Here is a 72089-nt window from a genome sequence, read left to right as displayed (position 1 = left end):
TCTATCATACATCAGAGTCCATATTTTTCAAGCGTAATCCATTCCATCAGTCTCGTAGTCAAGTCCCAGTTAAAGCCAACCTTGAAACTAGGGGCATTTTTGAAGGTCATTTAATTTCAAAGTTTTTGTTCTTAATCACATGATAAAAAGAAAATCATACAAAAGCTTAAAAGTCCGGCGAAACCCAATGATAATTACGAATCCAGATGCATGATAAGCCAATAAAGACCTGATCTTTCAAACTTTGAGCTCGATTTTGAATCATATAATCAATTAATAGGATTGTTTAAGTTCCTATAAATCTAAGCTCGAGAAACGTGGCTTAGTAAATTCGAGTCTAAGAAGCGAGATTCCAACTTTTTGAATCATAGAATGAATAGGCTTTTTGAAGTGCCTACAAACCTAAGTTCGAGTTCGAGAAACGAGACTCCAACTTGTTGAATCATAGAATGAATAGGCTTTTTGAAATGCCTACAAACCTAAGTTCGAGTCCGAGAAACGAGACTCCAACTTGTTGAATCATAGAATGAATAGGCTTTTTGAAGTGCCTACAAACCTAAGTTCGAGTCCGAGAAACGAGACTCCAACTTGTTGAATCATAGAATGAATAGGCTTTTTGAAGTGCCTACAAACCTAAGTTCGAGTCCGAGAAACGAGACTCCAACTTGTTGAATCATAGAATGAATAAGCTTTTTGAAGTGCCTACAAACCTAAGTTCGAGTCCGAGAAACGAGACTCCAACTTGTTGAATCATAAAATGAATAGGCTTTTTGAAGTGCCTACAAACTTAAGTTCGAGTCCGAGAAACGAGACTCCAACTTTTTGAATCATAGAATGAATAGGCTTTTTGAAGTGCCTATAAACCTAAGTTCGAGTCCGAGAAACGAGACTCCAACTTTTGGAATCATAGAATGAATAGGCTTTTTGAAGTGCCTACAAACCTTAGCTCGAGTCCGAGAAACGAGACTCCATGTTTATAGGATTGTTTAAGTTCCTCTAAACCTCAACCAGAGTCCGAGAAATGAGACTCCAGCTTCGTTTGAATCATGTTGAATTAACAGGATTGTTTAAGTTCTTTAGCCCGAGAAGCGTGGCTACAATAGGTTCGAGCTCGATAAATTAACTCATACTTTTTCGAACTCTAAAAAAGAATTTCAAATAGAATTAACGAAGTTCCTACATTGTTATGACTCCAATTACTTTATTGTTCAAACTTGCCATGATTGCTTTCGTTGCATAAGCACATTTCAATTTTGAATCATTATTGTCAGTGAGAGATGATCTTTGTGACCTGACACATTTTTACTCAGTTTCACATAGTACACACACTTACACTTGCACTTTTTAGTCAAGGAGAATTCTTTAAAATTCAAGGATCTGACACTGTCAGTGAAAGCTCGTGCTTGAGGACCTGACAACATTTTTTTTCGGGGAGAGTTTTACGCTCAAAGATCCGAACACCCCGACGAATTGCTAAATCAGGCTGCAAAATGAACTGTCACTAGCTTTGGCATTCGGATATCGCACTATCTACCGAAATAGATTTGCTATCTAGTTTGCTTCAACCCTCTGCCAAATAGGGGCATCTGTAGACACCCCATTTTTGCATCCGCCTGATTAATCAACTCGTCAACCCGATCGCAATGATTCCCAATGATGGATGTGTATTCCATTGCTTTATTTTGTTACCCGATATGTTTCAGAAATCCGGATGAGGTATCTCGAATTGACAAAACCTTAGAAATCACGCTACGTTAGGAAAATACGACCCCAGAAATATAGAAATCATCATCTTGCAGACCAAAAAGAAGTTTCACGATAAAAATCACTAAAAATTGATCAAATTACCAAAATACCCCTAACCTCAAAATAGCCCTAGAGCCTACGTTACGCTTAGGAAAACTCTCTCGAACACATAAAATAATAAATCAAAACCAAATAAATCATTTCGCCAATTTTAACAGAATTCGACAAAATTACGAAAATGCCCTCATAAAGTTCACAACCATTTCACATAAAAATTTTCATAAATGACACAAACCAACATTCTCATTCAATTCCTTACGAAAAACCGATTCTAAAACATCCTAGAACATTAAAAACCGACTTAAAACGTGAAAAGTCATCTCCGGGGGTAAAACGGTAATTTCATAATTTTCATAATTAAAAAATTCGAAATTAATAAATAAAACATTAGATAATTAAAGTGAAACATTAATGAAATTAATTTAAAATTTTGAACCTAAAAAATCGATCAATCGGACTCTCAGGCAAAATTGTTGAGGGTTCGTGGGATATTTCTTTAAGGACCCCTCCATTTGGGGGTCCAAGAATTAAAGAAATAATGGAAGGGGGTTCTCCAAAAATTAAAAGTAAATCAAGCAAGACTAAAGTCAAGGTATTAAAGTCAATCAAGTGAGACTAAAGTCAAAATTAAAATCAATTAAGCAAGACTGAAGTCAAGATATTAAAAGTCAATCAATTAAGACTAAAGTCAAAATATTAAAAGTCAATCAAATAAGACCAAAAGTCATAATAGAACTCTAATTAAATAATAACTCTATCTAATAGAGTTCTAAATTAAAAACAATTCTACCTAAAATAATTTTAATTAAAACACAATTCTACCTAAAACAATTTTAATTAAAACACAATTCTACCTAAAATAAGTCTAACTAAAACACAACTCTAATTAAACACTAACTCTATCCAAATCAACCCCTAAAAACATCTATAAATAGAGGTGCTCAAACCCTATTTTCGTATCAAATCATAAACCCTAAGAGAAGTAGGTCTAGAAGCCCCCTTAGCCTCCCATAAACCCTAGTTTTGGAGCCCCAACTCCTTACCTAACATCCCTCCTTCGATTTTAGCCTAAAGAACACCCAAAAGCCTTCCAAAAACATCCCAAAATCCGCAACAAACTTGAAGAGTTCAGATCCAAAAATAAGGAGATACCTTGCCTCGGAGATCCGAAATCAAATCTGAAAATAGAACGAAGCAAGGGAGTACGGTACAAGGAGCTATTTTTGTCAGATCTGAGGGAATAAAGTTTGCTATTGGAAAGGTACCTTTTTTATTTCTTTTTATTTATTATTATCTAGGTGGTTAGCAATGTAATTTATTTGGGAAGTTAGTAGAGACCGGCTTTGGCCGGGCGGGGTTGGTGCCTAACACCTTCCAACCCCGTAACGTGATCCCCGGACTCTTTTTCTCTTTCGTAGATTAATTTGCCTTTTTTTAGAGTCAGTTTGGTTCCTAGACCTTAACAACTAGGTGGCGACTCCCAAACCTCAAGGGTCAAAAGCGGATCCGCGCACCCCGCGGATCGAGGGCGCTTTCAGTAAGTATGGTAGAGCTTGTTGTCGTCAAACAAAGAAATGATGAACCAGTCATCGAGTATTTAGAGCGCTAAAGAAATCTTTTCCTCAACTGCATGGATCGACTTTCTCAATCTTCTACTATAGCGATGTGTGTTCAAGGGATGCACTGGCAACTCCTTTACATCCTAAAAAGAATTAAGTCACATACTTTCGAAAAACTAGCTACTCGTGCATACGGCATGGAGTAGAGTATAACTATGCATCAGACTCCACGACCAAGCGAGTCTCGAAGGCAAGAAAAGAAGGATGGCAAATCCTTCAAAACTAAAGAAGTCTTGTCTACCACCACCATCAAATCAGTCAAGATCATAGGTAAAAGAAGAGAAGATCAGCCACGAGTTGATTTTACAAAAGAAAAATGAAAAGCTTGGAAAACTCTCAAAGAGCTTGAGGCAAAAGAGTACCTGATGCTGATGTATTGGGCATGTTTGAAGAGCTGCTGAAATTAAAACTCATTGAACTTCCAGTGCCCAAACGACCTGAGGAAGCAAGTCGCGACAATGATCCAAAGTATTATCGCTATCATAGGGTGATTAGTCACCCGATTGAAAAATACTTCGTCTTCAAGGAGAAAATTATGGATTTGGCACGTCAAGGGAAAATTGAACTTGACTACGTCGAAAATGTTGCTACTTCCAACATGACCTCTGTCACATTTGGATCTTCTGATCCAATACTCTTGGTAAGTCAGTATGCAACGCAAACTCCATCTCCTCAGATCACCAAAGTTTTACCTAAGCCACCACAACTCATGTCCATATATTCGGACGTTGAAAAGGCCCATCCCATCTGGGGGCATGGCCAAATAAAAGAAAAATTATCACATTTCCCACTCCACCTCAACAATGACAACAATCTTATTCGACTTCAAATTCAAAGTAGAATATCTCACAGTCTGTTTCGGTTGATGACAAAGGGTGGACAGTTGTCACTCGTCGAAAAAGACGCTCTACACATGTGCCAACTCCTCCTATCCCAAAGTCAAAGAGAAAGAGAAGAAAGTCAAAATCAAGTACAGGATCAAAGAAATGAAAAATAACAACAAAGAAGAAGGCTTTACGAGTTCTGCCCACAGACCACGAAGACATCCTTCAGCAACCTCCCCGTATGTCGGTTACTCTTCTAGAATTCTTACCCAAGAAGTTTTTGAAGGAAGTTTGCACGGTTTCATGTCATCAAGTGGAAGCGGAAGTGTTACTAAATGATATTGATGATAGGTCCAAAGAACATCATATTAATTCCAATGATGGAGATCAGCAACTTGAGAAAGAAAATAGCACATCGAAAATAGAAGATTCGCAGGTTAACTTGAATTTCTCCAATGAACTCCAAAAAGTTCAGTATACTTCAAAGCAAAGCTCAACTGAATCAAAACAGGAAGTTCAACTGACATAGATCCACAACAAGACAGTATGTGCATGGCCACAATTACCTTCACTGATGAGGATCTTCAATTAAGGTCTCGACCTCACAATAGGCCTCTTTACGTCACAGGTTATGTGAGAGAGAATAAAGTTCAAAGAATCCTCCTGGATTCTGGTTCTGCGGTTAACATCATGCCAATTCGTATCATGAAACAAGTTGGGATCTCGTCGGATCAACTTGCTCGTAGTAAGTTGATGATCCAAGGTTTCAACATGGGTGGCCAGAGAGCCATCGACATGATAAGAGTCAAGCTCTCTATCGTAGATTTGGAATCAACAACGTTCTTCCACGTGATTGATTGTAAAACTTCATATCATTTACTTCTCGGTCGACCGTGGCTGCATGAAACTGGGGTAGTACTATCCACGTGACATCAATGCTTCAAGTATTACCAAGATGTTGTGCAGAAACGTGTAATAGCGTTTGCGTTTAAAATCTGCGTTTTCATTGTAAATCACTGTTTGATTAGAGAAGCTACGTTAAAAAATTACATTTTGAACGCAAATATGAGAAGCTCTTGCAACCCACTTTTTCTTTTGTGTTTGCAGGAGAAGCAAACACCGAAAAAATGATTTAAGCAAAAAGACGTTAATACCCCCGATCTTCTCTTCTTTTCTTCTCTGTGACGGAACCCTCTCTCTCTCACACACACAGCACACACACACACAATCTCTTTCTCTCTCTCGCACAGATATCTCTCTCTTCTTCTCTTCGCTGTCCATAGAAGCTTGAACATGCATGCACAGCTCTTTTCTACTCGCACACACAGAGAAGGTGGAGAAAAAGTATGAAATGTGAATTGAGTCAAAGTTGCAGCCAACTAATATGCACCTCAAATTCAAAACTTGGAAAACGAGTTTGATGTGTTCTTATTCTATAAAAAAGCTATAAAATGTGTTTATAGCTCGACATGTCATGTCTAAAAGCACAAGTATATTATTTCCATAAAAAAATAACAATCTTTTGATAATCTCTTTCTAGAAATGTCTGCCATATATTTAATTAGCTCATTAGCCTTATGATATTTGAAATATCTCTACGATTTTGAAGAAAACTCGATATAAAAATAAAATGATTAAATTTATGAGTAAAAAATATTAAATCTAACAAGTAAAAGTCATTAATCGAACTACAAATTAGAAGGAATAGGTCAATTTTGTTGATTTGGTTTGGTTTCACACATGCCTAAAATTAGAACTTAAATAATACCTTGGTTTGGGTTATGTTAATGAGAACCTTGGAATCATACCTAGCCGAAGGTTACAAGTACTTTATATACAATAGATAGTCATCAAGATGGGCATATTTTTTTAATAAAGAAAAAAAGACGAGTATATGATAAAATAAATAAACATTTTTGGATGAAAAAATCCAACTTGTAGTTTGTCGAATGAGAATTGATACCAACAATGATTTCTTTAATTAAATTAAATGTCTTATAAAATATCTTAGAAAATTATAGTATGGTGTAAAAAAAAGATAAAATGTTTTTAAAATATTTATATCTATATATATAGTTTTATATTTTAATAAAAGTATGTTTATTTTAAAATATTTCTTAGGTTTTTATTTTTTAAACGGTAAACTTGTTTTTAATGAAATTGGTTACTTTGTACTAACTCGATTGTACCAAATCTATCATATCATCAACCAAAGACTTTACTCACTAAGCTAACTAGTAGTGGCATTGTTGGTAAGTGGGAGGAGGGCAACACGAGGACTTCCGACCATTAGACATGTTTTTGTTAAATTAAATTAATACCTTTGTTCTAAATAAAATAAAATAGGGGTGCACATGGTTCGGATTTTGGCAAAATTGGAACCGAACCAAACATGATCGGTTCTACAAATTTGAAATCGAACCAATCCAATTACCCTATAGAACCGAACCAATCCAATCCAATCTTGGTTCGGATCGGTTCTCGATTTTCATACTTATTGAAGATAGATACCTTTTTCGTCAATCCAAGCATTCTATCTCTTCCAATCTTCAAACCTTAAAAATAAGTAGGACTTTTTTAAATGTGGACTTTGGGATAATAAAAAAATTAAAAGGAAGAAGAAGAAATAAATAAAAATCTGAAAATTTTATTTTTTAAATAATTATACATATATATATATATAGGGAAATGTTCAGCACCCTAAGTTTTACCACACACTTTAACAAACGTTTTTTGTCCTACATGGGTTAGAAGTTTTGGAATGGGCTGATTTTTGGTGAGGATGATCTCTATGATTAGAAGATCATCCTCCCCAAAAATCAGCCCATTCCGAAATGTTTAGCCCCATGTTTACAAGTTGAAAAATCATGGATCGTCCATTTTTTGTAAATCATTTTTGATGGGGTTAGAAGTTTTGGAATGAGCTGATTTTTGGTGAGGATGATCTCCTCATCATAGAGATCATCCTCACCAAAAATCAGCCCATTCCGAAACTTTTAACCCATATAGGACAAAACGTGTTTGTTAAAGTGTGTGGTAAAACTTAGGGTGCCGAATGGGACCCATATATATATATAATTGGTTCGGTTTTATTATATCCTAATCCGGAACCGAACCAAATTAATCGGATTTTTTTTCTTCGATCCGTACCCGAACCGTGTGTGTGTTTAATCCAAACCAATCCAATCCAAAAGCTTCGGATTGGTTTGGATCTCGGATTTACCCAATCCAATGTGCACCCCTAAAATAAAATTTTCAATTATCAAAAGGAGGCTCAATTCGAAATGATGGTAGATTAAAAATTGACCAATTAATTTTAGGTGAATAGAGTAATCAGTTAATTGCATATATCCACAAAATGTCATTTTATATGGTAAACCTGTCCAAAGAGTATTTGATATAAGACATGAAACTTTTGTATTAATGATAAAGTTGGATTAAGAAACATCTAAAAAGGGCATTCTATCTCATTCCCTATAAAAATAGCATAATCATGCAAATCAAAGGTACACAAATTCTATGCATTAAAGGAGAATTCACAAGAGCAAGGGAGCATCATCATGAAGGTTGTAATTCTCGAGATAGTGGAAAAAACCCAAAATTTGAGTGACCATATATACCCTCACTTTTATATTTAAAATGAATATAATTAGGGTCAATTTTTTTTAAAAAGCCCAATAAAATTGTAATTCCCCGGGCATCGATAATCACATCCACATCACTTAGTTTTTCAAAATTATAAAATATCATTTTTACTAAGTAATAATAAAAAAATCTTTTAATTAATATTTTAGATTACAAATAAGCCCTTTTGATACATACAAACACGCCACCTTGTGATTTATCTTATGAAAAGTTTATATTGAATTTTCTTGGAACATCAATGGTCAAGGGCACACTGCAACTTGTTTTTTGAGAACAAGATGCCCAAATTATGTGGAGAAAGGTCACTAAATCCCAAAGTTTAATAATCTCAAGGGTTTTTGGCAAGATATTGAAGTTGATTTTAGTCTCTAACAGTCAAAGCGTATGTTACGAGTTTGAAAAGAGAGGGGCATCTCAAATATTCAGCAAAACGAAGAGGGGGTACATGACTATATGTATGTCTTAATAGCCCTAGTGGTCTGAAATCTCAAAAAAGTAAACTAAAATCCTCAACAGGCCTAGGGTTTTGTTTTTCCACTAAGTCCTAGAAAATAAAAGAAGAGCCAACAGAGCCATCCTTTTCAAACTTCAAACCCTAAAACCGGTAATCTCACATATTGAATTTGTTTTAAATCTTCTGTGGAGTTTGTGGGATTTTAAATCCCAAAATCAAATTTTTATTGATTAAATTTGTTGTTGAGCAAGATTTCGGTTGAAATTAAGCAAATTTTTATTTTTATTTTCAAGTTTTGTTCGAAAGGTTTAATTTTGATGGAGGATTTTGATTGTTCGAAAATCCGAAACATTTGCATACTTGCCCATGTCGATCATGGGAAAACTACACTTGCAGATCATCTAATTGCAGGCTCTGCTGGTGGTTTACTCCACCCGAAGCAAGCAGGCCGTTTAAGGTTCATGGATTACCTCGACGAAGAACAAAGACGAGCCATAACAATGAAGAGTTCTTCAATTTCTCTCAAATACAATAACTACTCTATTAATCTCATAGATTCTCCCGGTCATATGGACTTCTGCAGCGAGGTCTCAACCGCTGCTCGCCTTAGTGACGGAGCCTTAATCTTGGTTGATGCTGTCGAAGGGGTCCATATACAGACACATGCTGTCCTTCGTCAAGCGTGGATAGAGAAACTCACACCTTGTTTGGTTCTCAACAAGATCGATCGTTTGATCTCCGAACTGAAACTTAGTCCAATGGAAGCTTATAACAGACTTCAAAGGATCGTTCACGAGGTTAATGGGATTATTAGTGGATACAAGTCGGAGAAATATTTAACCGATGTTGATTCATTACTTGCAGGACCTGTAACTGAGATGGGTGATGAGAATTATGAGTTTGTGGAGGATGATAACGAAGAAGATACTTTTCAACCCCAGAAGGGAAATGTGGCTTTTGTTTGTGCTTTAGATGGTTGGGGTTTTCGTATTAATGATTTTGCCAATTTCTATGCTTTGAAACTCGGGGCGAGTGTAGCCACGTTGCAGAAGGCTTTATGGGGTCCTCGATATTTTAACTCGAAGACTAAGATGATTGTGGGAAAGAAAGCAATCAGTGGTGGGAGTAAAGCGGCAGCCCGACCCATGTTCGTGCAGTTTGTGCTTGAGCCACTATGGCAGGTTTATCAGAAAGCTCTTGAATCTGATGGGGATAATAAAGGGGTGCTTGAGAAAGTTATTAAATCATTTAATTTATCTGTACCTTCTCGTGATCTTCAGAACAAGGATCCTAAAGTTGTGCTTCAAGCTGTCATGTGTCGTTGGCTTCCTTTGTCAGATACAATCTTATCAATGGTGGTTCATTGTATGCCTGACCCAATTGGGGCTCAGTCTATTCGAATCTCGCGATTGCTTCCAAAAAGAGAGGTTTTAGATGATGAGACTAACTTGGATGTGCTTGCGGAGATTAAGCATGTGTGGCAATCTGTTGAAGCTTGTAATTCTAGCCCTGAAGCACCATGTGTTGCTTTCGTATCTAAGATGTTTGCTGTTCCATTGAAAATGCTTCCCTCGAGAGGCCCCAATGGGGAAGCTGTGAACAATTCATTGGAGGAAGTTGGCGAATCAGATGAGTGCTTCCTTGCATTTGCAAGGATTTTCAGTGGGGTTGTTTATTCAGGGCAAAGAATCTACGTGCTTTCGGCCTTATATGATCCATTGAAAGGAGAAGAAACGATGTATAATAAACATGTTCAAGAAGCTGAATTGCAGTCCTTATACATGATGATGGGGCAAGGTTTGAAACCAGTTGGGTCTGTCAAGGCAGGAAATGTGGTGGCAATACGAGGCCTGGGACAGCATATCTTGAAGAGTGCAACATTGTCATCGACAAGAAATTGTTGGCCTTTCTCAAGTATGGTGTTCCAAGTTGCACCTACTCTAAGGGTAGCAATTGAACCATCTGATCCGAGTGATATGGGTTCTCTATTGAGAGGATTGAGGCTTTTGAATCGCGCAGACCCTTTTGTTGAGGTTACAGTTTCTGCGAGAGGGGAACAGGTGTTGGCAGCTGCTGGAGAGGTTCATCTTGAGAGATGCATAAAGGATTTGAAAGAGAGATTTGCAAAGGTAAGGTTGGAAGTCTCACCGCCTCTTGTCTCTTATAAAGAGACCATTGAAGGGGATGGATTCAATCCAGCAGAGAATCTGAAAGTGTTGATGGGGACCTCGGATTGTGTTGAGAGGACAACTGCCAATGGAAGATGTATTGTCCGAGTGCAAGTCTTGAAGCTTCCCCCTGCTTTTACAAAGGTCCTTGATGAAAGTTCTGATCTACTTGGGGACATTATAGAAGCCAAACCAGGACAAAGAAACAAAAGCTTGGATGATACACACAGAGTAAATGACAAAAACCCAATTGATGCACTTAAAAAACACATGTTGGATGCTATAGAGAGAGAAATTGAGTCTAGTAGTAAAGAAATTGATAAAGATAGAGCTGAGAAATATAGATGTTTGTGGTTACAATTTCTCAAGAGGATCTGGGCACTTGGGCCCAGGCATGTTGGTCCTAACATCCTCTTTGTTCCGGATTTCAAACAAGGGAGTGGTGATTGCTCTATTCTTATACGAGGTTCCGCTCATGTATCTGAAAGGTTGGGGTTTGTGGATGTCAGGACAAGAGTCAAAGACATGATTCCTGAGGAATCTTTAACAACAACCAGCTCTCGAAATGTGGAGGCGGCAAAGAGTCTTGAGAGCAGTGTTGTATCAGGGTTCCAACTAGCTACAGCAGCTGGACCATTGTGTGATGAACCTATGTGGGGTTTGGCATTTCTTGTTGAAGTTTATATTAATCCATTAGGAGACCGATCTGATGAGTCTGATCCTTATTATAGCCAACAAACAGATCAATATGGCGTCTTTACTGGACAGATTATGACGGTTGTAAAGGAAGCATGTAGGGCGGCCATGCTTCAAAAGAAACCTCGAATTGTGGAAGCCATGTACTTTTGTGAGTTGAACACTCCAACTGAATATTTGGGACCCATGTATGCTGTTCTTTCTAGGAGGCGGGCTCGGGTATTGAAGGAAGAGATGCAAGAGGGGTCCCCATTGTTCACTGTGCATGCTTATCTACCGGTTGCCGAAAGCTTTGGGTTTGCGGATGAACTTAGAAGATGGACATCTGGAGCTTCTAATGCCCTACTTGTATTTAGTCATTGGGAAGAACATGCGGAGGATCCTTTCTTTGCACCCAAAACCGAAGAGGAGATTGAAGAGTTTGGGGATGGTTCTAATGTTCTACCAAATACAGCAAGGAAGCTTATTGATGCTGTGAGGCGCCGGAAAGGTCTTCCGGTGGAGGAAAAAATAGTCCAACATGCTACGAAGCAGAGAACCCTTGCTCGGAAAGTGTGAAAAAATGTTGATCACAGCTCTTAAAGAAATGTAAGTTGATATAAAATATATCTGTTCAAACTCATTTACAGTATCCGTTTGATTCTTTATGTGACCTATTGAGATGGGTTTTACTATTTATAATGGAACAAAATACAATTATTTGGAGTTTCCGAAGAAATGCAAGTTCATTCCTTGTTCTTCAATTCATAGGAAAGGGAATGGTATAAATGTATGTGTCCAAACTCAATTTAATGTATTAGTCTGATTCTTTTTGTGACATGGTGATGGATTTTATTATTTACTTTTAAGAGTAATTTTTTTTTTAACATTTTAGCCTATCGAGGCTAGTGTGTGACTCAGAATAGTAAACTAGGTGATCGTGGGATAGGAGTGGACTCCAAACTTGGTAGAGAATATTGTGTTTAAAAAGCTTCCTTTCCTTTTCAGCTCCTCAATTGAGTGATAAGGATAATAATCTTAAACCAGCTCCCTAAGACTTTCCAGAGGAGATCAAATGGTGGTTTGACAGTCCTCATATGGCATGATGAGGGAGAAGGATCTTCTTGAGACATTGAATAACAAAATTTTCTTCTGAATGGGAAATATTGGTATTTTATTCTTCATGCACAGGGTTTTATTGGTCCAGCCTAGGTTAGGGAGTTTTTTTTTCATTATTTTATACGTTTTGAGTATTTATTTCTAAGTAGAATTGTTGTTTTATTTCATATTAGCATTTTAAGCACATCAGGGCATTTAGGTTAATTTACTCATGATTTAGGGCTGGATGTACAAGGGAGGGTATTTAAATTATTTATGTGGCTGTAAAAACAAACCTCTCATAGCGGCATTCAAGGTATTAAATTTCCCTTACTTCCTGAAAATTTCCAAAATATTTTCTTTTCCCCAAGTACCAACATCAAAAGGCACCTTCATTTCTGCAAAATTTACTTTAAAATCACTATTCATTTCATGAGAGTTATGGTGTTGCATAATTATGATGAAAGTTTAAAATTATTGTATTTGGACTGCATTATTTCCTTGTAATCGTGGTTTAAAATATCATTTTGTTCCAATGTTTCGGGTTTCTCAAAAACCGAAATGATACCGAAACATACAATACATTAAAAAGGAGTCTTTCAGAGGAGAGCCGAGTCAAGGGACATGTTATTAGTTTTAAAATAATGGGGTTTCTGAAATATTACCTAAATATGGAGGGAGTTTCCCTAAATCCCTTAAGTCTTTGATAAAAGACTGTGGTCAAGGGCATATTATTCCCTAAATCCTTTTAGTCTTTGTTAGAAGACTGTGTTCAAGGACATATTTTAGTTGAAGATAGGGCTTTGTATTGAAAAAAACCCAGAGAAGAAGATGAAGGGTTTTGTATCCGGTCTCTCTCTCTCTCTCTCCCCTTTCCTTCTTTCTTCCTTTTCTAATAAAATTTGCCTTTTCACCATTTTGAATGCTATTGCAAGATTCTCCCAATGGTACATCCATGGTAATCATCATCCATGTTGAATAGCACATTCATGGTAAGTCCTTGTAGTATTGTGAACCCAGCATAAGCCCCTCATTTTGCTTTTACAAATATTACAGCATAGAACGAAAGTCAACCTAGTTGATAGTCTTATAAAAGTTCATGTTTTCTTTGCTAATCTCGTTACACCTTGAAATTTCTTATTGTCATCACCTTCTTCAGTAGGTGCTAAGCAAGGAGATGAAGAGCTTTGAGGCATTTGTTTTCTCTTGGAGGATCAGATCCCATTTGGAAGACTGTCAAACCAGTGACGAATCATCAGTGACAGTCTGCTATAAAATCGAGATCAGGTATAAGGTCATTCAAATTATCAAATGTATTTATTGCCTTTTTACAGTGTCAAAAGTCAAAAATGCTTTTTTTTTTCAACTTCAATTACAGGGTAATTTAGACATTCCTATGGATTGTGGTAAATGTTTGAGATATCCCCCATGACATAACCTTCAAATGTTTGAGAGAACAATGAAAACTTACCGAAATATCCCCCCACCCATCTTCAACATTCATGGAAAAAAGAAATAAAAATAAAGTATTGCCAAATAAATCTAACTTTTATCATATAATTGACTTTGTAACCGATCACATCTACTTACTTCACTTTTCTTATATATATATATATATATATATATATATATAATTTTTTTTTTTTGATAATTATAAATATATTAATGAATGAGCAAAATACAATGAAGGCTTACAAGGCGGTCGAGATGTCCAACCCAAATAAAAACCTTTAAGAAGCAACAAGATTTTTTCAATGGAAAACAAAGTCTTCAAAGAAGCCTCCCTTAAAGTCTGGACATAACTTACACTAAAAAACTAAAATTCCCAAAATGTTTAAAGTAATCTCTTGAAAATTTGAAACCACCCCTCTAAAGATCCTCGCATTCCTCTTCAACCATATTCCCCAACAAATAGCAAAATGAAGAAATCTCCACAAAATGTTCATCCTCCCTGAGATCAGGGACAAATCCCAACACTGAAAAAAGAGATAATGTAGTATTGGGCAGAACCCATGGAATCCTAAACAAGCAAAGAAATGCCTCCATATGGTGAAGGATAACTCACAATGCAATAAAATATGATCAACGGACTCACCATTGGTGTAGCAAAGAATAAAAAATTAGGCTCCCAAAACTTGTGATGCAGGACGATGAGGGGAGATAAGAAAATGATGGGGTTTTTAGGGAATTTGGTTTAGGATTTTGGGTAAAGGTTTAAGATTTGAGATTGGATTTACAATTTGGGTTAGAATAGATTATCCCAAAAGTAATTTTTTTTTTCTTTCTCCCAATTACAATCGGATACATGAAAAGGGTTTAAAGGTTAAGGTAAAGGTTAAGAGTATGGAGAAAGGATTGAGGGTTAAGATTTGTAAGTTTCAAGAATCAAGAATCAAGAAAGTAAAATATAATCAAGAAAAAAAAAAAATAAAGATTAAAAGAAAAAAAGGGAAAGGGATAGAATGATAGAACCTTGGAATCACACCAAGAATGGTGGAGAACTCACTTCACTCAATGAAAGAAACACATTCTTTATTAATCAAAATCTTCATTATCCTTATCACTAGCTCCACCCATGGGCTCATAAACTTCTTCATCAAACTCACCTTGGTCATTTTCTTTGCCCCCTTAGTCAATAACACTTTATTGGAATTTCTTGAGGGACATTTGCTTTGAAAATGTCCAAATCCTCCACAATTGAAGCATTGTAACTGATCATTTCCCCTAGAACTTCCATTAGCTATTCCCTTCCCTTTGACATCTCTAACATTTGGTGGATTACTGGAATTTGTTCGAGGTAGTTGATTTTCAAAAATAGGTTTCGTTCCAGTAGGGACAAACTTGGTAGTAATCTCTCGGGAGTTAACTCTCCTCACAAATTGAGGTTTATGTACCGTTCTAGTTCTGGCACAATTTGATAAGCATAATCTAAACTACTCACATCATGGAGTATGAGCTCTTTTTGAAGCTCTGGATGTAAGTCCATTCTAAATCTAGAGAGGGTCCCGCGGGGACTTTCATTGACCTCACATTGAATCATGTACTCATCAAATTTCGCAATGTATTCATTGACGGTCATAGATCCCTAGCAAAGGGTGGTCTAAAAGTCTCTTGATAAGACAGGGGAAGATATTTCTCCTTGAGCTTCTCTTTCATCGTAGTCCAATTGACATCGTAGTAAAAACAAAATCCTAAAGAGAAAAGACCAAAGCTACCCTTAAGTAAAATATAAATTACAAAAATTATCTAATTTTCGTAATTTTCTCTCTCCTAAAATTTCAAACCTTAAAAACTTAAATAAAAGACAACCTAAATTTACTAAATTGCCCCCAAGCATCTATACTATGATCATGAGCCAATAAAACATAAAAATAAGCCCAAAACATAAAAAAAAATCTAAAATAGAAAATTAAATAAATCCTAAGTATTCTAACACTATGGTCACACGTTGGTTGTTTTAATTCAACCAATAAGTCCTTGATCCAAGTGCAACCAATATGCACTCTCCAATGTGGAGTCTTCAAAAGATCTTGCACATGGGGCCTTCAAATCCTCTCCTTAGCTATCACCAATCGACAAGGAAGCTTGTAATTTTCTTTTCCTATGGTAATATTTAGAGGGTGATGATCTGATTGAAATTACGGGCTTTGTACCGTGTCTAAACCTAGAGGGGGGTGAGTAGGTTAATTAAAATTTAAGTCTACAAATCACCCCACGAAGTTTCAAGTTTCTCGATTATACTAAAATGAATACAATTTAGAGATGTATAAGAATCATATCTTTTGAGTTAAAGCATACATCATACATCATACATCACAAGATAGGCATTTTATCAAGCATTTGATGAGCAAGTAGTTGCATTCATATAAATTCGAGCTTAGAGCATAATCGTAAAGGAAACACACGATTTATAGTGGTTCGGTAACTTGCCTACATCACTACCAAGTACCCTACTCTCGGGTCTTGGATTCCACTATCAAAATGGAGGTTTATGGTTCACCTCGAAACCCTACTAAAAAATTTTAAGCCTAGGACAAATTCTAAACCTTAAGATCGAGAGAATGACTTTCTCTCGAAATGGGATTTTTCTATCGGTAGAATCCCCAAACCGATTTGTTCAAATGAAGTACCACCTCATCCAAACACTAAGTTTTGTTTTTTGGAAAAACTTAGAACCTTGTTCTCTTGAGTTGAGTCCTCAGCTCTTCTTAAGAGCTTGGTTTTAGGATGAAATCAAGAAACTTCTTTTTGGTTAAGGAAAAAAGAAATCTAAAAACAACAAAAAATAATCATAAGGACTTGACTCAATGGATCGATCTACCACGGTGTAGCTTTGAGTTCTTCATGTCCTTGAGAGAGACATCTTCATCTTGATGTACTCCTTGCTTCAAAGAGATGCTTCAAGCTTCTTTGGGTTCACCAATGTGTGCACAAGCAAAAGTGGTTATATGAAGAGGTTCACCATTGAATGGGCTTGGATTAAAGGTTGTTGAACTAAGTGTGAAGCCTATTCAAGCTTAGAAAGAGCATAGGGATATAGAAATGAAGTGTGAGCTTTCTCTAGGGCCAGAGCCATAAGAGAAATGAGCCAAAAATGCTTTTTTAAAGTCATTTTCGAAGTTCCAACGGCTCTCATGGTGGAACCGTGCTCCAAAAGTATTCCACCGTGCTCAAATGGCAGTTGCTGCCGGTGCCACCGTTCCTAATGAACCATGCCACCGTGAAAATTACAGAAATGCCATTGGGGGGAGGTATTTTGGCTATAACGTCCACACGGTAAGTCCGTTTTGCATGCCGTTCGGGGAGGTGATTGATCTTACTATGTAGAACATCCCCAAACTGAAACCAAGGGTTAGATTTAAGAATAAATGGGTGAAATGATCAAAATACCCTTTTTGTCTTTTCGGGTCAAATTGGACTTTCGGAAAGGCTGGTGTAGAAATGGTTCGAAGGTGTACTAGATATTATCTATATAATGCCACCGAAAAAGCACCAAGGTCAAAAAATGGGATTAGGATGGTCAAATCGTTAATGTCCCCTCTATAGCCATTTTCGGTTCTCGAAAAAGCCTTTTTACCTTTTCGGGTCAAATCGAGCTTTCGGGAAGGTCGATACTGAAACGGTTCGAAGGTGTGCTAGATATTACCTATATAATGACACCTATAAAGCACCAAGGATAGAAAATGGGTTTAAGGTGGTCAAATCTTTAATGTCCCCTCTATGGCCATTTTCGGTTTTCGAAAAGTCCGATGAGAGAATGGGTCAAAGAACAAGTTTCCCTAATAATTATGGGTCGACCTATCTTTCATCTAAATGTTGGGAAAAGGTCTTGGGTGGTCTTATTACCTTTTGGGCTTCTTGTACATCCAATAGAGGTTTTTGTCGAGCCACGTGCGATTGAGATGCTTTATCGGAGTCTTCATTAGTCTTCAATGGTAAATCGATCCGACACTTAACATATGTCTTGTAATTAACAAAATATGGAATTAAGAATCTCCCCCTTTGTCAATTACGAGACAAAACCTTATAGTAGACCAAAAAGATTGGGAAACATTCCCAGACTAACCAACACGACTTACACCCAATTAGAATCTTACAAAAGTGTTTAAAAATAAAAACCTAAGATTCTAACTGCTTCGCTCCTCCTTTGGTACTGCTCCTCCGGAATGTTTTACCAGTAAAAGTCAATTGAGACAGTACACACAGGTGGAAAAAAAACATTCTCCCCCTTTCTGTCAGTATTTGACAAAGGCCGTAATCAACCCAATTTCGATACAAAATATATACCAATAAGCACAGGGGTAAATATACATGCACGCAATTCATATGACTATCAGAGCAAGATGCATGGCGGAAGCATAAGTAGACATACCAAATATAATATGACTATTAAGCATGGGCATGGCATGTGGAATGACACACAAAATATATAACTGAATAAAACAATGTCAAAACATGCATATGAGCATGCACAAAAATAAATGATATGCAAATAATCGAGCCATTGCACACGAAAAATAACCAAAAGATTTTTCTATTAAACTTATATAGAACTGTCTGAATTACAAAATGTGAGTCAAGGTTACATGAACATGACTCAAACAGACAGACAAGCCTACTACGACTCAAAACACACAAAGCATAGACTCCGGGGTGACCTAGACGTCACCCGAGGCACCGAAGAAAGCAGGGCTCTCATCGGGAAAAGGGGCCATGGGCCAACGCTGGATCTTCTTCATGCGGGATTCAACATTATGTTCCATCCGCACTTGGTTCAAGAGTATACGGTGCCTATTGCTGGCGCTCAATACTAGACAAGCGAGCCTCGATATCGAATTCCTGTCCAATGCTGTCTAGTGCTAGTGGAGGTTCTGAAGTATCATGGTGAGGTTGGGGCTCCGCTTCTGAGGGAGGGGAAGGTGGCGGAAGAGTCTTAGTAGGTGATCGGAGCAATCGGGCCAAGTTAGCATCGTCAAAAGTCTTAACCGGAATCATACGGGGGAGACCAACAAGGAATTGACATTCAAGGGCGAGCTGAGAAATGAGGTGACCAACACCTAGACCTCTTTTGGAGTGGGGCTGAAATGTACTTACAATATACTGAAGTATTAGCGTTGGTAAGCACACAGGTATACCTGAGGCCACACAGTACAAGATGTCATATTAGTGTGAGGCCAATTCGGTGAAGTTGCCAACCCGAGGATAGAGGTTGCGCACCAAAATCTGATGAAGGATACGCAATGGAGTACGCAGACTTGTTGCATGAAGGGCACCATTACTAGTCCAACGAAGCCGATTGTTAGGACCATTGAGTACGTGTTGAAGTTGATAATGTCTAATTGATGGATCGGGGTTCGGCTTAGGCATTGGTTCTGGTGATTGGAATCCCTAAGATGCGACCAATGGTATGAGGAGTCACCATAGTGTGAATGGGAGGACGAAGATGAAACGCCGTGACTACCAAGGATGGAGGATTTTCTGTGAATTCCATTACACTGGCATAGAAATTCGTCACTCGGATAGGGTAGGTGTCACCTCCGAAATTGAGCAACTCGACCTATCCCATTCTATGAAGCATATCAAGTACGCCACACTTGAGAGCAGTGGATTCTTGAATGGTAAGTTCGCATATGACGGGGCGATTCTTGAATGCAGTACAACAAGAGAGATAATGTGCATTCTCCGGTGATATGTCTCCTTCCGAGTCCGAAGCATCATCAAGAGATTGTAAAGATGAGGGTGGTGTCGGGGAGCGACGAGAAGAAGAAGCCGCGGTCTTTGCTTTCTTGGCCCGTGATGAGCGTCGAGTAGTGGATTTGGCGATTAGTACCTCTTTTGGCCATCAAAAAGGCCACTAGGGTGATGGAACAAATGGAAAGGAGAATCCATATGAAGAACATGGTGTGAATGTGATGATGGAGAAGAGGGAAATGATGAAAATGGATAGAGAGAGAGAGAGAGGAGCTAAGGAGGAGGAGTGGAGAGCAAGTTGAGCAAGAAAAAATGAAGAAAAAACAGCAAATTAGGCTCTTTATAGAGTGGTGTTGGTGCCACCGTCACTGTAGCACAGTGCCACCGTGAGCCGTCGTGCATGGGCACGGTGCTACCGTGGAGAAAAAAAAATGTACAAAATTTTTTTGAATTCCCCAAGGTGTTTACTTAGAGAAAAAGGTATTGTATGTCCCCCCAACTCTCGTTCGTTAAGACTAGAGAAATTTTACAAAAATGTGTCGCGACGAGATTCGGTCAAAAATTGAAAGATAAAGAATTTGCAAAATAATTTTCAATGAAGACGGCAAAAGTGCAAGAACCAACTTATGATGGGTCTAGGAACCCAAATATACCAATTTTCATAATTGTTTGAAGATTCAAGCGATGGTTCCTTTGTCTGACCGACACTACCAAAGAGCATGTGTTGACAAAGAGAGGTCAAAAACCTCGGATGTAACTAGTAAGCCTCAAAAATGAGTCATAGGACTCAAAAGTGCCCATAGTGGGCGAAAATCTAGAAATTTGAATTTCCGGGAGTGCTATCGAGCACTCTGCCAAATCTCGAATCGGGGGCTCACAGGGAGCACACTCCAATGGAATTTCGAAGGTCTTCAACCGCATCGAATCCAAAGGTTTTGTGAGAATATCGGCAAGTTGACTCTCGGTCGGAACATATTCGAGAGATATAACGTGATCTTCAACAAGTTCACGAATGAAATGATGGCGAATATTGATATGTTTAGTCCGAGAGTGTTGGACAGGGTTTCGAGAAATATTGATGACACTAGTGCTGTCACAAAACAAACTCATCATATCTTGAGGTAACCCATAGTCCGAAAGCATTTGCTTCATCCACAAAAGTTGTGCACAACAGCTTCCGGCAACAATATATTCAGCCTCAGTGGTGGATAGAGAAATGGAATTCTGTTTCTTGCTTTGCCAAGCAACGAGACAGTTACCAACATAAAACAACCACCACTAGTGGATTTTCGATCATCAACATTTTTGACCCAATCGACGTCAGAGTACCCAGCTATAATAGAGCATGAATCAAAGGGGTACCAGAGACCATACTCGGAGATCTTAGCAATCGGCTTCGTTGGGCTAGTAAAAGTGCCCTTCGTGCAACAAGTCTGCGTACTCCATTGTGTATCCTTCATCAGATTTTGGTCCGCAACCTCTATCCTCGGGTTGGCAACTTCACCGAATTGGCCTCACACCAATATGACATCTTGTATTGTGTGGCCTTAGGTATACCTGTGTGCTTACCAACGCTTATACTTCAGTATATTGTAAGTACACTTTGGCCCCACTCTAAAAGAGGTCTAGGTTTTGGTCACCTTATTTCTTAGCTCGCCCTTGAATGTCAATTCCTTGTCGGTCTCCCCCGTATGATTCCGTTTAAGACTTTTGGCGATGCTAACCTGGCTTGGTTGCTCCGGTCACCTACTGAGACTCCTCTGCCATCTTCCCCTCCCTCAGAAGCAGAGCCCCAACCTCGCCATGATACTTCAAAACCTTCACTAGACAACATTGGACAAGAATTCGATATCGAGGCTCGCTTGTCTAGTATTGAGCGCCAGCAACAGGCACTTGGTGAGCAACAACACCGTATACTCCTGAATCAAAAGCGGATGGAACGTAATGTTAAATCCCGCATGAAGAAGATCCAGCGTTACCTTCGTCGCCTCATTCTGTCATGTGGCCCATGGTCCTTTCTCCCGATGAGAGCCCTGCTTCCTCAAGTGACATCTAGGTCACTCCGGAGATGTTAGAGTCTAGGCTTGGTGTGTTTTGAGTCGTAGTAGGCTTGTCTGTCTGTTTGAGTCCTGTTCATGTAACCTTGACTCACATTTTGTAATTTAGACAGTTCTATATAAGTTTAATAGTAAAATCTTTTGGTTATGTTTCGTGTGCAATGGCTCGATTATTTGTATATCATTTATTTTTGTGCACGCTCATATGCATGTTTTGACACTGTTTTATTCAGTTATTATTTTGTGTCATTCCATGCCTATGCTTAATAGTCATATTATATTTGGCATGTCTATTTATGCTTCCGCCATACATCTTGCTCTGATAGTCATATGAATTGCGTGCATGTATATTTACCCATGTGCTTATTGGTATATATTTTGTATCGACATTGGGTTGATTACGCCCTTTGTCAAATACTGACAGAAAGGGGGAGAATGTTTTTTTCCACCCGTGTGTACTGTCTCAATTGACTTTTACAGGTAAAACATTCAGGGGGAGCAGTACCAAAGGGTGAGCGAAGCAGTTAGAATCTTAGGTTTCTATTTTTAAACACTTTTGTAAGATTCTAATCGAGTGTAAGTCGTGTTGGTCAGTCTGCGAATGTTTCCCCGTCTTTTTGGTCTACTATAAGGTTTTGTCTCGTAATTGACAAAGGGGGAGATTCTTAATTCCATATTTTGTTAATTACAAGACATATGTTGAGTGTCGGATCGACTTACCATTGAAGACTCCGGTAAAGCATCTCAACTGCATGTGGCTTGATTCAATGGATCGATTTACCACGGTGTAGCTTTGAGTTCTTCATGTCCTTGAGAGAGACATCTTCATCTTGATGTACTCCTTGCTTCAAAGAGATGCTTCAACCTTCTTTGGGTTCACCAATGTGTGCACAAGCAAGAGTGTGGTTAGATGAAGAGGTTCACCATTGAATAGGCTTGGATTAAAAGTTGTTCAACTAAGTGTGGAGCCTATTCAAGCTTAGAAAGAGCATGGGGATATAGAAATGAAGTGTGAGCTTTCTCTAGGGCCATAACCATAAGAGAAATGAGCCAAAATGCTTTTTTAAAGTCATTTTCAAAGTTCCAACAGCTCTCACGGTGGAACTGTGCTCCAAAAGTGTTCCACCGTGCTCAAATGGCAGTTGCTGCCGGTGCCACCATGCCTAATGAACAGTGCCACCGTGAAAATTACAGAAATGCCATTGGGGGGGTATTTTGGTCATAACTTCCAAATGGTAAGTCCGTTTTGCATGCCGTTCGGGGAGGTGATAGATCTTACTATGTAGAACATCCCCAAACTGAAATCAAGGATTAGATCTAAGAATAAATTGGTGAAATGACCAAAATACTCGTTTTGCCTTTTCGGGTTAAATTGGGCTTTCGGGAAGGCCAGTGCAGAAATGGTTCGAAGGTGTATTAGATATTATCTATATAATACCACTTAAAAAGCACCAAGGTCAGAAAATGGGATTAGGATGGTCAAATCGTTAATGTCCTCTCTGTGACCATTTTCGGTTCTCGGAAAAGTCTTTACCTTTTTGGGTCAAATCGAGCTTTTGGAAAGGTCGGTGCTGAAACGGTTCGAAGGTGTGCTAGATATTACCTATATAATGACACCTATAAAGCACCAAGGATAGAAAATGGGTTTAAGGTGGTCAAATCTTTAATGTCCCCTCTATGGCCTTTTTCGGTTCTCGAAAAGTCCGATGAGAGAATGGGTCAAAGAACAAGTTTCCCTAATAATTATGAGTCGACCTATCTTTCATCTAAATGTTGGGAAAAGGTCTTGGGTGGTCTTATTACCTTTTGTGCTTCTTGTGCACACAATGGAGGTTTTTGTCGAGCCATGTGCGGTTGAGATGTTTTATCGGAGTCTTCATTAGTCTTCAATGGTAAATCGATCCGACACTCAACATATGCTTGTAATTACCAAAATATGGAATTAACACTGATGTCCCCACCTCAAAAGTGAGAAGAAATAGAGGATATCTTGGATCATCAAGTGGTTTCAACCTGACATGGAGGATATCAGAAGTTTCTTGTTAAGTGGAAGAACAAGCCAGATTCATATTGCACTTGGATTACAAAGGAAGAGTTGCCAAAGATTGACTTGGATCTCTTGGAGCGATACCATAGTTTTATATCACTAGAGGCTAAATTTTCTCAGTCATGGGGAGTTGATGGGGACATCAGATCATCACCCTGTAAATATTGCCATAGGAAAAGAAAATCACAAGCTTCCTTGTGGATTGGTGATAGCTACGGAGAGAACTTGAAGATCCCATGTGCAAGATCTTTTGAAAACTCCACATTGGAAAGTACATGTGAGTTGCATTTGGATCGAGGTCTTGGTTGAATTAGAACAACTAACGCATGACCGTAGTGTTAGAATATTTAGGATTTATTAAATTTTCTGTTTTGGACTTTATTTTGGATTTTATTTTTATGTTTTGGGCTTATTTTTATGTTTTATTGGCCCATGGTCATAGTATAAATACTTAGGGTATAGTTTAGTGACTTTAGGTTGTTTTTTATTTAAGTTTTTAATGTTTAAAATTTTAAGAAAGAGAAAATTACAAAAATTAGATAATTTTTATAATTTATCTTTTACTTAAGGGTAATTTTGGTCTTGTCTCTTTAGGGTTTTGTTTTTTACTATTTAAGGACATCTTTATGTTATTTTATGGAGCTTTTTTAATACAATTTACAAAATTTCTGATTTTCTTATCTTGAATGTTGGGGCACATTCATCTTAGTGAACAAGAATCATCTATCTTTTTTATTTTCTTCTTGGTTTGCAAGTATAGTCTAATTTTCTTCTACTTTTCATCTTATTTTCATAGTTTTCTGTGATTTTTTTATTACTAAATCCTAGGTGAGCCCTTACCAACGTCTTTTAGAGATTGTTGACATGGTAGAACCTACCAAAACCCCTCCCCTTAAACTACCATGTTGCTGCCCAGCCCAAACCAGTCTAAAAATCATTGTCTAATTGACCCAAATCAACCACAGAATCATCACTATTTGCTGTCCAATAATTTACAGCAAGCTTAGACCATCCTAAAATCCTTATTTTTATTAATCTAACCTTATTCCAACCTAACTCTAACCTGAGGAACCTTAATTTTCTAAATCTTCTTAGATATTGTTAAACTAATACACTAGGCTAGTTGGAAGACCTTTCATAAGATCCCCCAACTTAATATTTTAGATTTAGACTAGCGGGACTTAAAACATTGTCTAGAATTATTTGTTAGCTATTTACTAGATTTTTCTTATTTATTTGTTGTAAAATCCGGTAGCTTATAATATTCATTGTCCTTGATAATTTTTTTTTTGGTAATCTCAGAACCGTCATTTTAATTAGTTCATAGTCCTGCATCAACCTGAGTAATTAAAGGATCAAGTGAAGGTAATTTTTCAAAGAAGCTAATCAAATGAACCTTAGAAGGTACTTTCAAACCCCAAATGGTAGTTGAAGGGAAGCAATTGATAGAATTGACGAGCTCTATGAGCCCCTGGGTGATTGGTTTAACAGTGAAGTTTGTTCTTTTGGTAAGGGTCCACTCCTTCCTATCTTCTTTTGTGATGTCCCAGTGAGCACCATCAAAATTGGTCATTAGATCAACAAGGTCACTGGATTTCCCAATCATTGAAACCTTTACTGAATCTCAAATCCCACAGGGGCTTGTTTCCTTCTACGTTCAAAAAATCCGCCCAAGGAAAATTTTTCTTAGACGAAAGATTGAAGAGATGAGAGAAGAGATTGCAAAGAGTCGAATCCCCACACCATCAACCCTCCCAGGATCTAACTCTATCTCCCTTGCCAACTCTAAAACGCACCAACCTCTTAAAATCCGTTCTAACACTCATGACACCCATATGACGAATTCCTCCTTACTCTCCCACACATTCGGCTTTTCTCCATACTGGCCTTAATGACACTTCTCCACAAACTAGAATTCTTTGTCCCAAACCTCCACAACCACTTTCCTAGGAGGGCTCTATTGCAATTCTGAAACCTCTAATGCCCAAACCGCCATTCTTCTTTGCCTCACAAACCACCTTCCAATTCACAAGATGAATCTTCTTACTTTCGTGCTTGTCATGCCACAAGAAATCCCTTATTAACCTCTCCAATCTACATCCGATCCCTTTTGGAATTGAAAATAGTGATAGATGATGAATTGGAATGCAAGCTAATGAGCTCTTAATCAGAGTGAGTTTCTCACCCCTAGATAGATACTTTGCTTTCCAAGAGCTCAACCTCTTTTCTGTACGCTCAGTCATTGAATCCATTATGGCTTTGCTTCTATAATCTGCACCTAAGGTCAAACCCAATTATGTGGTAGGAAGGGTTTCCCTTCGGCACCCAACCATTGCAGCCCATCTATCAACAGCCGTCTCACCACCCACTCCAAGCAACTTAACTCTTTCTAAAATTGATGCTCAAACCAGACACCACTTTTCTTGTATATATTTTGTTGTTTATTGTATTCCATGCCTAGTTAGGAAGATGTTAAAGGGTGTTTATGCAATGGAACATGCTTTGTTCAAATCTATCCATAAAAAAACAAGCTTAGTTCAATTGCTTTACTATTTAAATTCCTTCAAAGTCAAAAGGGGATGCCACATAGAGCTACCACATCAAGCTTATCAGTCCCCAAATCTCTAGGGATTGTTTTTTCTAGGATTTCCTCAATAGTCCGACTTCCATCTCAAATCACCTTGAAGTTGGTAATGTGTATCTCAAGATGACATGTATTTGACCAATATTAAATCTAGGTTAGGTATCTCTAGGGATTTTTTTACTAAGATTTCCTCAACAGTCCAACTTCCATCTCAAATCACCTAGAAGTTGGTAATGCATATCTCAAGATGACATGTATTTGACCAATATTAAATCTAGGTTAGGTACCCTATTAAATACTCATGAGCCTATAATGTCGTCTAGAAGATGCCAATTAAACTTTTTTGTCTTTTTATTTCTTTCCTATTTGGGGCTATACCAAAACATCCATGGGTTACAAGACCCAAAATATACCATATTCATAAAAGGAACAAGCAATGTAAGTGGGGGTAATACGAATTTATATTTCAACTAGTAAAAGGAACTTAGTAGACAATATTAGACATAAAAATATACAATGTAAACTAAGAGAGAATTACATCAATCTCAACCGGGCTAATCTCAAATCTAAAATTCACCGGGAAGTGTTTCGTCTCTGCCTATGGATTTCGGCCTCAAGAAATATTGTCATAATTACATGCAATTCCTTGAGAACGTCATTGATATCCATTCGCTCACTCGGTGATTCTGTAGAACATGTGACTCCAATTCTACTTATGGAAATCAAGCATTCTCGCATTTTGTTTAGGGCATTGTATCCTAGATTTTCAGACTCCATGACAATGCCATTGTCTTCTTCGTCTAAAAGTAGAAGTGGATCAACGATTTCCATCATTCTCTCTGCTAATGCCAATTTACAAAAGTGGTGAAGGCTTAGACCATCCTTGAACATGTCATTTGTTGGTCCCTTTCCTGTAAACATCTCTAGCAAAAGTATACCGTAACTATAAACATCCCCTTGTGTAGACACCTCGACACCCATTCCATACTCTGCAGTTCATGTATTACCTTGTCAAGTATAATTTTTCATGTTATGGAGCCACTATGGTTACCACTACTATTAAAAGTAAATTTAAAGACTGAATATAAATTAAATTCATACCTGGAGGAATATACCCAACGGTTCCTTTAATGACAACTGAATTGGTATTGCTTCTTTCATAATTGTTGGTGCCCTTTGTGAGAAACCTTGCTAACCCAAAGTCGCCCACAACTGCAGTCATATCGTCATCAAGAAGAATATTGCTTGGACACTAGAGCTTTGAAATCATTGCCTTGAAAATCGACACTCAAGCAAACAGTCAGGATCTTGATTAGATTCCGATGTCGAACTTTTCTCAAGGCATTACATTCAGCCATGAAACTCTTAGAAGCTTGACTTTCCATGAGGTTGAGTACCTTAACAGCAATAACTGTCTCATCTTCATGAAGAACTCCTTTGTGTACACAGATCCAAAATTTCCCACACCAATCATGTTGGTTGAAATGAATCCACCAGTTGCTTTATGGAGTTCAATGTAAGAAATCCGTTTGTACCAATCCTTACCCAAGAAAAATATGGAAGGATCCCTTTTGGGCTTTCTTCTCCAACACAAAGTAAGTAATGACACGAGCACAATTAAAGGTAGAATCACACAAATTATCACCTTCAAGGCTAGAGGCATACCATGTTTCTTGGATTCATGGATGGGGCATTCTCATAATTGAAGTTCATGGATACCCCCACAAAGCTTACCATTTCCAACTATTGAAAATGCACTTTCATTTTGAAAGACTTCTTTTATTGGTACTTCACCCACAAGATTGTTGAAAGACAAAGTTAAACTTTCCAAAAAAGAAAGGTCCTCTAGATCTCTAGGAATTTGTTCAGATAAGTTATTGCGTGAAAGATCTAAATCTCGAATACCTTTCAAAGAACTGAGAGAAGGGGGAATGGGTCCTTGAAAAAAATTTCCCTGCAAATAAAGGTATTCCAAACTCAAATAACTGCCAAGCGCGGTAGGAAGTTTACCAGACATTTTATTCTTGGAAACATCTAGTCTTTCAAGATTTTTCAAGTTACCAACTTCGGAAGGTAGGGACCCTATCAAAGAATTATTAGTTAAGTAGATGAATATTAATTGTGAGGACAAACCAATTACTTGTTTTGGTATGGTACCATTTAGGTTATTTTTAGAAAGATCTAGGATTTCCAAATATTGGTAATTCCCTGGATAGGAAATAATGCTTCCTTCTAAGATGTTATATGATAAATTGAGATAGAATAATTGAGAGATGTTGCCTAGGGTGGAAGGAATTTGTCCTGATAATTTATTCCCGCTTAAATCCAAGACCTGTAGATTTCAAAGCATCCCAATACCCTTGGGAATACTACCTGTTAGAAAGTTATTATCCATATGTAATGCTATTAAGTTAATGAGGTTCCCAATTTCAGAAGGAACACTACCAAATATTTGATTTATTCCTAGATATAGTGAATGTAGTTGGTTGGAGAGATTGGCAATAGAGTTGCGTAGCTTACCTCCAAAATGGTTGGAGGTGATATCCAAAAACTCTAGATTACTAGTAGTATTGGTGAAGGAATTGAGGAAATTCAAATCACCAGATTTCCCACTTCCAAGATCATTGTAGTCCAAACTTAGTAATTTAAGGCTCTTTAAGTTTCCCACCTCAATAGGGACTTCTCCGATGAAATTGTTTTATTGATCTCAAGCATCTCAAGTCTGGAAGCATTGAACAATGAAATGGGAATGGATCCATAGAATTGATTCATTGAAATAAAAAGCCAACGAAGATTAGGAAGATTGAGGCGTACCTCAAGGGGAAGACTCCCAATTAGTTGGTTACTTGTTACAGAAATTTTTTCTAAAGATGAGATATTGTGAAGAGAGTGAGGAATCATACCAGACAATATTTAGACCAAGTCCAAGACCCTTGAGATTTTTCAATTGGCCTAGGGAATCTGCAATACTTCCTATGAGACTATTAGCAGATAGAGAAGGAATGTTAAGAGATGAAAGATTCCCAAAGGAAGCTGGGATCCCTCCTGTTAGATTGTTGTCAGTAAATGACAACCAAACAAGCTTGGTCAAGGAACCAATCTCGATGGGTAGGTTTCCTTCGAGCTTGTTGTGAGCTAAATGGAGGCTTTTGAGGTTGGAGCATTGGGACAGGTTGGTTGGAATTCCGCCTATGAAAGAATTATTGCTCATATTGAATTCTTGTAGCCTGAACAGACAACCAACTTCTTGGGGGATTTTCCCTTGGAAGCTGTTGTTAAGGAGGTTTATACTCCTTTAGGAAAGAGAGATTCCCAATGTAGGGAGATATGGAACCTACCAGTCCTTGGGACTGTAGGTTCAACATTATCACCCTTTGATGTCAACTACTGCATGTAACACCCATCCATCCGCAAAAATGGAGAGAATTGTTCCACGACTTTGTAACTTGAAGAGGATCGTTAGTTATGCGATACTTGAAAGCAAGCAAGGCGAGTCGATCGGTTTCATTTCTTAGGATGCCCATATTAGTCAATCCTGTTGGTAAAGAGATGCACAAGAGAAGGATTAGGAGAAAGAAACCAAATTCAGCCATCATCAACAATGTAAGTTCCACTTCTAATAGGTTTGCCTGACTTATGGGTGGTTCTTCATAAGTGGAATATGTATATATATAGACAAGTGCGTCGAACACTCCCAACCATATAATTTCCTCATGATCTACTTGTGGACCCCAACACTACTAATAACATTAGATATATGTTGTAATTTTATAGAGAAATTCATGTTCAACCTACATCCAAAATAACATTAGTTTGATTCTCTCTCTTATCTTATCTTAGTTTTTTGGAAGTAATGAGGGGTTTAGGGGACAATCAACCGACAAAAACAATTACAATCTAACATACAATAAAATCACCTCCAACAGAATTGATCCATCTCTGACCAATATTCTTGTAAACCATGGAGGTTCATTGGTTCCTCATAGGATCTGGATCGCGAATTGAGAATCTGATGCAATCATCAATCTATGAAAATGGTTTGACATGCCATACGATAGCCTTGAGGTCATGCATGATCACCTCATCTCCCTTGGTACAACGTGCATGAGCCACAATAGGAAGCCCACTAGTCTTTTATTATGGCTCCCATCCCATTTATTCCTCCCTGAAATGAGCCATTGGTGTTCTCATGTGCTCCTTTTCATAGATCCCATGATAAAATAATGTTCTAACCCAATGGTTAGAAATCACAAATCAGGTTTGATACTTTGGTGGATATGTAAATGTTAAAAATTAAAAATTATATATATATATTGCAGTCCAATTCTCAAGGGTATGGATTCTATATATATTTTGCAGTCCAATTCTTGTATGGATTCTCCTTGTAGACATCATTTGCTGTTAAGGAATGTTTCCTGTCCACATCACCTTGCGGCATCCAAAAACACAATCTCAAAGTTGCTTTGTAATGTGTTAAACCATCTGAGCTATGGGTCTAAGCCTATTATTATTATTGTTATTTGTTGTGGTGGGAATACATGTGGGGCCCAAAGACCCCCTTAGTAAGATTTGAAATCTGAGCAAGTTAGTAGGCTAGCCTGACTCAATTCTTTTTTGACAAATTTTTGCCCTACATAAAAATCAATTCTTCTTAAATATAAATATAATTTATTAAATCCTGTTTGATTTAGTTTGGGACAACTTGATTTGGGTCAAACAGGAATCATCTTAAGTAAAATCAAACTAAGTGGGTATTGATTCGTTTCAAAAAGAACACATGAACCCTTTAGCGGGTCTAACCAATTGGGATGAACCAGTTATTGTTTGAATATTCAAGGTTTGATGGGATATACAATTATTCAGTGAATTTGGTTGGTTCGACGGTAAAACGTGTCTAGTGGTAGGGGCTCTCGCTCTCTCTGGTTGTTAGTTCGAAATTCTATTGGCACACCAACTTTTACTTACAACACAAATCCTTTTGAAATAAAACGAATGTCTACCACATATACATTGTTGTGGTATCGGTAAAAGTTGGTATTCTAATAATAGAAGCTCTAAAAAAGAATTTGAAGTCCAATTTAATCCAACTCCTAGGAGTATAGGATACACATCAACTGGCATTTCTTATACGTATAAATGTTCCTTGATTCTTTTACTATAGTTGATTTTGTCAAACACGTTAGAGATAGTGTGCAGACTGTAATCTACCCACTATTTTGTAGGTGTTGGTCAAAGTCTTTGGGTCGCCTAGCCTAATCCAACCAGTGGCGAAGCTAGGATTTTCCTATTATGGGGGTAAACTATGGTTAGTTGTATAGTGAAGATGAATGGTTTTAGGGAGAAATTAAGAGGTTTTTAGTTAGAAGTTGAAGAAAATGATATTTAGGGCATTTCCAATTAATATTTGAGAAGTCCAAAGGCAATGTCATCAACAAAAAATTGAAGAGGTGAGGGAGTGGTGACAAATGGGGCATGTAATTAGTTGAAAATATAGGGGTATCTCAAAGTTCTGTGGGGACAAATGGGGTATGTTATTCATATTTTCAAATAAAAGTTTAACCTCACGTTGAGGCTCTCCGTCAAACAGACGATTGAGATGATATAGGTTTTCAAGAAAAATGTACCCTTAGAAGAAAAAAAAAATTGTATGGGTTCCTAGGTAATCAGTATTGATTTTTAGGAAATATTTGTTATTTCTGTTATCTCAATTGTTTGTTTGATGGAGGAGTTGGAATCTAGCGTTTTCAAAAATAATAAAATAAAAAATGAAAGTGATGTAATTGTCCATAGGCGGATTTGTGGCTTATAATCCAAGACATTGGATGCATTTTTGGATGTGTGGTTCATTCGAATTATTCAACTAATTAAAAAAGTATTCTGGTGAAACTTATAAAACATTAATAAGATAGAGACAGGGGCGGAGCCAGGATTTTCCTGTAGTGGGGGCAAACTATGGTTAGTTGTATAATGAAGACGAATGGTTTTAAGGAGAAATTAAGAGGTTCTTAGTTATAAGTTGAAGAAAATGATATTTAGGTCATTTTCCAATTAATATTTGAGAAGCCCTGGTCAAGAGGGAATGCCATCAACAAAAAATTGAAGAGGTGAGGGAGTGGGGACAAATGGGGCATGTAATTAGTTGAAAATATAGGGGTGCTTCAAAATTTTGTGGGGGCAAAAATTGGAGAGAGGTGAGGGTGTGGGGGCTAATCGGGCATGTAATTAGTTGAAAATAGGGGTGTCTCAAAGTTCTGTGGTGGCATAATTTGGAGGGATGTGAGGGTGTGGGGGCAAATGGGGAGAGAGGTGAGAGAGTGGGGACAAATGGGGCATGTAATTAGTTGAAAATATAGGGGTGTCTCAAAGTTCTATGGGGACAATTTTCCCCACCAGCTCTACCCCTGAATCCAACCATTGAAACAAAATTCGGATTTGGCTTTCATTCACCAGTGGGTCTTCGTCAAAGTCTTTGGGTCGTGAGATAATTGCACCCATTTTTTGACGCATCTACACCCATTTAAAAAAAAAAAATTATTAATGGATCCCATTAATATTATTAGTTGGACCCTCCATTACAACTAACCATTTGAAATAAAAAAATCCATAGCGTCTGTTCTTGCCATTGAAAAAGAGGAAGGGAACTCGTCTAAGTTTATCCATTTGTGTTGATTATAGGATTAAAAGCTTCTATAAATCATTGTTTCGATTGATTACAATGGAAATTAGTTATTATTGAAATATTAATTTATTTATAGATTTTCTCCTTGATTTATTTCATTTGTTTGAACTCAAATGAATGATTGCCAATAACTCAGTATAAAAAGGAAACTAACATGACCTTAATGACAATGAATCTGATAATTCAAAAGTTTTAAATCAAACTTGGTCATTTTCGTTTTGTTTTTTCGTGTCTATTGTAAAACCTAATGTCAACCCTGTTTTATATATTGACATATTATTAATAATGTTGATGGCACATGGCCAAATTGTCCTAATAATGTTGATCAAACATAGTCAACATGATTTAGAAAATGTTACCTATGTTTGGTTGACGTTATTAAGAACATGTCGACTTACAATCGACATATTTATGTTTTTTGCTTGAAATAATTGTTTTGATTGTTTTCATATAGAAATTACCTAGGACATCAATAGACTTAGATATTGCATCTTAAGTTCAATGCACGTTTCACGACGCTGAGGATTATGTAAATATTATAAAATTTTATATTTTAAATTTAATTTCTTCCTTTTATTATTATGATGTATAATAAATATTTAACATATAAATTTTGATATAAGCTCTGTTATCAGTTGAACATTCACAAGTTAATGAACTAAATGTTGATGAATCATTCGAAAAGCCTGATTTATGGATGCATATACCATACATAAAGTGTGTTTTATTATTTAAAATTAAATAATTAAAAGATTAATTGGTGGATCCAATTTTAATGTTTTATTAATTAATTTATTCGCAAGCCTTTGATAGCCTTGATGAATTAATCATATATGGGCTAGATTTAGAGTGGGGGCTGTGGGGACACCCATAAGAGTTTTCAAATTTATTGGATTAATGTGCTATAACGATAGGTTTTAGCAGTGGATAAAGATATCTGTCGCTATTGCCCTTACAACTATTTTTTTCATTCTTAATTGTTCCCACCAAAAATTTTCTACCCTTGGCTGCCCCCATATGAGCAAAATCCTGACTCCGCCCCTATGTGGTACTCACAACCATCCACTCTTTGAGAATTTTAAAGGCCACTCCCATGCTACTTGACTAAATGATGATGAGGAGAAACAAGTAAGGATATAAATGAGTACCGTTAGTGTCAAAGCAAAGGAAATATCGAGAGCATTAAAGGAGAGAGATGCTCGTAATGCGTCTACTATGCCGGTGATTTATAATGCTTGGAAGCTTATGAGACTTGTTCCCAAATGCAAATATTGTTGAAAAAAAGGTACGTAGAACGGTACAAAATTATTCAGGGTTACCTTAGTATAAAATCTTGATCACCACCTAGCGAGAAAGATTCTTCTAATTGCTTCAATGATCATTTCCTTTGTACAACCTACATATAAATACGAATAATTAGCAATAAAATATTGATACAAATAGTTTTTAAAAGTGTTGAAACATTTGAGGCTAATATCTATTCATCGTATGTAAATTACCATCTCAGCCTGGGCCTTGGGCAGTTGGTGATACCCAAATGTGTATGTAAGGGATTTTATACATATTTGTATGTTATCACCTCAAACCAAGCTATATATTCTGGTATGGTCTTTAAAGAAGAACGAAAAACTTTTCTAACACGTTGTTGAGAGGAGACTAACTGGCTCTGCCAATCATCCCAATATTTGTCAAGCACGTCATATACGACTATATAAGATGCATATTTAGATTCGCTTTCAGTTCGATGTATCACAATAGGAGCGGGAGGGATGCGTTGTACATGCCAAATTGTCTCAGATAATATATATCAGATGGTAGGGTTCTACAATGTCATGAACTCTTAAACAACCAGAAAAAATGACTTGGTGCAAAGGGTAATTCGCCTTTCTATCTGTTTAGGGATCCCAAATGACATGCAAAATATATATTAACGTGAGTATTAGAAACAACTATCATTATACACGTAATCGTTGTGGGTTACAGAATTTACCATTTCTGCTTCCAAAAATCAATCGTCACTCTCATTACTTTCAATTTCTTAATGTGACCTCCTTGAAAGTTTTCTGGCGTTAACGCTTTAACCGGGGAAGACCTTATTTGAATTCAAGGTTTGGAGTTGACCTCAATTGAGGAAAATGCTCGTATAACCACGTTTGTGAAAAATATATTGTTATTATGTATTAACTTGATTAATAATTCAAAACAAAAATATAAGATGTCTATATAGAACATTTACCTCTATTAGGGGAGAAATCCTGCTATTTATTTTATTCCTTTCTTTGAGGCATACTCTTATTGCCTATTAATGAATGCCTAAAAGGTCATATTTTACCATGTATTTTAAAGGCACTTATATGGTTTTTCTCTACATAACTCCGATTTTACACATAAAAGTTATGCATGTGTCCATTCCTATGCCTTACACATAATATTTGTTAAAACATGACGTGTTTGCAAACCTTATTATGTAAATGAGGGAGCCTAATTATGCACAATTTATTTTATAGGATTTTCAATCAAATTAAGCGAAGATATGGACCCAAAGAACAAAATTGAAAGCCCTTCTACACTCAAGGCATCATACTAAGAGTTTAGACCAAAGTGGAGGCAGATCAAAGCCCAAAGGGCACGATGGAGTGGTTGGGTGATGCATCTAGCCCACTTACTTTCTAGAATTTATTCTCATGTGCTGATGATCACAATTGATGGGCTCACATGTGTGCCACTTGAGAAAGTTCTGTGAAAGCCTTTAAATAGACCCATTGGGGCTCAATTTGAGAGCATCCAATCTCAAGAGAGTAGAGAATTATTTGGTTCACACTGATCGGTACATTTTAACAATTAGATTTTTTGAGTCGGACAGATATTGTAGGCTTAATTTGAGCGGTGTGAACCAGTCCACCCACTTATCTATTGATTGAATTCAAGAATTGCAACCTGGGAGTACCCATATGTTGGTTGGTTCGAGACGTGACTTAAAAGGATTGCACCTAGGTTTGGATTTCTAAGCTCACTATAGGATTGAGGTTAGGATAGGATAAAGCTCAAGTCACTTCAGCTTGAAACACTGATATATCTCCTAATTTCACCTGGTTAGATAATATGAGGTATTTCAGTTTGATATACCCGAAGGTACGGTACTAAAGTTGTAGCGTTTACGTGTGTATCCCATGTCCTGAAAGACCAGATTAGTTTGGATCTGGCTATAGGACTAATGGAAACATGTTAGGATGCAAACATTAATATGTATGCTCGTTAGTGTGTGCAAAGAGACAGGTTACAACTGAGTTGTTTTTTAGAATAGTCACCCAAACAATCAACATACACAAATAATCACGATCACAAAATATTTACAAGAATAAATCACAAAAACACACCCACAAAAGAAACTACAAAACCTAGCCTATTATAAGGCTTCTTCAATCAACTGGGTTGACTCAAGGGTCTACCAAAGGAAAGTCTCGGGTCGGATCAAATTTGACTCTAAAGTCGATAGTGGAGTCGTCACTTGTCACACCCCAAAAACTCAACCTGAATCCCCATGATTCCCAAGTTGAATCCAGAGGCATGATATAAAACCCATATCATGATAATCAATATATAAACATAAACGACAAATGCATAACTATATGTCATACCTGATCATTGCTAAACAAAACAAATACGTATCCTTAAACATCAGTACACTTGACATATATACATAAAATAGTAATGACATAATACAGTGTTCATAATTACATAATAAAAAACGACAGCTAAAGACTTAAATCTAACTCTAGTTTAAGACTCATTACTAGTAGTACCCATGCTCCACTCTTAAAAGTTTAGACGGATCATCTATAAGGTCATAGTATTGAGCCTCTTCAAAAGGATTACCTAAACCAGGTGCGCTTGAAATTTATGATGTCATAGGGGTGAGTAACAGGGGATTTACCCAGTAGGGGAATCTTACAATTCTAAATAATAGTACCCTATATACAGTTTAAACATCCTAGGAATTCGTAAATCATGCATATTTGATATTTAACACATAACTGAACATTGATATCATGAAATCTAGTAGGAAATTGAAACACAATTAAAAATCTGTATAAACAATCGTTCATAATATAACATCAAATAATAGAGTACTATAATAGAGAATTAAGGTCACAACTGATGTGAACATCTCAGTCAAAATACGATTATTCCAATACTTCATCAGTGTGGAACCCCACCGTTAGTTCATGATTCTATGGCCAGTCTCTACCACAATTTGGGTAACTATTTTTCGGCTCAGGTTGGCCGTTGACTAAGGCCTTAAGAAACGGGCCAAATCAAGTAGCTCATTATGTCTTGACTACTCTAGACTAGTAATGATCATTAACTATCCATCTTCATCTATGCCAATCTGGCGTGCATGTGATCCTCGATAATCTCTGTCAATCATACAACTATTTACATCTTGATCTCTATATAAGATAGAAAAGAAATTCCAGGATTTCTGTTGTGATGTTGTGTTCTTATACATCCCATAATACATAAGAACTCAAACAACGCAACTATTATCCTATAATAACACATCGTTCTGAAAATATCACAACATGTCTTTATAGGTTTTCACACTCTTTTTAATAAATCACTAAAATACTACATATAATTATTTATTTTCTTTTCAAAACGTATTGAAAGTAAAACATACACGTGTTTTAAATACCCAGTCCACTCTTAAATGTACAGTCTTATCTCTTTTTACTTTTTCTTTCTTTTATGTCTTACACGATCATTAGTCGAAGTATTTCTCTCATTCGTGTCTTACACAGTCTATGACTAAAGCATCACCTCATCTTTTCTCTCTTTCATATTTTATACGGCATACGCCGAAATATCTCACTAATTGGGTATTTTAAAAATACAACAATCAATTGAGAACTCGTTCTTATATTTTATTTTAATAAATTACTTTTCTTACTCAATTTTTTGATTAGAAACATTTCTTTGAAATCCATCATCAAAATGATTAAAGTAAATTGTCCACTAATTTAACTTAGTCAAAATCATGCATGTCTATAAAATATGAATAAAATATATCAATTGTGTATAAAAAAAAACTTATATAGTTGTTGTATTTTTTTTGGTAAGTACAAAATACGTATAAAGTATGTATAAAGTAACAAATATTTTGAGCATTCAATCTAAGTATATATAGTAAAATATTATACAAAAACAACAACTTTCATAGTTGTTGTATTTTATATTTAACATGTATAAATACGTATAAAACACGTATAACGTACGTATAAAATAATAAATTTTGATAATTCTATTTAGCATACATGTTATGTCAATTTTATACAAAAACAGCAACTTTTGTTGTATTTTATTTTTAGTATGTATAAATATATATAAAACACGTATAAATCAATTACAAGTATGTAATAATTCTTTTTAAACAAAACAACAACTATTAGCATGCTTTAAACTCATAAAAATAATAATATAAATATATATAAAATATATGCATATTGTTGAAAAAAATTACAAAACAACTTTTGTTATAAAATTACTAAATTAGAAATGTTTTAAAAATAAAATAAATTCTATTTTACAACTATAAAATCAGCAATATTTTTTTTCTTAAATTTTTATTAAAACTATCATAAGAATTACAAGGGCCTACCTCTTTGTTTCTCTTTGTTTTCCTTTCCTTCTTTCCTTTATCTTCTTTCTTTCTTTTTCTTATTTTCTTTTCTCTTTCTTTTTTTGTGTGTAGAAAGTGAAACAACAACAAAAAATCAGCTAATACAATATTTAGATATTATCAAATAATATCTAGATATTGCTAAAAAGAATTTTAATTCTTTTAGAATTTCCTAGAAAGTTGAACTTTAGTCAATTTAACTTAGTCAAAGTTGTTTGACTAGAGTTGACTTGACTTGAGTCAACAATAGTCGACTTGACTTGAGTCAACAATGGTTGACCCAATCAACCTTAGTTGACTTGGTCAATATTTTTTTTTGGGACATTACATCACTAAAAGCGCATCAACACTTTTTACTGATTAAAATAAAAAGTATCTTGTAATTATTGGGGGTTTTTTAGGAAATGGGGACTTGCCACCTACTTTAGGTCTAGGAACTAAAAAATAACTCCAAAGCGGATTTGGATCGGTCCACGGGTAAGAGACTAGAGTAAAAAGTCAGATTATGAGTTTCAGAAGATGTTAAGCACCGAACTCGTCTGATTAAGGTGATCAGTTTTTATTACTATCCAAAAAACTCCTAAGGTCAAAGGGTGAAGACTATGGTCAAGGTTAATGTACAAAGGTTCAATATGGGAAAGTCTAAGTATAATTTAAAGTCCTAGGGTGTAGACCGAATCATCATCATATTATGCCAGATTGGCTAGTCGGGCCCTACAGTTTAAATTTTTCAAAAATGGATTACATAATTTTCTTGACTTTCACACTTATTGGGAAAATGAATAATTTTAAGAAGCCTACATCATGTCAAATGCCCTAAGGCTCATGCAGTTAGTTTTTTTAAAAAAAATGAAATTTAATTAAAATGCCACGTACATAAATAATTTTCAAATAGGTAAAAACTTTACATGTGTAAATGGCCCACATCAGTTAATAAATCTCAGTATGCACAAAAATTACCAAATCAGTTAAATATCGGAACATCTATAGATATTTACCAGATAGGTTGAATATGAAACATGCATAAATATTTACCAAATAGGTTAAATATCAAAACATGTATAAATATTTATTGAATAAGTTAAATATCGAAACATACCCATTCACCAAATAGGTTAAATATCAAAACATGCATAAATATTTATCAAATAAGCTAAATATCAAAAAATGCATAAATATTTAGTGAATAAGTTTAATATCGAAACATACATAAATATTTACTGAATAAGTATATTTATCGAATAAGTTAAATATTGAAACATGCTACGAAAGTTCAAGAAAATGGATTGACTCCCATAAGTAGACGAGCTTGCTAATGGCAAAATGATTTTAAAAAATGGCAAACTTACCTTAATTTGATAAGCAGTATAGCTATTGTGTATTACCCTTCAGAATTTTGAAAAGTCAAACATGGTAATATTAAGATTGCGCGATATGGGCTAAACTAGAACAAGAGGTCGAGGTTCGAGGTTGTTGTGACAATGAAAGTAACCAAGATAATGGAGGGGTATTTTGGGAATGCTAATCTTTTTTGACTGCAAGGTGTAGATAGTTTGGACGGAGTCTTGTAGAGCTCTAGAATAGCTTCCTTCTTTGTACTGACCTTTTGGTTTGTTTAGAACCATAGGTTGGCCTTTAGAGTTAGGAATAGTTTGACTGAAAAATTAACATTTTTTTCATTACAATCAGGGAAAAAGCTAACTGACCCAACTGATTTTTCATTTTAGCTATAAACTGAGTAGTGACCTGATTAATCTGAGTTTGATTTTGATTGGTCTGTTGTTAAGTTTGAATAAGCTATTGTTGTTGCTCCATCAACTCGGCTATCATAAACTCTAAGAATGATTGTTGTTGGACAAACTGATTGTAAATGGTCATATGATCTGGAATGATAATTCTACAATTTGTAAATTGTTAAGATTGCTATGGAACTTGTGAAACAATGGCCTGGTTTATAAAAGAACCGAATTGCTAAGGAAAACTCTTATTGTAACTTGACAAACCACTAGATTAAATAGGTCTATTCTACCTATACGAGAAATAAAGATGGAACCTATTATCTAGGTGATACGTGTGGCTAAAGGAATTCTAAGTTGGCTTCCTAAAAATATTATAATAATTAATTACATTGACTTATTCGACCTTGATGTATTGCAAATTGGGACAACATTCGACCAAATGGTCGTTGTCGTCACATATGACACATAAAGAACTATGTTTGAGAGACACTTGCAAAACTAATCGAGGGTTTAAGTGAGGGTTGGATGCTGAGATGGTAAAGGTATCTAACTTCTTCGTGAGACTATTCTTGAAATCAAGGTCTGTTTTCATCTCATGCATGCATGATTTCTTAACTAGATCGTCTCTATCAAACTTTCTATGACTAGTACTCCAATTTTGAGCACTCTCGGCTAACTCAACAAGAAAATGGTACACTTGATTGGGAGTCTGGTATATGAACAAACATTTATGCATAGACTCAACTAAGGTCAGTTAATTCATAGTTAATCATTTATAAAAATTTTAAACTAACTGTGCTTTGTCAATGCCATGGTATAGGCATTTAACCACATATCATTAAATCTTTCCTAAGTTTGAGAAAATTCTTCATCAAGAATACCTTTAAAATTCCTAATGGCATTCTTCATTTTCTCAGTTTTGATTACACGGGAGAGCTCGAACTCAGTCATGATGGCCAGTAAGCAGCATGAACTCTAGTAGGTGCCGGAGACCTATGATCGGGGAGTGTCGAGAGGGCGATGATTAGCAGCAAGAGCAACATTCATTTCATGGGTAAAATTTAGCCATGAATTTCTTAGATAAAACATCCCACAAGGCTATGAAATTGAGTGATAGGGAGTTCAACTATGTAGTTGCGTGATCTTTCAAAGATAACGGGAACAAAATAAGCTTAACACTCTCCTCATCTAGATTATGATTTCTAAAGGTTTGACATATGATCAAGAATCAATTAAAATGGGTATAAGGTTGTTCATGTTATAGACCATGGAACTTAGGGAACATATTTATGGTGGTTGTCCTAATTTCAAACATAGGGGTATTGTTTAATGGTAACACAATGCAAATAAGTGGAGATGCATAAGTTAGAGCTAAGATCTTATTGAAAGTTCATTCTCGATCACCCATCTTAGTTAATAATGATTTCCTATGAATTCTACTAATGGTACGTTCGATCTCAGGACCAAATGGTTCTAATACATCAGTTCTCGAACGTCTACCAAACATGCAAATCATAAAGTTGATCAAACAATTAAGAAGGGAAAATACTGGACCTAGATAAGTTATTTAATTCTAGACAGCTCCTAATTTGGTAGAAATAGTGCAACTAGCCTTCCGATTCAATTCTATGAAATCATATTTGGATAATCCAGATCTCTAGATTGGAAGTGGCGTACAATGCATAAGTAAGGGCACTCTTAAGTTACCTTTCTTGAATAGACTGAGTCTATCCCCTCAAAGGGTAATATCTTATTAGATATCAAAGGTGACCAAGAAGCGCAATCGATGCAACTTGAAATGAATTTCTTTTATTGAGCTTGTGAGCCCTATAGTCAAGTCTAATTGATTTTAAGTAATTTGATTGGATGACTAGTGAGATTAATTTTCCTAATTAGAAAATAAATTGATAATCACTTCTAATCCTTATCTTATAGTGTCATCCCTATGAGAGATGTTCTCTTTACTAACTAATTAACTTATCCAAGTATGTGTAAATTAAAAAATAACAAACAAAGACAATGAGTAACCCACTAGCAAGGAAAGGGGTGGGTGTTTCGAAATTACCTCTCGTGCTAGATAGGGTGAAGATGAATTGAGTCGACTTAGGCCACCAACTCCAAATTTGGTGTGCGAACTTAAGGAGCCATGACGGTATCATCTAACCATTGTCCTTCCCTAATCTATTACAATTCAAGCCTTCTTGGATAATTAATTAAGGAAAGTTACAAAGAACCTAATACAAGAGGGTCTATTATAGAAAATCAACCCTATCTAAAATAAAAGCAAAATAGAATATAAAATAATTTTGGAGTTTTGATGATCTTTTAAGTTTTTCCTCCAAAAATCGCACAAACTTATAAAAATAAACAAAAAGTCAAAAACCGAACAAAATCGAGAAATAAAAATAAAAACAGATGATGCAATTACAATCCAAGGATCACCAGAAGAATGCTATAAAAATCAGATGAACAATTTCCAAAATTTTACCGTTGTGCCCTGATAGGTCTGGGTGCCGCGGTGATGACGTAGCTGTGGTCACCAAATTTTCACAATAACCTCTTGTTGGTTCACTAATTGCTATGAAAAAAAATTACTTTATTTTTGAAATTTTTTGGATCGACAAAAAGTAGAAATAGAAAAATGAAGAACAATGACAAAAAATGAACTTCAAATCAAAACTTGAAACACTTTTCCCTTGCAGCAACACCAAAATTCTGATAGGACTATCGTTGTCCTTCCCATAAAAGTTAATATAAATATAAATTACCTTGACTTGTTGGGTAAGTAAATGATCAAACCCAAGAGAAAGGGGGTAGAATTAAGCTAAGATAATGAAATCGAGTCTTACCAAAACTATTAAAATTGTTTGTGTTTTTGAAGTTATCAAAAAAAAAAAAAAAGTTGCTGAAAAATTAAACTATTAAAATTAAAAATGAAGCAAATATTATAGAGGAAAATATCATTGGAAAGGGATCCACCTAGAACAAATTATTAATCCCAAATCTAGCTCCTAACCTCTTTGATAACTTAGTTATAAGGGCTTACTGTTAGCTCTTTAGATCGGAAGATTTAGCAAGATAAAATCAGATTTAAATAATATAAAAGTAGAATTCCTTCATTTTTTAATATGTGAATCTCTTACTACCAAATATCTAGATTAAACATGCTACATCTTAAACTAATCTAATAATGAATCATCTAGGTTAAGCATAAAAGGTGTACGAGTTCATCTCAAGCCTTAATCCATAGGAATGGACAAGCCTTAAAGAGAACTCATAAACATTAAAAGAAATTAAGAGGTAAAGAAACTATATACAACAAAGTAATCTTGCTCTAGGCTTCTCTACTCTCCAATGGAGGGGAGATTAACCTAACATCATTGTGTAGACAGCCCAATTTGAACGGCCCCCACTCGAAAGGGCAAAAAAATATCATATTTTTAATAAAATTGGTCAACAGGCCTAAAAAGCCCAATTCACCAAAATGCAATATTTTAATCGAATCAAAGATCCCTAAGAGTTAATGGACCCACCAAAAGGACTTGGTGTACCCTCACATTCCCTACCTTTCACCGCTACACCTTCCAATTTGAAAATACCCTAAGCCCGTTTAGGGCCAACAAAACCTCAACTCACAAAAATACATTTCTCACCCCATTCAATTTAACATAAACTTAATCCCACACCACCTAAACCCTAAAACACATCCACCCCCAAAAACCTATCCTAAATAAATCATATCCAATCCCAAATAACTTACAACCTTCACAAAACCCCAAGCCCAACCCGTTAAAGCCCACAAATCATTATCCAAATCCATATAAAATCCATAATCCATAACCCATAACCCACAGACTACTATCCACATCAACCAATTATCCTTTAATCATCAAAGGGAACACATGTCAACAACCCATCTCACTTCCTTCATCCAATTACCTACCCCCATCACCTTTCTCTAACAATCTATTTACGCACATCATCTCTCTTTAAAAATCATCTTAGCCCATACCCTTCCTTAATTATCATCCCTTCTCTAAACAAAACATCTACTCCCATCTCAACCCATACCCTTCTCTAACCTACCCCTATCATCACTTACAAATTCATTTCTACAAATCAAACCTAATTTTTTTGGATTTTGAGAGTATAGGGAGTTATAGAGAAAATTAAGGAAAATTGTCTATAATCTAATTTTGAAAAATAGACCAAAAGAAACAATGTGCAAGCAATACACCAAAGTGTATACTTGTTGGATTTTTTTGTGAATCAAGGACTTTGGTGGAAATCCACTTGGATTCTACCATTTTGGGTTCTTAGGCTTTATTCCTACCTATGTACTCTCTTAAGAGCTTATAGTTGTTGGTTTAATCCATAGGTTTAATTGGACACAAACCTTGAGAGAACTAAGACCATTATGCATGAAATATTGTCCCTAGAGGACTGTTTTTGTTGGCATAGTGAACTAGATGTAGATCTAGAGAGACCTCCATCTTTTACCCTTAGCTCTTTTAGAATAGAAAGATGTTGTGTGTGCATTCATATTGTATGCATGAGAGGTTCCAATTGAACTTATTAGATGGCTTACTAGAGGGAAGATTACGTCAAGTAGAGGAATTACTATCTTTCACCTCAACTATGAAAAATAAAAGAAATGTATAGTAAGAAACATTCTATTATAGTTAGTTGATTTGGTTTGGTGATAGGCAACACTGAGACTCGATGCTATTTTACATCATAGAGTCTTGACAATGGGTAAATTTTAAAAACTATTAAGTTAAAAATTTCACGAAATCATTGAGTTTTAGTTGCCATTTTCCATTTGTATTACTTTGGAGGAGAAGTCTATCAATGTTACAAGAAAATATAAAAAAATTTAAAACATATGAAAAAGAAATAGATGAGACAGTGAGAATAGTTGGTAGAAAGGTCTAAAGCAAGAGGCTTGTGGTGAACCCCAATGGCTGTTGAGTGGGTTTTGCAAAGAAAATGGAAAGATTTCTCCCTTGTTCGATTGTATAAAGATTGAGAGGGCGGAAGTTGCAATTTTCATGAATATTTTGTAAGGGCTTCATAAAGAGATTATGATGGTATTTGTCCAAAAAAAAGATGAGTAACTATTGGAAATGGCTCTAGTTCGAGTATTGAAGAAAAAAATAAAAATAAATAGTGGCACTTTTCTCACAATTATGTTAAAAGTTCTATTATTATTGCTAAGTGACAAATGGATAAATAATAATATAATAAGAAACATTATAGAGACTATTACGATTCTAAGTCGAAATCGTCAATTTAACACTTTATTTATTCACAAGACAACAAGATAACATTGGTAGAAGAAACATTGACAACTTTCTAAACTGAGAAATTAGATTATAGCAATAATCCAGTCAGAAAAATTACAAAGAAAAATATGAAGGGATGGGAAGGATAAGATGTTGGATTGATAGTCCACTTTGAGGGTGGATAGCTTCCTTGTTACTGACTTCTTTTGTTCCTGCATTTTCTGGCTGAATCTTCCAATTTATAACTAAATGAGGAGTTAGAAATGTGTGGATGAGAATCATTTGAAATAATTCAGTTTGTCAAGAGTGGTTGAAGATGATCTAAGCTTCAATTTGAATTTGAATTCTCTAACTATCATATGAAATTGAATTCTCCAACTATCATCTGAATTTGAATGTCTAAATCATGGACCTGGGCCTAATCATGTGGGATTATGGATGTTGGTACGTGTATACTGCTAAGGGTGGGGTGAGTACGTACCAGAGACTCAAGAGCATACCCCAAAAAACAAAAGGAAAATTACGAGAGAGAAAAAAAAATTGAAAAAAGTTGCATTGCACATGCGTATTTTTTGTAAAACCCATTTTCATACATTTTTGCCACATATGGAAAAAAATTACCCTCAATGAATAGGCGTTTTTCATTGACATTATAAATTGGAAAAAGGTTTACTTGCCCACATATTTCACCTTCCAATTAAGGGCCTTTTTGTGCCAAAAATTCTCCTACACTAGGTCCTAGCAGTACACCCCTTCAAGCAGACACTTTGCACGCATGGGTTTTAAGTGATGTTGCCTCTTTTAAGTTTGAAAATGTGATGTTGCAACATCCCTTGTAAGTTTGTACCATTGATATGGACTGGAACTATTTAGAAAGAAATCCCTAACAAGTCCCACAGGGTTTATTTAAGAAATTATCCCATTATTTTATGATTGGGGGCATTTGGCTCGGTTTTCATCTATTGATTTGAGATTTGTCAAAATCAGATTAAGAAAACTTGTTTCGAGAATTACTTGTCTGGCTTGCTTTTATAGTTATGCGTAAAATCGTCAATTTAAGTGCTGCAAGACACAAATAAACAGATTCCAAGAACCCAAGAAACGGATCCTACATATTTTTTTGTTTCTTACCAACATCAATTTCTGATTATTGAATCTGGACTAGAATTAAGGGTTTTAGCTCATAAGATAGAATTCAAATAATGCGCTCATCACAGATCAAAGTGCATAAAAGTTGAATACTCAAATAATGGCATCTCTTGTTAGAGCTTGAAATATGCAAAAGTTTAAATATGTTCAATAAAAAAGGAGCTGCTCAATGCATTCCAACTTTTACATATTACACACCAATTTCTTAAATTATTTAAATCAAAGATTAAAACACAATTTTCAAACATTCAAAGGTTCGGCTCGTATTATTATCTCAACATTACAAAACGTTATAACACTCGTTCAAGCAACTTCAGTAGTTGTTTACAATTATGACTAGGATCATATAAAATCCTATACCCCAAAAATAGAAATCGAGCCAAAAATAAAAAACCAAGAGCATATATATTGGCACCCCAACTTTTACTTATTCTAAACCATTCACTTAATTTCTTAATTTTTAATTGAGGTGTAATAAGTAAAAGTTGGGTGCCAATGGCAGCTCTCTTAAAAAACAAATGGGATCAGAGACTTGACCTCCTTGGGGAAGTTTGGGAATTTGGAGAGGTACCATTTCCTTGTGGCATAGCTCCTCCCCATCAAATAGAGTGTGGTACCCATTGTGAAGGAGAATGGATAGAGTGTTTGAGATATGAAGCAAACCCCTACAAACTCCAAAATTTCAAAAAGATAATGTGGGCAAATCACTAGGTTGAAAAGACCACCTTTTGGGATCTTGTACCCTTCACCTTCTTTTTCCCTTAGTTTTGAAAGGATGTAGTGGTGGTAAAAGTTACCAACAATACCCACCAAAAACAGGGCAACCCCTGTGTACATCAGATCGAGTGATGGCATAGGGATACCCTTCATTAAGTGTTGGTTGTAGATCATGCTGACCGTCGAGATAAAATAGCTGAAGGAGATTAGTATGGTGGAGTCTAGAACCATCCCTCCACTGTATTTATGAACAAACAAAACCTACACAACAGAACAAACAATTTTATTAGTCGAGAACATGGTTTTAGATCTCGATTTCCAAGGCATCCAAGCGAGATTTCACTGTGACTCACCCGGTACAATGACTCATTCAAGTTTTGACACATCTCAGCTGATAATTGAAAACTTGGTCTAGTTTGACTTATATAAATCCGTTTTGATTTTTTAAAAGCTGTTATTGCCACACCAACTTTTACTAATGCCACACCAATTCATTTGTAAATCACCAAAGATTTACACAGTTGGTGTGGCATTAGTAAAAGTTGGTGTGGCAATAGTAACTCTCTTTTTGTGCTGAGTGTATATTTTCCTCCACTCTCCGGTGTGTTGGTTGGTTAACATTTTTCATACCAATATAATTGATTTTTAAGAATTTAAATGTTTATGATCTATACTGACATTGAGGCTTCTATTAATCCTAGTTTGCAACCATATGACCTTCGGATTTAAATGCATGAGGTGGCAGAAGAAGCATTCCACATACTTGCAAACTTCTCTTATAATTCCAACCTAGCATGGAAATCTGATGAGATGAGGATTACATACAATCAACTCCCTTAGGACTTACCATGACTGAATTTCCCGATACTTAGGGTTTTGATTTGTATACCTATACACTTACATAACGAAATTCTAAAACCCAATCTAACTAAAATTGTGAAGGGACACTTAAAGAATTTTTTGGGAAAAACTCATAGTATTTATTTAGTTAATCAAATATCTACCAATCTCCCTCTCTTGGTTCACAATACACATTCATACTAAGACTTTCTGAGTAAAATCTTAAAGATTGAGTAACCACTTTATAATTTTGATTGAAAAATCAGATTGCAAAAGAGTGCAACACGATTTTGTCTTTTAAACGTTCACCCAAATCCAAGAATACCAATAATGGTGAATAATGAGTATACGATACATTACCTATAATACGTTCACCCTATTTACTGTTTTCTCATGCACTTCTCCAAAATTCTTCTGCAACCTGTCAAATTTATCTATTGTGTAAATTACATCAGGTTTTGTGCATTCACGGCACACACCAAGATTTTTATGACTGATATACATCACTTAAATAATGCTAGATTCCATTCATCTCGTTTGTAAGGCATTGAAATTTGTTGTCACAGGTACCTTTAAGGGTGTGCAATCTTGTATTATATATCTTCTAGGTACTCACTCAACTATTCCTATCGGAATTATCCTATATACCCAATAAAGAGATATTTACGAATGTAGATCCCCAAAACTCTTTGACAGAAAATATAGTATATTGTAGGAAGTGGACATAGTTGTTAGCAAGAAATGTTATCTATGCACGATATCATGATCTAAATGGATTTACTTAGCTTATATGTCAAATCCTCCTATTCTTGAATTGTGAGTCCTCCAATTGTTGCAAATAGATTTCTTATGTGAGCTCTGCCTTTAGGGAAGTTGTCTTCATATCCATTTGATACAGTTCTATATCACAATGCATTCACAATGTTAGAAATACCCCAATTGAGTTCTTCTTGGGGATAGACGAGAAGGACTCCGCATAATCAAATTTTTTTTTATAAATGTAATCCTCTGTTACCAAATCAGCTCAATCCTTTCGACTCTGCCTTTTGAATCCTGTCTGGTCTTGAAACCTCAATTGAATTCAATTACTTTGGCATCCCCGGGTAATCCTTTCAAGTTTCATACCATATTATATTCCATATATTCAATTCTTCTCACATAACATCAAGTCATTCTTAAGAACAATCGCTTTCCATGGTTTGAGTAATTAGAAGGACCATCAAGTTATAAACTCATAATGTCAACTTCAGTGATATAAGCTTCATTATCTTTGGGAATTACCAATCTTCTAAGTCTAGTAGACCTCTTGATGTTCTACAGTCACAATTATAGAGTTGTGTTATTGTACCCTGTACAGTTCTTGCATTTCTATATTAATGGGCTGAGGGAATCTCGCAAGGATACATGGTGCAATACAGATCTGATCATCCATGATCTATTGAAAATGATCTCCCTATGCCTTGAATTCCCACTATTATCGACATCATACAAGAACCTAACATTATTTATGTCCATAATTTGTATTGGTATAATTGGAGAGTAGAACTCTGGATAACCAATAAAACTACCACTCAACGTCTTGAGATGAAGCTTTTGCATATCTATGTTGTAGATATTTTTTTTCGTAGGGCATCCCCAAACATTCAAGTCACTTAAACTCAGCTTTCTCCTAGCATAGCTTAAGTAGATTTTCAAGTACTGCTTTTTGTGAACTCTATTTAACATGTAAACAGATGTCTTCAAGGCCTATTACATTGAAAAGTCATCTATATTCTATAAAGAACTAGTGTTCAGCACCATGAGAGGTAGTATAAAAAGGTCCAAAGATATGTGTATAAATGTGCTCTAGAAAATAAGAATTCTTAATGATATTTAATTTCTACAGAAATAGCGTAGCACAAGAGGGAGTAGAAAAAGGTCCACAAGTATATGTATAAATTAGTTCAAGAAATTAAGAATTCTAAATGGTAAATACTTTTTTCATTTTGTTATCTTCCCTTCAAGAAATCTACAGAAGTATGGAAGTTAGAGAAGTCTAAACATCATAAAAATCCATACTTAACTAACAACTTAATTATCCTTGGAGATGTTTCATAATCTTTTGTCACAGACAAGAGTTCTCATCAAAACAAGTTGTAAAGGCCACATAAAGATTATAGGATTATCATTCTTCTTAGTTATTTGTGTTTCCTTTTATTTGTTTTTACTATTTTGGTGAGATTGTTTAAGTAGGAATGCTATATCCTTGTTTTGGTATGATTGTAGTTAGTTTAAAAAGTGTGATGTAAAATATCTCTGTAGACACCCCACTTTGTCTGGATTGAGCCTGAGAGCTCAGAAAATCTTATAGAAAAGGGTTTGGCCCGAAAATGTTAGACAAAAGGGCTCAAAGGCCCATCAGAAGAAGTTCAAGGCCCAAAGGAGCCTTTCAAGTAGGCCCAATCCCAACCTATCCGCACCTTAGGTATAAACGGGCAATTTTTTGGCCTGTCCTCACCTCACATATGGACAGGTTTAATTTTGGCATGTCCTCACTTCACCTACAGACAAGCTTAATTTTGGACTGACTTCACCTCACATAAGGACAGACAGAAGCATTGTGGGGATCATTCTACTTTAAACCCACAAACCTCTCTTTTTCTTGAGACCACAAGGCATTTTACTTCTTTAACCTTGTTTTAGCCTCACTTAGCACTCTATCCTTGGTTCTCATGTAATTGTGTCAATTATCTCATCTTTGACAACTATGGTCACCCTTGGTCCCCACAAGAAGGCAATAACCTCCATGCCCCTAATTTGTTGAGTCCTATTTTATGGTAATTGACACTAAGCCCTTCACTCTTCTCATAATTCAAAGTCTTTCCTTCCAAGTTAAATGTTATTTGACCAAGGTCGAAAGATCTTTACCCTTTTTCCCGATCTTCAATAACTCTTAGAACCTCAAAAGCAATTACACTTCTAACCCCACTTTGTTGAGAGACATGAGAAAAGGATTGACCCTATAGCCCTTACTTTTGAATGATATTTACATGCCATCTTTATTCATTTTCCAACCAATTCATTATTTTTCAACGGGTTTAGACACTCTTGTCCCCCCAAAGAATTCTCTAGAACTTTTTGAGTCTGTACTCCTTTACCCTTTGGTAATCTTGATTGGTAAGACTCAAAAAGCTGAGAATGGCCATCAAGGACAAGACGATTGAGGGCAACCATGGTCCTTCATTGAGGTTTTCTAGGGAATATTGCTAACTTAAAGAAATTTGGACTTTTTTATCCCCAAGGGTCTCCCAAAGGCCCATAAATAGATCATTCCAAGGAGGAAAAAAAAAGAGTTCCACCGTCCCAAAATTTTGTCAAAATCCCTTCTCAAAACCTTCTAAACCTCAAAATTCTGTCCAACTTTTTACCCATACCTTTTGGAAGTCTAGATTAAGAAGAGGAAGGAAAAGACCAAGGTGGGGTGAGACATTTGAGTTGCTTTTTATGTTTATTTGAATCTTCTTGCTTCTCCCCCTCTCATTTTATCTTTCCTTGTTGCTTCTTTTTAAAGTTCTAGTTCAATGTAATGTAGTTCAACGGCTAGTTTGGGATGAAAGTTAGCCTCCTAGTGCAAGGATCCTTACTAACTGTAAGTCCATTTGGAACTTTAATTTCTTGCCATAATCTTCAATGGTTTAGTTTCAAGTTGTTTAAATTCCTTGCATGTAGTGTAATTCTTTTTTCTCCAGTCTCTACCTTACTAGCAACCGTGTAGTTTAATTTCAATGGCCCAAGGTGGAAGAGAGTAATCCCTCACTATGTGATTATGTGAGGTAAACATCCATTTTCTAAGTCCATGAATAAATTCCTTTAAGGAACATTTGCATGCATACACTCGAGCACACACCACCACCTCTATTTCCAAAATGGTTATGAGTCAAAAGAGTGAATCTATCTAGATTTACACTTAAAACTCCAAACCAACAAAAAAAAAGTCTTTAGAGGACATATTCTTATGCATAAGGTGTAAGCCCCCAAAGAGATTTTTCCAATCCATGGACATGTCCCTAGAGCCTCACTAACAAAATATAGTCCCAAGTGAGTACATATATGTGTGGTTCATGCTTGAGATTCAAAAGGGTGAAGTCTAACTAGATTTACACCAAAACCTAAAGCTCACAAAAAATTCCAGCAAGCATGTTTCTTCTCTTATAGCTTGCTCATTGAAGCTACAAGCAATCTAAAGGACCTACTCATGCCTCTATGTGTTTGTACATATCTACTATTTTTCTAATTCCAAAAAATCAAAAAAATCAGTTTTCTACTTTCACTATTGGCCAATATGGTAACTGTGGAGGATATTTCTCGCTAGAAACCGAAAGGTGACACGTGGCACCTAGGGATTCAAGTTTGGTATGGATATACGAGGGTAAGCTCGGCAGAGAGTACAAAATATTTAGGAGATATGACCCAAAATCCCCTTCTAAGTTGGAGAAGGGTAAAATCGGTAGTGGAATACAATTAAGTCCTAAGGTCTCAGCTCTATATATATAGATGGAAAAATGAGCTAAAAGGTATGATTTTCTCCCCTCCAAACTTCACTTATTTTTGTACTAAATCTCTGACTTGGGCGTCGGAGTAGTGTCGTTGCAAGCACACCCAAGAGAACGAGGAGAGGGGGTCGCAAGGTGGCATCACAGATCTCAAGGTAGAGCGAATATCCACATCTACAATTTGGCGCCGTCTGTGGGATTTCGAATATGAACCACGAATTCACCAAATGGGGGTAATGGATGAGGGAAGATTTCAAAAAAAGTGGCTGCTGTGTTCGGGAGAAACATAAAAAGAGAGTCGTTTTTTATGATTTGTGCCTTCATCCACCTTTTAAATCAAAGCTTTTGAACATTGAACGGCAGAGATCCTTTGAAAAGAGATCTCTCAGTGAGCTATTGATTGGAGAGGAGAGAGATGAACAAAGACAATCTGATTGTATTAAGTTTCAGAGCATCATCAAGAATTAATGGCGGCTAGAGATCTCGAATCCGATCTTGCCTTAGCTTTTGAATTACAAATGCAAGAAGCCATGTCTGCATCTCTTGCTTTTCAACCTTCATCTTCCGACTCTGCACCAGCTCCATTAATGGAGCTCAAGATCAAACTCAGATCACGACATAGTTGGGGCCTAAATCGATGGTCTTGGTTTAGATCAACGGTTGAAACTTCCCTTTCACCGCCTTCATCTTCCGTGATAACAGTAGTAAAAGAGATAAAGAAGGTTATGTTTTGATACATAAGCCTACACATCATTTTTTATGTATGGAGTTGATGTGATGTTGACAGTTGCATTACTTGTTAAAGTGAAAAACATCACATCAGCATAATGATACTGCAGGTTTAATGTGGTGGCTATGAAAATAAAGAAGGTGATAGTAGATGAAGACATTAAATGGTTATTTTGGGAGCATTTACACGTGGATAGGATACACAAAAGTGGGACCCGATTGAGTTGAGTTGGTGACTCAGGGACACTACGAATCCGATTACCATAGGACCGGGTTTATGGTTTGGTGATTGGAGTTGAGACAAGATGGAGTTGACCCATAAAGTTGTGACCCAATGAGAAGCGGGGGATGCTATTGTGTAAGGCTGACCAACCTTCAACAAAGCTCACAACAAGTTGCGAAAGCTTGACTTGACCCAACAGGGTGCATCAAGACTCATTTGAAATTGAGTATGGAGAAATATGATAGTTTGGGTGGCGTTGACTCATTGTTTGACAAACAAAATAAAACAGTATCACATAAGTTGTGATAAAAAAGATGAAGGACACAAAAGAACTTGACACATACCCGACTCATATGGGGAGTCTGATCTATATCCTAAGTCAGTCATGCGGGACCACTTAGCGCCACACCCGACTCATAGGAGAGTCTGGTCCATATCCTAAGTCGGTTATGCGGGACCACTTAGCACTACACCCGACTCATATGGGGAGCCTGGTCTATATCCTAAGTCGGTCATGCTTAGCACCACACCCGACTCATATGGGGAGTCCAGTCTATATCCTAAGTCAGTCATGCGGGACCACTTAGCGCCACACCCGACTCATATGGGGAGTTCGGTCTATATCCTAAGTCGATCATGTGGGACCACTTAGTGCCACACCCAACTCATATGGGGAGTCCGGTCCACATCCTAAGTTGGTCATGCAGGACCACTTAGTGCAAAGTCCAATCGTTGGGGGTCAACCTATAAAGAAAACCTTGGCCCTTCACTGGTGCCGAGTCCAACCGAGGGGTTGGTATAGCAGAAAGCCTTGGCCCATCATAGGAGCCGAGTCCGATCTGGGACTTCGATCGATTATTCTATCATGTATCAAAGCCTTGGCCCATCATGGGAGTCGAGCCCGATCTGGGACTTCGATCGATTATTCTATCATGTATCAAAGCCTTGGCCCATCATGGGAGTCAAGTCCGATCTGGGACTTCGATCGGTTATTCTATCATTTATCAAAGCCTTGGCCCATCATGGGAGCCGAGCCCGATCTGGGACTTCGATCGATTATTCTATCATTTATCAAAGTCTTGGATCATTTTGGGATCCAAGCCCGATCTGGGATTTTGGTAGGTTTATCTATTATTTATCAAAGCCTTGGCCCGTCATTGGAGCCGAGCTCAATCTAGGATTTCGATCGATTATTCTACTATTTATCAAAGTCTTAGATCGTTGTGGGATTCGAGCCCGATCTGGGATTTCGATCAGTTTTTCTATTATTTATCTAAGTCTTGGATCATTTCGGGATCCAAGCCCGATCTGAGATTTTGGTCGGGTCTTCTAGTATTTAACAAAAATCTTGGTTTGTGAGAGGAGCAAATCTCGACCGTAAGGGGGTCGGCACACAGCGAAAATCTTGGCGAGTGAAGGGAACCAAGCCCGATCAATGAAGGTCGGGTTAACTAGTCTTTGTTTTTTTTATAACGACTGGTTCATAAAGGAGGCAAGTCCATCCATTGGGGGGTGGATTTAATTGATTTATGTTCCAAACCCGACCGTAGGGGATTATATCTATTGACTTTGGAGATCGGGTTTATGGTGGCACCAAGCCTAGTCGATAATCAGAAAATGACAATGTATGGGGCGCGTGATTACGTGTCACATAGTACCATTCATTTATTCTCGGGCGCTCAGACTAAAAGTCCAAACCCCCGAGAGGGGGTATTGTGGAGGATATTTCTCGTTAGAAACCGAGGGGTGACACGTGGCACCTAGGGATTCAAATTTTGTATGGATATACGAGGGTAAGCTCGGCAGAGAGTACAAAATATTTAGGAGATATGTCCCAAAATCCCCTTCTACGTTGGAGAAGGGTAAAATCGGTAATGGGATCCAATTAAGTCCTAAGGTCTCATCTCTATATATATATATGGACAAATGAGCTAAAAGGTAGATTTTCTCCCCCTTCCAAACTTCACTTATTTTTTGTACTAAATCTCTGACTTGGGAGTCGGAGTGGTGTCGTTACAGGCACACCCAAGAGAACGAGGAGAGAGAGTCGCAAGGTGGCATCACAGATCTTAAGGGAGAGCGAGAACGACCGAAATCCCAGATCGGACTTGGATCCCGAAATCATCCAAGACTTAGATAAATAATAGAAAAACTGATCGAAATCACAGATCGGGCTCGAATCCCACAACGATCCAAGACTTTGATAAATAGTAGAATAACCGATCGAAATCCTAGATCAAGCTCGGCTCCCATGACGGGCCAAGGCCTTGATATATAATAGATAAATCGACCGAATCCCAGATCGGGCTTGGATCCCAAAATGATCCAAGACTTTGATAAATAATTGAATAACCGATCGAAGTCCCAGATCGGGCTCGACTCCCATGATGGGTCAAGACTTTGATAAATGATAGAATAACCGATCGAAGCCCCAGATCGGACTCGGCTCTCATGATGGGCCAAGGCCTTGATACATGATTGAATAACCGATCGAAGTCCCAGATCGGGCTCGGCTCCCATGATGAGCCAAGGCTTTCCGCTACACCAACCCCTTGGTTGGGCTCGGCACCATTGAAGGGCCAAGGCTTTCCGTTATACCAACCCCTCAGTTGGGCTCGGCACCAGTGAAGGGCCAAGGCTTTCCGCTATACCAACCCCTCGGTTGGGCTCAGCACCAGTAAAGGGCCAAGCCTTTCTTTATAGGCCGACCCCAAACGGTCCGACTTTGCACTAAGTGGTCCCACATGACCGACTTAGGATGTGGACCGAACTCCCCATATGAGTCGGGTGTGGCGCTAAATGGTCCTGCATGACCGGCTTAGGATATAGACTGGACTCCCTATATGAGTCGGGTGTGGCACTAAGTGGTCCCGCATGACTGACTTAGGATATAGACCGGACTCCCCATATGAGTCGGGTGTGGCACTAAGCATGACCGACTTAAGATATAGACCGGACTCCCCATATGAGTCGGGTGTGTGTCAAGTTCCTTTGTGTGCTGCATCTTGTTTATCACAACTTATGTGATACTGTTCATTTTTGTTTGTCAAACAGTGAGTCAACGCCACCCAAACTATCATATTTCTCCATACTCAATTTCAAATGAGTCTTGATGCACCCTGTTGGGTCAAGTCAAGCTTTCGCAACTTTTTGTGAGCTTTGTTGAAGGTTGGTCAGCCTTACACAATAGCATCCCCCGCTTCCCATTGGGTCACAGCTTTATGGGTCAACTCCATCTTGTCTCAACTCCAATCAACAAACCATAAACCCGGTCCTATGGTAATCGGAGTTGTAGTGTCCCTGAGTCACCAACTCAACTCAATTAGGTCCCACTTTTGTGTATCCTATCCACGTGTAAATGCTCCCAAAATAACCATTTAATGCCTCCACCTACTATCACCTTCTTTATTTCCACAGCCACGACATTAAACCTACAGTATCATTATGCCGATGTGATGTTTTTCACTTTAACAAGCAATGCAACTGTCAACATCACATCAACTCCATACATCAACACTGATGTGCAGGCTTATGTATCTAAACATAACCTTATTTATCTCTTTTACTACTGTTATCACGGAAGAGGAAGGCGGTGAAAGGGAAGTTTCAACTGTTGATATGAACCAACACCATCGATTTAAGCCCCAACTATGCCATGATCTGAGCTTGATCTTGAGCTCCATTAATGGAGCTGGTGCAGAGTTGGAAGATGAAGGTTGAAAAGCGAGAGATGTAGACATGGCTTCTTGCATTTGTAATTCAAAAGCTAAGGCAAGATCAGATTCGAGATCTCTAGCTGCCATTAATTCTTGATGATACTCTGAAACTTAATACAATCAGCATGTCTTTATTCATCTCTCTCCTCTCATGAGACCAATCAATAGCTCGCTGAGAGATCTCTTTTCAAAGGATCTCTGCCGTTCAATGTTCAAAAACTTCGATTTAAAAGGTGGATGAAGGCACAAATCATAAAAAACGACTCTCTTTTTATGTTTCTCCCGAACAAAGCAGCCACTCTTTTCGAAATCTTCTCTCATCCATTACCCCCATTTGGTGAATTCGTGGTTCATATTCGAATTCCCACAGACAGCGCCAAATTGTAGATGCGGATATTCGCTCTTCCTTGAAATCTGTGATGCCACCTTGCAACCCCCTCTCCTCGTTTTCTTGGGTGTGCCTGCAACGACACCACTCCGACGCCCAAGTCAGAGATTTAGTACAAAAAATAAGTGAAGTTTGAAGGGGGGAGAAAATCATACCTTTTAGCTCATTTGTCTATTTATATATATAGAGATGAGACCTTAAGACTTAATTGGATCCCACTACCGATTTTACCCTTCTCCAACTTAGAAGGGGATTTTGGGACATATCTCGTAAATGTTTTGTACTCTCTACCGAGCTTACCCTCGTATATTCATACCAAACTTGAATCCCTAGGTGCCACGTGTCACCCCTCGGTTTCTAACGAGAAATATCCTCCACAGTAACCACCAACTTGGTGGGTGAGGCAAGGTGCCTAACACCTTCCTTGTCTCACAACCGAACCTACTTACCCTTGAACTCTAGGTTAAGACCAGATTTGAGTCATTAAATCCCGAAAAATCAAATTTCAAAAACCTATTTTATGGTGTTCATTCACACCTTGAACTCTATGAATGGTGACAACTCCTAAACCCAAACCCAAGTAGATGAGATTTAAAGTCTTAAACTCTCACATATCTACAATCTCCAGAGGAGAGATTGGCATGAAATAAAATAAAGATATTTCTATTAGGAGGTTGATCATCGTGGATATTCCATTAAGGTTGGTTTCTATTAATTGAATTTATTAGTATTTAAGTAAAGATTCCTTAGGAAAAGCTACAACTAGTATTAGAGCATGGTTTCATACATGGAGTTTGAGGTGGAGGTCATTGACAAGAGACGATCAAGAGTCAAGTGCAGATGTTGCAAAGACCATATACATTGATGGAAACACTCAATCAAAAAGTTTAATGCAAGAAGGAGAATCGGATGAGGATATCAAATTTGATCAGGAAGTACATCATACCATAAATAATGTCGAGCATGACGATAAGATAGTCCAACTAAAAATATACTAATTGATTTTCAATGCTTTGATGGCAAGGATCCAATCGGTTGAGCATTCACGAATGAGCAATATAAGAGCTTTAATCAATTTCGGACAGCAGGGCGGTTCAAATATCACCAAATCATACACCGGGATATGCATTCCATGGTTGCAATGAATTGGGAAAACTATAGGAAATATGACTTAGCAAAAAATTCACTCATGGTCTATGTCCGAACCAAACACCCCAAGACAAACTACTATGTCTGGTATGCCCCCTCATATATCTATTTTTTTTTTTTATTATTATTATAAAATATCTTGTTTTCTTAGCATAAAAAAAAAAGGTGAACAGGGTTTTAAACCCATGATTCAAAAGCTCAATCTAAGCTCTAATAATACCAATTGTTACATATTTAATAGAATCTAGCTACCTCACATGAATTATATGTAAAACTTGAACTAGAGCATTTAAATTGTAGGAAACTAGAGAAATAATATTGAATTAATAATAACTATATATAAAAAATAAATAAATAAATTCTTATTCTTACAAAGACGAGAAGAAGAAGAATTGATACCTCGAGGATTCTTTTAAGGAAATGGAAGGTAAGAGCTGAATTGAGCAACATAAATCTGAACCCATCGTGGGGGAAAATCCCAAAAGAGGCAGCACCAGCTATAAAGGCAGGTGTGTACAAAATAAGCATGCCGATTCTGCTAGAGATCTTCATCTCTTTCTCCATTTTTTTCTTAGAATTAGTGTTCCAGAACTTGGAGTACTGAAGGTGTTTGCCTCTTATCTCTGATAAACCAGCGTTCGCTAATGAAGCAAAACTGATTACAGTCATGGCTGTTACGAAGAGGGATGGTGGTGGTGGATACACAAATTTAAGTAACAAAGGCATCATCTCTCTCTCTCTCTCTCCAAAGTTTCTTCTCCTCCTGGATTTCTTTCTGGTTTCGTTGCTGAGGACTGTGGAGTACAAGAGAACACGCATGAATTATTAATATAGATTCTATTGCCACCCCCAAACTTTTCTAATGACACCCCAATTCATATGTAAATCATCGCAGGTGGATCCCTGGATCTTCATTTCGTGCACTAAATATATAACGAAAATACGAGTTGAGTACATTCTTCATTTTTAAATCTCAAAGAATCAATCATAAAATGACCCCCGCTAACACATACACGATTGACGTGCATCGTCTCATAGATCTTTTCCTTTGGTACACACTTGAAAAAAGATAAATAATTTTCAAAATATGAATCAACATGTTATTTTATCATTAGTCATTCTCAAAGTATGTTTTTTCAATGAATTCATTGTTTTAATATCTATGAATCTAATGATAAAATGTCATTGATTTTGTCAGATCAGCAATCTCGCTAATAATTTATCTACAAATTTTTTTATTATGAAAATGACGAATTCACTGAAAAAACACATTTTAGAAATTAAAATAAACAGTATATTAAAATTGGAATTTTGGCATAAGTTATGAAATGTTTTGAGGAAAATCCCAACCATCAAAGATCAACACACTTTTTGAGGTGGAATCACCAAAAGTTAATGTGGCAATAGCAGCTCTCATTATTAAATGGACGGAGAGTGGGCAGTTGGAAGATAAATGCTCTGTGCCGAGTTATGACAAAACTTCAGTTGGTTTATTGGATATATAATATTATTCTATTCTTACATTGTTAAAATGAAAATCATTATAGATTTTATAACTTTTTTTGTCTTTAGTATTTTTATTGTAGCATTTGAAAAATACACCCGAAGTCGTATCTAACTTATTTTTATTATTTTAATTATTTAAAAAAAAAATTTTATCATTCTCATGAAGAGTTTGGATAGTATATGTTGGGGAAGAATGTTAAAAATTACACTCCCACACCTCAAGTCTTGCTTACCACATGGTAATCTCTCATTAAATATATTAAATGTATTAGTGTAGACACTCCATTTTTGTACTCGCCTGATTAATCAACTCTTCAATCCGATCGCAACGATTCTTAATGATGGGTATTTATTTCAATGCTTTATTTTGTTATTAGATATGTTCCAGAAATCCAGATGAGGTATCTCGAACTGACAAAACTGTAGAAACCACGCTACACTAGGAAAATATAACCCCAAAAGCTTAGAAATCATTATCTTACATACAAAAAGAAGTTTTACGATGAAAATCACTAAAAAATGATTAAATTATCAAAATACCCATAACCTTAAAATACCTTAGAGCCTACGTTACGTTTAAGAAAACTCATTCAAACACATAAAACAATAAATCGAAACCAAATAAATCATTTCGTCAATTTTCATAGAATTCGACAAAATTACGAAAATACCCCTCATAAAGTTCACGACTATTTCACACAAAAAATTTCATAAATGACACAAATCAATATTTTCATTGAATTCCTTACGAAAAATCGATTCTAAAACATCCTAAAATATAAAAAATCGACTTGAAACACAAAAAGTCCTCTCCGAGGGTAAAACAGTAATTTCATAATTTTTATAATTAAAAATTTTGAAATTAATAAATAAAATATTAAATAATTAAAGTGAAACATTAATAAAATTTATTTAAAAATTTAAACTAAAAAAATCGATCAATCAGACTCTCAGGCAAAAATTTTTAGGGTTACCAAGATATTTCTTTAAGGACCCCTCCATTTGGGGGTCCAAAGAATTAAAGATATAATAGAGGGGGGTTCTCCAAACAATTAAAGTCAAGATATTAAAGTCAATCAAGTAAAACTAAAGTCAAAATTAAAGTCAATTACTTAAGACTTAAGGCAAGATATTAAAGTTAATCAAGTAAGACTAAAGTCAAAATCTTAAAGTCAATCAAATAAGACCAAAAGTCAAAACCCTAATAGAGTTCTAATTAAATAATAACTCTATTTAATATAATTCTAACTAAAATATAATTCTACCTAAAACAATTCTAATTAAAATACAACTCTACCTAAAATAATTCTAACTAAAATACAACTCTAACTAAAAGAATTCTAATTAAACACTAATTCGATCTAAACAAACTCTTAAAAAATTCTATATATAGGGGTCCTCACACCCTATTTTCGTATCAAATAATAAACTCTAAGAGAAGTAGGTCAAAAAGTTTTCCTAGCCTCCCATAAACTTTAATTTTGAAGTCTTAACTCCTTATCTAACACCCATACCTCAATTTTTACTCGAAAAACACCTAGAAGCCCTTCAAAAACACCCAGAAATCCATAAACAAATCTGAAGAATCCAGATCTAAGAAAGAGATACCTTGCTTCGAATATTAGAAATCAGATCCGGAGACAGAATAAAGCGATGAGTACTGTACAATGAGTTACTCTATAAGATCTGAGGGAACAAGACCGTTGCATTCAGAAAAGGTAACTATTTTTATTTTTTTATTATTATTTAGGTCTTGTTAGCAATATAGTTTTATTTGAAAATTAGTAGAGACCGGCGTTTGTTGGGCGAGGTTGGTGCCTAACACCTTCCAATCCCGTAACGTGATCCCCAGACTTAGTATCTTTTGAAGATTAGTTGTTTTATCCGTTTCGAGTCAATGTTCGGTTCCTAGACCGTAATAACTAGGTCGCGACTCCCAAACCTCAAAGGTCAAAAGTGGATCCGCGCACCTCGCGGATCGAGGGCGCTTTCAATTAGAAAAAAAAATTTGATATCTATGTAGCAAAATTTTGTTTAGAATATTATCGTTGTATAGGGTAAATATGGCTATTAAACAAAGACCTTACACATGTCTAGATTTAAGATAAGCTCGTTCGAGTTGATCCAATTTTGTCTCAAATCGGTGGCACTTATAAGGATTAGTAGCTCTATTCAGCCCAATTTGGCCAAGTAAGTGGAGTGCCTACTTGTCCATAGAGAAGGAAGAATAGACCAAGGCAACTTAATAGGACATATTGTCATGTTATGCTTGAGTCTCATTAGGAAAGTATCTCGAGGTTCTAAGAGTGATTGATCGTGTATCAATCTCACTTTTTCCTAAAAGATAGTTTTTGTTTTATAGGATATTTCATTTATCGATCCGAATGATTTAAAAGGAGTAGATCTCAATCCCCACAAAGAAGGAAGGGGGTGATGTGTTAAGATGGGAGATAAAAGAAAGATGAGAACGTATAAATAGGTGAAAAGATTTCGAAGGAAAGGGCTGGACTTTTGGACTTCGAAAAACCTTTTGAGAATGAATTTTGGAAGGCTACTTTGAAGGCTCGCCTTTGAGATAGTTAACATTTTTTTATTATTATTATTTTATGGAACTGAAGTGCAAACCTGAGCATCCGAGGGTTTTTGGTAGGTATTGCATCGATGCCCCAGTGTGTTAGTGAGGGAAAAGGACCCATCATCAAGGATATTTGAGTTTGTAGCACACCATTTCTTCTAGACTGAACTTGAGAGCTCTTAAAATCCTTTCCTAAGATAAGGGCCAATCTTAAAAAGTACAATGTCTTGGGTTACCAAAGTCCATAAGCAAATTAGGCCTACGCCTTAGGGTACCTACTACCTGAAAAGATTTAGGCCTAGGCCTTGGGTTGCCAACGGCTTGAATTTTTTTTGGGCCTCAAGAAATGGGTGTAAGGAGATGGGCCTCCCTTGGGTTGTGCCATACATGGGAAATGACCAATCAGTTGGGCAATTAAGATTTGATTTTGTGCTCTTTAGTGCTTCGTATTTACTTAAGGGGTTTTGAAAGCGCCCTCGATCCGCGGGGTGCGTGGATCCGCTTTTGACCCTTGAGGTTTGGGAGTCGCCACCTAGTTATTATGGTCTAGGAACCGATCAATGACTTTAAATGGATAAAGAACTAATCTAGAACAGAAAAAATTGAATTCAGGATCATGTTACGGGGTCGGAAGGTGTTAGGCACCAACCCCGCCTGGCCAAAGCCGGTCTCTACTAATTTCCCAAATAAGTTACATTACTAAAAAAATCTAGATAAAAAAAAGTAAGAAATTATACCTTTCCGATAGCAAAGACCTTGTTCCCTCAGATTCGACAAAAACTGCTCCTTGTACCGTACTCCTTGCTTCGTTCTGTCTCCAGATTTGATTTCTGATCTCCGAGGCAAGGTATCTCTTTGTTGATATGGATTCTTCGAGTTTGTTATGGGTTTTAGGGTATTTTTTAAGGGCTTTTAGGTGTTTTTTAAGCTAAAATCGAAGAAGGGATGTTAGGTAAGGAGTTGGGACTCCAAAACTAGGGTTTATGGGAGGCTAGGAGGGCTTTTTGACCTACTTCTCTTATGGTTTATGACTTGATACGAAAATAGGGTGTGAGGACCTCTATTTATAGATTTTTTTTAGGGGTTGATTTAGATAGAGTTAGTGTTTAATTAGAGTTCTTTTAATTAGAGTTGTGTTTTAGTTAAACTTGTTTTAGGTAGAGTTGTGTTTTAATTAGAATTATTTTAGGTGGAGTTGTGTTTTAGTTAGAACTCTATTAGATAGAGTTATTATTTAATTAGAACTCTATTATGATTTTGACTTTTGGTCTCATTTGATTGACTTTTAATATTTTGTCTTAATTGATTGACTTTTAATATCTTGACTTTAGTCTTGCTTAATTGACTTTTTAATTTTGACTTTAGTCTCACTTGATTGACTTTAATACCTTGACTTTAGTTTTACTTGATAGGCTTTAAATTTTTTAAGAACCCCCCTCGATTGATCGATTTCTTTGGTTCAAAATTTTAAATTAATTTCATTAATGTTTCACTTTAATTATTTAATATTTTATTTATTAATTTCAAAAATTTTAATTATAAAAATTATGAAATTACCGTTTTACCCCGGAAAAGGACTTTTCACGTTTTAAGTCGGTTTTTAATGTTCTAGGATGTTTTAGAATCGATTTTTCGTTAGGAATTCAATGGAAATATTAGTTTGTGTCATTTATGAAATTTTTTGTGTGAAATGGTTGTGAACATTATGAGGGACATTTTCATAATTTTATCAAATTCTGTGAAAATTGGCAAAATGATTTATTTGATTTCGATTTGTTGTTTTATGTGTTCGAAAGGGTTTTCCTAATCGTAACGTAGGCTCTAGGATTGTTTTGATGTTTGGGGTATTTGAGTAATTTGATTAATTTTTAGTAATTTTTATCGTGAAGCTTCTTTTTGGGTCTGTAAGATGATGATTTCTATGTTTCTGGAGTCGTATTTTCCTAGCGTAGCGTGATTTCTACAGTTTTATCAGTTCAAGATACCTCATCCGAATTTCTGAAACATTTCTGATAACAAAATAAAGCAATGGAAATAATATCCATCATTGGGAACCATTGCGATCGAGTTGACGAGTTGATTAATCAGGCGGATGCAAAAATGGACTGTCTACAGATGCCCCTCTTTGGCAGAGGGTTGAAGCAAACTAGATAGCAAATCTATTTTGATAGATAGTGCGATATCCGAATGCCAAAGCTAGTGGATGTTCATTTTGCAGCCTGACTTAGTAATTCGTCAAGGTATTCGAATCCTTGAGCGTAAGCTCTCCCCGAATTAAAAGGTTATCAGGTCCTTGAGCGTGAGCTCTCACTAACAGTGCCAGATCCTTAAATTTTAGAAAATTCTTCTTGACTGATGTAACAACTATGCAAGTATGTGATTTAAAATTTAAGATTTTAAGTTAGAATTGAGTAAAATCTGAGCATAATTTGAGCATAATCTGAGCATAAACTGAGCATAATTCCGAGAAAACCCTCGGCGACAACTGAGCATAATTCCGAGAAAACCCTCGGTGGTAACTGAGCATAGTTCCGAGAAAACCCTTGGCGGCATCTGAGCATAATTCCGAGAAAACCTTGGCGGCATCTGAGCATAGTTCCGAGAAAACCCTCGGCGGTAACTGAGCATAGTTCCGAGAAAACCCTCGACGGCATCTGAGCATAGTTTCGAGAAAACCCTCGGCGGCATCTGAACATAATTCCGAGAAAGCCTTCGACGGCATCTAAGCATAGTTCCGAGAATGCCCTTGGTGGTAACTGAGCATAGTTCCGAGAAAGCCCTCGGTGGCATCTGAGCATAGTTCCGAGAAAACCCTCGGCGGCATCTGAGCATAATTTCAAGAAAGCCCTCGGCGGCATCTGAGCATAACTCCAAGAAACCCATCGGCGGCATCTGATCATAGTTCCGAGAAAATCCTCGGCGGTAACTGAGCATAGTTCTGAGAAAACCCTAGGCGACATCTGAGCAAAATTTCGAGAAAGCCCTCGGCGGCATCTGAGCATAGTTCTGAGAAACTCGACGGTAATTGATTGAGTAAAACTGAGACTAAAGGAATAAATCTAGGAAAGAACGATTGAAAATGAATCTGGAAAAGAGGGGTTAGATCTGGAAATTAAAAGATCTAAGACAGAATGAATGTCCTATCTCCTATATGAGATCCAAAATACTTTTGTTTGAACCTGAGGTTTTACCCCAAAGTTTTATGAATTTAAAACCCGAGTTTTTATTTCTTTTGATCCTCAAAAGTTTTTCGAAAAACTGTTATCAAGAGGGTAACCTTAAGTTTGGGGTTCTCATTATCATTGCTCAAAAAACAAAATGCCCCTAGTTTGACAATGAACATGGCATTGAAGATAATTGAACACATCATGCAAAAATTTTAAAAAATGCCCCTACTATAAGGGGGAAAAGTTATAAGAAAGAAAATGCCCTTGTATGAAGGTTTGAAATATTTGATTACCACAAGCGCAATAAAGATCCAACTTTTAATTTTGATTAATTTTATTGAAGATTTTGAGTCAAGCTCAAGAGAACAAAATATTTCCTTTTGGGACTCATCATAAAATTCACCATTTTCTCTATTGGTTCACTCAGGGAAGTAAACATTTTCCGATCGATCATAGACAAGATACTTGTGGCTTCTGAGTCTATGCCTAGTTTAAGCTAAGTATTGAACTTGATTATTCGGACTTTTGATGTTTCAGCTCGGATCGCTCTCAGCTTGGGATCTTCTTCTGTTTTTTCTTTGTTGCTCTAACTTTTGCCTAGATGGTCTTTTCAGGTTTCAATCTATCGAGCTTGCTCTAACTTTTGCCTAGATCGCCTTTTCAGGTTTTCAATCTATCGAGCTTTTTCTTCTTTTTTCTTGGCTTTGATTGTTGCCAAAGTTGTCCTTTCAGATTTTCAACCTTGCGAGCTTACCTTAATTTTTGCCTAAGTCGCCTTTTTCAGATTTTCAACTTAGCAGGCTTCATTTTTATCTTTTTTTTATCTTTTTCTTATCATCTTGTCTTCTAGAGTTACTGTCTGATCATGCTTTGCTATCTTCCTTAACTTTTCGTACGGTACTTAGGAGGACTTTTATAGGTGGGCTTAAGACTGGATATAAAAAGAAAGGAATTTTGAGGCTCAAAAACCCAAATGCCTCTTGTGTGGCATTTCTTTTTAAATTTTCTTCCCCATTTTGGATTTTTTTTTTCTTTTGAATTTTTTTCATTTTTTATTATGTGGGCAAATATATATTTTTTTTTGTTTTGATGTGGTCGGGCCTGAAGTAACTTCTCAGGTTGCCTACGTACCCCAGAATTTTAGGATCAGACCAAAATGTAGTTCGAATATTTTCCCTCCCCTAGGTTAGGTCAACGGGCTGAGAAAGAAAAAGGCATTATTTTTTTTAAAGGCTGCAAAGGGCTGGGAAATGAAATATTGAACTGGATAGCAGGAAAATTGATTCGGCCTCTTTAAATGTAGTACCGTTTGATCTGGTCAAGGTTGGTTGACTCTGGTAATTAAATTTCATCATGATCTTGAAGTCTGACAGCTTTTCCTGGTAATATTTCCTTGATGATGAACGTACCTCTCCAATTTGGTTTGAACTTCCCTCTAGGGTCAAAGATAGGTGTCCGATTTACTTTAAATATTAAATCCTCGACTTGTAAGTGATGGGCCTTGATCTTTTTGTCAAACGCACGGGCGATTCTTCTTTGATAAGCTTGCAAGTGGTATAAAACTCTTAGTCGTTTTTCTCCGATCAAACTTAATAATTTATACCACTGACTAACCCAATCTGTTTCTAACAATTGACTTTCCTTGAAGGCCTTGAGATACGGGATTTCTATTTCAACTGATAAGATTACTTCCATATCATACTCTAGAAATGAGGGAATAGCTCCAGTGGAAAACTGCATTAAAGTATGATGTGCCCCTAGTGTGAATGGTAACTTCTCTAACTAATCCTGGTGTGATTGACACATTTCTTTGATGATTGTTTTGAGATATTTTATTGGTTGCTTCAACTTTTTCATTAATTTGAGGACGGTAGAGAGACAATGTGATGTCGAATCTCAAACTTTGAACACAGAGTGATAACTTAAGCTTTGATGTACGACCCATTATCTGAGATCAATACTGCTTCAACTGTTTCATTAATCTGATAATGGTAATCTATTCTGGGAGCTCTACCATGTTGAGAAGTCTAGCACTGATACATTTTGTAATATCTTCTTTGATCTCATTTTATCAATTCAATATCTAATCCGTGTCAGACAAAACCCAAGCTTGTACCTAACATATCCTCATAGGCCCACGCGAACAAGTCTTTTGAAATTTCTGAGAAAATTCATTATCCCCTTGTGTTCCTCTAGAGATAGGATGGTTTCTATTTGAATTTCTTTAGGAATTTATTTCTGTTCCAAAGTCAATGACCTTTGCTTTCTTGAGCCCGACTCTTATCTTCTTGTTCAGAAAAAAAAATATATTATTAGTTAATTCGTTAATGCGCTCGACGTATTCAAAAATTTTCTTTATCCGATCAATTTCAGATTGAGCAACAGACACCTCTATAGACTCGATGAACTAACTTGACTCAATAGGAAAGAGTAGATTCAATCTAAGGAAGACATGACCTTGTTGGAAAAAAGGACTTGAGCTAACCCAAATGACTCATGAAAACTCAAGACAATTACCCACACGCGTTTGAATAGGACTGAGGACTAAGATATTGCTTACAACCGGTAGGATTGAAGTACTATGATTTTCTAAGAACAATTGGACGACGTTGAGAAATTCTGATGATTGATTTGGCGTTGACGTTGTTCTAATTGACCAGACTAGTAACCCTAACAAAATGGTGAACGATTGAGCTTAGGTGCAATGATAACCTTGAGACCCCATCAAATGTGAATCTAATTAATTTCAGTGTTACCCCCTTGATAACATTTTAAATGAACCCTGAAAATTCATGCAATGATTATTCAGAAGGAAAATAATTCTATTGCACTCTTGAAAATGATTGACAAATAATGTTTTCATTGAATAAAACTTTCACAAATCTGATTAGTTTTTGCAAGTCATTTTCTTTTTAGAAAAATACATTTTAGTAATTTTTCAAAGTCCATGCAAAAAAGAAAACTTTCAAGTTTCATGCAAAAATATATCTTTTGTAAATCATTTTTCCTTCATTCTCTTTTCTTCTACAAAATATTTTTTCTTTGAAAAATCTTGTTCTTATGGAAAACACCTTTTCTGGAAAATATATTTTTTTTCAGAGAACACTTCTTCTGGAAAATACTTTCCTTTTGTAAACCATTTCTCTTATTTGAAAATGGGTTGAAACCCGAATTTAGAAAAGAATTTGATTTCCATTTTGATCTAAATGACCCGACCCATCATGATTATTGGATCGAGATAGACTAGGTCATTATAAATTATTACAAAAAATGGATTATTTACTGGGTCGGTGCACCCATTTTAATTTTCAAAAGAAATTTTTTTGATTCTTGAGGACAATCATACATTCTGATCTCATACATCATTCACATACACTTATCAATCATAATGTTCCATTCTATGAACAACCCGGGAACACCCAATAAGTTCGAGTCATGACCTACAGGGAAGGTTTCTAGACTCTAGACTTACTACGTGCAATGCATTTTTATCTGGCCACCCTTGCCCAAGCACACCTATATACCTCTCGATACGTGGTGACTTGGTTTAATATACCGTATAGGTGATAATCTAAAACCTCAATTCACTTCTTTGAAGCCAAAAACAGCCAGTTTGATCTCCAGTTGAAAGGTGGCGCATAATGTTAAGCAAGGGCCCACTTAAATACCTCTCGTCTAGAATAGACGTAGTCTATCCCTCTTGTACAGTAGGGTACAGCGGGGCAAGATCTTGCTTAGGCACCGATTTTGACCAAGAAATTGATATACTTAGATTATCTTTTACATACCTATGGGTACGAGTCAAGAGTTGTAGCTTTCATAAATGGTTTGACATCCCACGAGGGGACCGAACACGTACTAGTACTACGTTAGCAATCGGGACATGTGACTGTGTTGCTCACAATAGGTCAAAGGCTCAGGTCGCTCCAGCCTGGGTGCATCAATATACCTCTCAGAATCACCTGATCAGACGGTATTGATGCTCCAGTTTGATATACCCTAAGGTACGTGACTGGAGTTATGGTTTTCATGAATGACGTCGCATCTCCGAGGAGACCGGGCCACGCACTAGTGCCTCGTTGGCTATATGGGACGTGTAAGTGGGTAAAACAGTAAACGTGTTTGTGGTGTGTGCAAAACAGGGTAGGGTGTGCCCGGGGCCTTTTCCAAACAAATGGACCCATGGGCCCAATCAAACCAATCAAGGGAAGATATTAAATCATACAAGTGTAGGCATACATCGATTAGAAACATATTCATATGGTTTAATTTAAGCTTTAAACATGCACATCTCTAGCATTCATCAATTAGCAAATCAATTAATGAATAAGGGCCTATAATAATTAATTAGATCTAATTATCGCAATAGGCACAAATTTTGCAATTTTTATGGTCCAATCAAAAGGTTATTTTGGGTGATCTTAAATAAATTAAGATTCCCAAGAATATTAAATTAAGGATGGAAAGACAATGGTTGGAACAAGAGGTGATTTTTATTTTTTTAACCAAAAAAACAAATTGATTTTCCTAAAAAAAAACTCTATGTTCATTTTTTCTTTTAATAGAAGTATGAGACCTCCAAAAAAAATCCTTTAAACAAAACAAAACAAAAAAGAAAAAAAATTAAAACTTGAGGCCTCAAATATCTATTATGGTGTTCAGAAAGTCAATTCATCAATGGTTTCGAAACTTTTCTATAATCTAGATTTTATTGGTATTTTATTGGTTTGGAAGAGAAAAAAAAAATTTAGCGCTTAATGATTCTACCGATCTTGATCAATTTACTTACTGAGAAAGTAGACAAAACAACCCAAAAAAAAAAAACTTTAAATCGATGAACCCCCAATTTCCCACATAAGTTGCCGATTTTAGTAGAATCGATGAACCAAGATCTTAATATTTAGTTTGAGATTGATCTCTCCATTGAATCTTTCCCAATCGACCTTTAAGCCTTTACTCCAATGGCGATAGCTATTTTAAGCTTCACGAGTTCACCTAACCTTAGGGAACCACCTTTCTTATCTTTGATGAAGATCAATGGCACCTGCCTTGATGAGGCCAAGCTAGGAAGGTGTTTTTATTAACCATCAGGGGTTGCAATCAGAAGCTAAAAGTACAGCCTGAAGCCGAACTGAAGAAGCCTCGTGACCACAATAGTCCACAGGAGGCTCTTGAGCAAAACTTCCCAAACCAGCACTTGGCATCATCCGCTCCAACACACGGGTGACATCATTGACCCCAATTGAGAATTATTGCTTAATCCATATTTTCTTCAGGCAATGCTCCCTGTGAGATCTTTGCTGACCCTATCTCCCTGTCCAATGATTTGAGAAGATGAACAAGATGCTTATCTTCATAGAGATATTAAACTGTTGTTGTTCTTGTTGATAAGTAGAAACATATTTTGGGGCCTCAAGGGAATTCCTGGATTTCTTATTTCTCTTTCGCATGGTGGGAAAATGTTTGATATTCACAAAGTTCTCTTGCACTCCAACTGTTTGAAATCACAGTTTTTGTGAGATTTTCGCACAGCCCGAACGCATGAGAAGATGAATATCGAAGACTAGAGATGATATTGTGGAGAAATCAAACGGTTAGAGGAGCTCAAAAGTGAATGAGGATCCTGGATTTGAAGGGTGGAGAGAGAGTTGTGAAGAGAGAGAGAAAGAGAGAACAAAAAAACGTCTTCTCTGTTTGCTGTTTTTCAGCATGTGGAGAAGAAGATAAAAAACAATAAGATCTGTTTTCTACTAACGGTACACCACACGAATTTTTTTTTTTATTTCTTGGAATCCTCTCCTCATCACAAACAACATTAAAAAAACAATTTTTATTGTTTCTTAGATC

At 36.5% G+C, this 72089-nt stretch overlaps 3 protein-coding genes across 4 annotated transcripts; 2 read left to right on the top strand and 1 right to left on the bottom strand.

Moving 5' to 3' along the window:
* Window positions 1-4801: 4801 nt before the first annotated feature.
* On the top strand, window positions 4802-5179 carry LOC147384456 (uncharacterized). The gene has a single exon (XM_086424939.1). The coding sequence runs from the start codon at window positions 4802-4804 to the stop codon at window positions 5177-5179; it is 378 nt and encodes a 125-aa protein (XP_086281065.1).
* Window positions 5180-8346: 3167 nt separating this feature from the next.
* Window positions 8347-13680, top strand: LOC147384455 (uncharacterized). 2 transcript variants are annotated; one of them, XM_086426934.1, is made up of 2 exons: window positions 8347-11800; window positions 13452-13680. In XM_086426934.1, the coding sequence occupies exon 1, from the start codon at window positions 8666-8668 to the stop codon at window positions 11768-11770; it is 3105 nt and encodes a 1034-aa protein (XP_086283060.1). In that variant the 5' UTR covers window positions 8347-8665; the 3' UTR covers window positions 11771-11800; window positions 13452-13680. The 2 variants fall into 2 exon arrangements, with proteins under 2 accessions (XP_086283060.1, XP_086283059.1); XM_086426933.1 differs by having other exon boundaries at window positions 8348-11800; window positions 13449-13680.
* A 33201-nt stretch (window positions 13681-46881) lies between these two features.
* On the bottom strand, window positions 46882-59809 carry LOC147384454 (3-oxo-5-alpha-steroid 4-dehydrogenase family protein). The gene is made up of 2 exons (XM_086426549.1): window positions 59394-59809; window positions 46882-47678 (listed from the first exon to the last, which is right to left on the bottom strand). Exons 1-2 carry the CDS (start codon window positions 59721-59723, stop codon window positions 47208-47210), a joined length of 801 nt encoding a protein of 266 aa, XP_086282675.1. The 5' UTR covers window positions 59724-59809; the 3' UTR covers window positions 46882-47207.
* Window positions 59810-72089: the final 12280 nt, after the last annotated feature.

The sequence above is a fragment of the Akebia trifoliata genome, chromosome 15 (genome assembly GCF_017979445.1).
Source record: "Akebia trifoliata isolate Shusen 1 chromosome 15, ASM1797944v1, whole genome shotgun sequence".
NCBI lineage: Eukaryota > Viridiplantae > Streptophyta > Magnoliopsida > Ranunculales > Lardizabalaceae > Akebia > Akebia trifoliata.
The sequence above is the reverse complement of the archived record's forward strand: the minus strand, read 5'-3'. Positions and strand labels throughout refer to the sequence as shown.

What these genes read in the sequence shown, in the direction of transcription:
- LOC147384456 (XM_086424939.1), top strand. Translation starts at nt 4,802, where the DNA reads ATGGCCACAATTACCTTCACTGATGAGGATCTTCAATTAAGGTCTCGA.
- LOC147384454 (XM_086426549.1), bottom strand. Translation starts at nt 59,723, where the DNA reads ATGATGCCTTTGTTACTTAAATTTGTGTATCCACCACCACCATCCCTC. An exon ending in TCCTTAAAAGAATCCTCGAG is followed by an intron (nt 47,679 to 59,393) that starts GTATCAATTCTT and finishes TCTGTTGTGTAG; the next exon opens with GTTTTGTTTGTTCATAAATA.
- LOC147384455 (XM_086426934.1), top strand. Translation starts at nt 8,666, where the DNA reads ATGGAGGATTTTGATTGTTCGAAAATCCGAAACATTTGCATACTTGCC.